Here is a 72089-nt window from a genome sequence, read left to right on the forward strand (position 1 = left end):
CTCATTTCTGGCAAAACCTGAACTGAGTTATAGAATTCACTGCTGAGAAAGTGTGAAATGCTTTGTTGCCTTGTGTGTGTGGAAACATTTCTCCAAATGCAACCTGTGACCCTCATTGTCACTACCAACTAATACCTGGTTTATCCCTTAAAGTTGCACTTTGGTCATTTCGATCACTCCTATTGGATCATCATGCAATTAAGGGAAACAATACAATTTCTATGAACATTCAGTGAGATCCATCCCCCCCCCCCCAGTAAAAGTTGTTTCCTGGAGGCATTTCGCCACTTTTACCCCTTTCTCAAACTGTTCAAGCTGAACTCAGCAGAGGAATTTTGTGTTCTAGCAGGATTGTGAGGTGCATTGTGAATTTAATGTAAAATTGTCTGTGTGTGTGTGTGTGTGTGTGTGTGTGTGTGTGTGTGTGTGTGTGTGTGTGGACATGTGTGGGAGAGGGACATTGGTTTTGATTTTAATCCATCTATAACATCTTTCTTTGATGAAAGCTGACAAAAAGGCTTTCTTTTTAGCATTAAATTTTTAATGCTCCTGTTTTGAGTGAAGTTGGCAATTTGTGAAAGTAATAGGTTTTATTTAGAACCCCCAAATATGCCTTCAAACAGGAAAGCCCAGAAGCTACATTACTGGTGAGGCAGTGGAACACTAGCTGTGCTCCTTTCTTAAATTTACTTATTTAACTTAATTTTGAGCTTAGTCTGATCTTGAGAGGGGACTATAAGTCATGCTCTATCATCTACATTATCAACAGAGAGCAATTTGTTAAATATATGGGTGCCAAACCTGGGGAAAATATTTCCTCAGTAAGGAAAAAAAGCATGATGATGTTTTCCCCTCTTCTTCATGATGGTTAGATAGTAAGAGAATAGTCTTGACCTAATCCAACCCTATTCTAATCCTGACTATAAATGAGTCAAAATAAGCTAGCTTCTGAATAGAAAACTTATTCTATGTTCTTAGAGATTTGATCTCCTAAACACAAATAAAATACTTAGAATAGTAAGGGGGGGAAAATCAAGAGATTCTTTGTCACTGAAGACATATAGGACAAACACAAGAGAGAAAATGGCATAGGGTATATAAAGTGCTATCAGGAAGACCTGGTTTCAAATTATTTAGTAGCAGAATAACCCTGGGTAGTTCAATTGATCCTGTATACCTCATTGTTTTTGAGTCATTTTTCATTTGTGTCTGACCCTTCATGACCCTTTTTTGGGTTTACTTGGCAAAAATACTGGAGTGGTTTGCCATTTCCTTTTCCAGATCATTTACAGATGAGGAAACTGAGACAAATGGGTTAAGTGGCTTTCCCAAGGTCACACAAATATTAATTATCTGAGACCAAATTTGAACTCGGCTCTTCCTGACTTCAGGTCTGAAGTTCTATCTATTGAGCCACCTAGCTGCTCTATCAATAGGATAATCCTTATAGAACTAATCTCACAAAATTGTGAGCATCAAATATATGCAAAGTTATTTTCCATCTTTAAAGTATGATATGAAAGTCCTATGCTGTTGTTATAAAGAAAATATTAAGTACTAAGTAACTTATGTAGCCCTATAAGGAGCTAATAATGTCAGCACTCAGTCTCTATTAAAGTACTGAGAGGAGTAGGGATGATTTAAAATATGATCATTTTTGAAAAACCCTTTATATTTTCCCAAAAACCATCTAGTCCAATCTTGGTCCTCTCCAACCCCAAATATCCAACAATGACAAATGGCCATCCACCCTTTCTGCTTATAGAGCCCCAAGGAGACAGAAATTACACACTCAAACGACAGTCTGCCTGAAGAGCTCTCATCATTAGGAAGCTTGTCCTTACAGCAAAGCCTTTGCTTCACTTTACTTAATTCCTAGTTCTGTTGTCCAAGGCTAAATCCTGCTGAACTTAGAGTTATGAGATATTGATTTGAATCCTAGCCTCTGCCACTTACTCTTGCTGTAAACTAAGACAAGTCACTTAACCTTTTTGGATCTCGGTTTTCTTTTTGGTTTTGAAAAAAAGTAGTTTAGATAAACATTCGTCCTTGCAATTATCTATAATCCTATGAATTCTGATTACTCTTCTTAATTATATTAAATGTTAAGACATGCAAGTCTAGGGTTTCTCCCTCAAAAGAAAGAGAAACACTTTTACTCAGTTACATTATGAATTACACATGGGATAGGTAGTCTATTCCTGCACAGAAATGCATATTTAGACATAGAAGAATCACAGTTTGAATTAACAGGAATAACAAAATGAACAAGATTCAATAACAACTTGCAACTATGGTTCCAATTACCTAGAAGCTAATATTTAACTCTCCCTAGTATGTAAAAACAGTTTTTAGGGCTTCTAATTAGGCACTTAGAATTTCTTCTTATCTGAGTGATGACCAATTAAACAGTCTGCATTTATCTCTTAAGCAGAAGCTTTCCTTGCCATCATCTCCTGCAACTGTCTCAACTATAGTCACACAATCCTGTTACCACCAGATATCACCATCACCTGGGAAGAATGCTGTGTCATTTGAATTCATAATGTTACCTATTTAGGAAGAAAACACAAAAAAGGCAAGGGCTATCAGTGACCTGGGCACAAGCTTGCTTGCTATTGTGGGATGCTGTCCCAGCTGTCATTGACATCATAATACTGGGGTAGAAAAGTACCTGCCCTTTTCCATCCTTCACTGGAGTCATCTGATGTCAGCTATAGGAATTCAGCTGAGAGGACTAGAGGTAGAAGCTTCTTCTTTTAACAGATGCAATATCTCTCCCTCCTGCTGCTATTTGGTCAAAGAGACAATTTGTCCCTAAAACTTCATTTCTTTTTAGCACTGGGCAATTAAATGGTTGGAAACATCTGGGAAGTTCACCATCCCCCAAAGGCCTAAATATTGCCATCATGTCCTTGGAATCTATGGAAATTTCCAGAAAAGCTGGGGGCACATGCTTCCTGGTAGGTTTATTCAACTGAACTATATAGGCAAGGGCAAGTGTAACACAATGGAAAGGCAGAGTTGAGAGGTGGGAGACAGAATATCAAACTAAGAATATCAAGAAACCAAGTTAGTTGGTATATGTCTAATTTGCCTGAGGAACACGATTAGATAATTAGCTTGAAAATACTGGTTAGAACCAGATTGTGAGAGGCTCTAAGAGCCAAATTTTAGGGCTTTTTATCCTACAGGAAACATGAAGCTTCTTGAACAACAGACTGATAGGCAGATAACTGGATGAATGTGGAGAGGGGGCACCTGGGGCACAATGGATAGAGCACCAGGCTTGGTATTAAAACTCATCTTTGAGTTCAAATCTGACTTCAGACACTTAATATATGTGTGTGACCATATTTACTTCAGTTTTCTCATATATTCTTTTCTGACATGATAGTTAAATCTCTTGTTTCTCTTTTTATTTAATCATTGAAAGGAGCAATAATGTGACATTCTGGTTCAAAGATGAAATGATGTGAGCCCTAGAATTTGTGGTTTCACAGCAATGATAGCAGCATGATTTTAGCCTCGTGAACACTTGTGTTTTTTCTTTTTTCACTGAAATGAAGCTCATTCTGAGTTTAAAAAAATGTCAGAGAAATTCTCATCCACTAAATTGAGAGATGCTCCAACTGTCTTCACCAAATTGAGCATTTTTAAGATATCAATGCCTAAAACTCAGGCATTAGTAAGTCTTCTATAATGAAATGTCAAACTATATTCTCTTAGAAATAGACAACTACACCGCTAATATTGATATAGCTGTGAAGAACACAGAAAAAGAAAAGAAAACTATCTGGCTGGAAAGAGCTGTCATTCCTATTGTGGTAAGGAATTCATGTGAGTTATAATTAAAAACAAAGACTTGGGTATTAAATATATAAAAGAGAGTTACAAAGTGATGTACCTGAAATGTTGGTGAGGGTGTGACAATTAGAATAAAACAGTGATCACACTAAATACACAGTGAATGAAGAACGTATCTTTACTCAGTACTCACATGGTAACTACACAGAGTTCCACTGGAAGATGATATGGTACAGTGTACTAAGTAGCTATCAGAGTAGCTTACATGTTCTCATAAATAACTGGTACCTACAATAAGAATTTCCAGGTAACTTGCACTCTGCTTTAGAAATAAAAAAAATAACACAAAGTAAATTTGTAAATTAGGGCATGTTCTCTGTTTATTCAGCCAAACCATGCTGCTGTAATTTCCATGACTGTGATATGAAATGTTTAAACTAGAAACTATAATTTACCAAGATCTTTTATAAAAACTTAATGGTAGTAAGCACATTTAAATAAACTTATAGCTTCTGATGCTAAGTCACAATAACAAAGATTTTTTTTCTTCTTTCATTTAGAAGCTTCTTTGTTACTCTAATGAAAAATCCTTTTTGTATTTACACAAGTTTGAGAACTGAGAAAAAAGACAGACAGCTTTCATGGGATTCTGATAATAATAATAATAACAATAACAACAACAACAATAATAATAATAATAATAAATTTTTAAAATTTTCCCAGGCTGAAGGAACAAATAATTTTTCTTAAATGCTTAAATTAAATTTTTAATAATGACTGTTTCCTAATTAAAGTATTAATAATTTTCTGACTTTAATTTAGTGTACCTGACTCTTAGAAGAGAGGGGTGATTAGATGAGACTGAGCTGATATTCTTGGAATGTCACTCCATATTTATTGGGGGTAAGTTAAATAGGAACCCAAAGTAGAAATAAAATTCTACCATAGTATGTATACCAAGTACCAAGAAAAAAAATGAGACAAGGATAATTTTACTTAGATGAGAATGAGCTGATATTCTTGGAATGTCAACTCCATATTTATTGGGGGTAAGTTTAAGTAGGAAACCAAAGTAGAAGTAAAATTCTAACATACTATGTATACCAAGTACCAAGAAAAAAAATGAGACAAGGTTAATTTTACTTAAAAGCAGCAGCCACCAATCTCATTCCAAATTTCCTTTCTCTGGTGAATTTGGTCTATGGCAAATTGAAGCTTTCCACAATCACTTGGATATCCTTTAAATGAAACACACAACAGAGTTTGTGGATGGAGGATGTGGTGATAGGTAGGAGAAAAGGTGATAGTTGGTTTCCCTTTCTTATTGGGATATTTTGGTGGGTTTTTATAAATTTTTTGTATATTTTTCAAACTTTTTGGCCATTGAAAAAATAAAACAATCCACTGTCCAGCAGAGGCTGCTTTAACTCTATTCTTCCAAGGGCTCATTCTGCATGGATCTGTGTTTCAGGATTCTGCAAGGACAGCTCTGTGGAAAGGAAAGCCCCCTGATCCAGAACTGTGGCATATTACCTATTTTTGGGATGGGGAAACCAGGAGGTATGAATGTACCTATTCCTCCTCCTCCTCCTCCTCCTCCTCCTCCTCCTCCAAAACCTCCCTGCTCGTGCTGTGGCATGGTGTGATAATTTTCCAGATTGTCATACTAAGATAATACAGTCATATTGCTTTGGTGCTTGCCATGCATTTGGTACTGGTACAGGAGATTGGGGTCCCTCTCCATACTTTGTGTACTATGGAGTTTCAGACTGTGACTCTGTTCTAGCTTAGGTGGGGGAACTGACTGTGTGGGATGCTCACCTTACTTATAGCAGTCTCTTGAGAGTTTCTCAGGGGCAGGGGGTTGCCACAAACACGACCGCTCCAGCTCTTCCGAGGGCCTCACTTTTTTGTGGTTCAGTCTCAAAGTGTCTTGGCCCACTGTACTATATTTTCCTCCAGCAGGATGATAGCTAATTGGTTCAGAAGTGTCTGGGATGCCTTTGTCCCCATATTCTAACTGGCCAGTTCCTGGGGGATAAGGAGGCCCATTTTTTGATTGGCATAATTGCCTATGGCTTACTTCCTAGTGCCCTCTATGCTCACAGGGATTGGAGCTCATGTCATGAATTTTCCTGTTCCTGAGGCTGCTTTGCTTCAGAGGGAGAGATGGCTTCTCTGACTGCCCATTGCCATAGCCACTATGGTAATGAGCTCTGTCTGTCTCTGGCTCAGGATGCTTTTTACAAAAGCAGTCATCTCCCTCTGGGGTAACTGCCATGGTGGGATATCTTCCTTCCTTCCCTTCTGCCACTGAAAGTAGTCCAGTTTTCCCAGGATCTGATTTGCTCTGGATATGGATGACATAAATCCCACCCATATCATCCTGCACAGCTGGGGTCATGTTGTCATACTGGGACATCACTGGCCCTTTAACCTTTTGCCATGCTCAGCTTTCCCTTCGAATGGACTGCATGCGGTATTTTTCCATGTCTTCCAGGTCCCAAGAAGTATATATATGCTTCACATCTGCTGATGTCACATTGGTAAGATTATGTTCATTCCCCTAAAGGTAGCCAACTATGTTGCCCTGGGGATGAGGGGGCAAACTGGGGTACTGGTACAAATTCTTTCCCTGAAGCCTGGGATTGTAAAAATTGAAAGCCCGGTTGGGTGGGCGATGCAGCAGCCTCAACTGCACTGTGCTATAAAGCATCCACATCATAGAAGGCCCCGTCTGAGCTGTAATAGGGACCAGAAGAACTGGAGTAAGGACTGTACTGGTAGTGAACTCAGCCATTCTCAAAATAAGGCTGTAGCTGAGTTACATGGTAATCTCAATGGGCCTAGGAGGACTAATATGACTTACACTGGTAAAGGGGCCTTGGGAAATAGGATGGCTCATCATCTGGGGATACTTCTGTCTGGGAAATGGGGACAGAGTGGATCATAGAAGATGGAGGGGTATGGACGGACTGTACTCTACGGATGGTGGGGTATAGAGGAATATCTTCATGATAACAAGCACCCGAAGAGATGGGCTGACAGAGGCCACAAATTCAACCCGGCTGCATGGCTTGGTATGGTACCCAGATGAATTCTTGCCAGGGGGTATATATGTATTATAGCAGGGACCCATGTAACTTGGTGTCTCTGATCTGGAACCATAGACTTGGTGCTGCTCAGGTTTAAGGTGGTGTGGAGGAATACTCTGTGGACAGTACTGACAGGCAGAAGCCAAGCCAGGATGCAAGCAGTTTTCTGCCCCAAAAGAATCAGGTGTGATATCAGGCCTCATATAAGATGGATAAGTTATTTTCTGAGAGGTATGCTTGGGCTGAGGGGCAGGTGGAGGTGGAGGCAAAGCCTTGTCCATGGAAGCTGATGAAACAAGGATGAAGGAATGATAATTTGAAGTACTGGCTGCATCTGTATTACTGGAGTATGTGGCTGTAGCAATCTTACTATCCATCGTCCTTGGTGGGATTGGCAGGGTGAAGCCTTGGGAGGTGTGCACAGAAAGAGACTCAGAACACAGATGCAGAGGGGGAGCCCTTGTATCCTCCCAGAGCTTTTCAGGAAAGACTGGGGGTACAGCAGAAGCATAGGGGGCACATCGAGTGGCTGTACTATTATCACAGGGAAAGATGGAAGATGATTCTGCTCCTCTGGGCTCAGGTGGCTTCTCTGGAGCTGAAGCTACTCCACGAACCTAATGAGAGTGAACAGATATGATGTTATCTACTTTTGTTTTCTTTACTCCTTTTTGGGGGACAAAGCTATAGAGTCAATCGCAATTGCATGTTTCCCTTAACTCCCTAGGTAGTGGCCCTAGATAACAGAAGTAGACTTTTCTGCAGTTGAAAAAAGGAAGGTCTCCTGCTGCTATTTTAAGAGTGCTATTATTTTCCTACTTATAGAATGACTTTAACCTTGTTGATTTCCCACTAAAAGTATGTGTGTTTATTTACATATATACATTTCCCCACACTATTACTAATCAATGTATAGTATACTTATCTATCTTATTTATCTTGAACACCAAGAACTTTCTGTCAGATATAATATAGTCAAACTATCAAGAAAAAATTGCAAATGGTGACTGACAGCTCCATATGCTGGACCAGTTCACAGGAAGGAAAAGGAAGTAGTTTCTAGGGTGAAAGCTAAATCAAAGGCAGAGCTCTCCTCTACTCTAAGAGGTACTTTTGGCATCAGAAGGGATAACCATGGGGGCACTATAGTAAGCCAGTGATGGAAATTCTGGAAATGGCACTTCCTCTGTGAATGAGAAATCTAGGTCCTTCTTGATCAATTCAAAGGACCACAGGATAATTAGCCTCAAAAGGAAGAAAATGTAAAGAGTATCTGATCCAATCCTCTCATTTTGCTGAAAAGGAAACTGAAGCCCAGAGCAGTAAAGGGACTTATCCAAGGACATACAAGTTGCAGGCAGCTAAAGGAGAACCTGATCCCATCACTTTTCCAATTGTCCCAGCTGATTGTAAGAAACCTATTACACTTACAATGAAAAAAATCTAGATTTTAACTTTATTATCCCTATATAGTATTCATTCTTTCAAGATCATACTTGATTGTGATCAACGTTGCTAGTTAAGGTTTTAAAAATGTATCTAGTAGTGTTAATTCTATGAGATTTTTTTAACATTTCTCTAGAGATTGATAGCTAGATTACAAAATGTCATATGTGCATACAAGAAATCTGTTATGCTATTTTTTGGTAGTTGTAATTGAGCCACAGAGGTTAAATGACTTGCCCAAAGTCACAGTCAATCAGTGGTGGACATGAAGAAAGAACTTGTAAACCCTGATACCTAAAGTCCAGTTTGACTCAATAGACCATGCTTCCTTTGAATGACTATTCAATGAAGGACCTGAACAGCCTAGGAAGAAAAGCAAGAAGACAACAATCAACCTACAGTGATTTGGTATTAATGCTGTCTTTCTCCATTCCCAAAGCAAAACCACTCAATGCAGGAATTATCAAACAGTTTCTAATCTGAAATATAAAATACTTTCAGAAGCATTCCATATACAGCCATATCTGAGTGGGATGACTCATCACATCTGTTAATAAACATACCTTCAGAAAAGGTACATTCCACATCATTTTCCTTCCCCCTCTTACCTTGTGGGAATTATTTAGTCCTATACTGGCTGCTGGTGGTACCTGTCCCACCACTAGTTGTTGCACTGCTGGTCTCTGAGAAGAATGGGATAGAGGAGGATGGTTAGGTCTGTGGGTGCACTGAAGGGTGGTGAGAAGAAGGTCGGCAGAAGGTACAGGTTGGCCAAGCATATCTGAACTAATTTCCATGGTATTTACTTCACTCGACGCTGAAGTAATTGGCAAGTAAGCTGTTGGAGCAGGAGTGGTTTTGTCTACAGGGGACCCAGGAGGAGGGTGGACTTTGTCCATAGGCAAAATGAAAGGTGGAGTTATCTTTTCTTCAGGTTCTGAAGGAAGCTGTGATTTATCTACAGATTTATCCAGAGGGGAAAGAAGTTGGTCTTGAAGGGAACAATGAATATGAGGTTCCTTTGGTTCCCAAAGGAAACAGTTTGAGTGTTAGTCTTCCCTGTATTCTAATGCAAAACAAAATGACTATCAGTCTTGTCTGAATCTACAAATGTTGGCATGGGAATTTCAACCTTTTCTAGTCATATGATCCTGATTAACCTGTGAATCAATTTCGTGGTATGTCTTCTCACCAGATTCAACTGGAATTGCCTTGTAGTGGTCCTCAGCCACTGCTACACGCATTTTAAGCTGGTCATAATTTCCAGAAGGTGTGTTTTGGAGGTGAAGTTGTTCTGATGACATACTAGAATGGAAACAGGTTTTATCTAAAGGAAAACTAATTAAAAATTGGACTGTTTATCTTCAGGTGTTGCCACTGCAGTGTCTCCATCATTTGGACAACCAACATGAGAATTCCCTGGTCTCTTCAATGACTGAGTTGAAGCTTGCTGTGCAGATTCTGCCAATGCTAAGGCCAACATACGGGCGACATTTTTCGGAGGCAGTGGTGGTGGGATAAGAGAGACAGAACTGACAGGAATGAGATGCTGAGAGGAGTCATGGGCAATTGCTCCTAGTAGGAAATTGGGAAGAAAAAAACGAGAGTGTAAAGGTAGTCTCTGTTATCCTGAATAGATAGCAAAATATTACCCCTCTGAAAAATTTAAAAAAAAGCTGCTTTCCACATCTCACAATGGCCATCCTTGATCTTCTGTCCCACATGCAAAAGCTGTAGAAAGTACAGCTGGTTCAGAAAGAAAACTAAAACAACTTGTCCAGAGGTTTCAATTTCCTCATGGGTGTCTACAGAGAAGGCAGGTACTCTCCCTTGATTTGAAAAAGAATAATCAGAAAACAAAGTCCCTTGAAGGTCAAGTCCCTTCAAGTACTGACAAATGTTACTAAAAATCTTATACATAAATCAAAAGATATAAAGTTGTGCAAAATCCTCCAGTTTCCCAATCACAGATCTTTAGTGATATACTGAATTTTAAAAAACCTTATCATGGAAAGGATAAATGACATTAATTTCAGGGTCTATTTTCCTTATCTATAACAAAAAATACCCTTAGGGTTTTGGACCATACAACCTCTGAAATCTTCCACTTCTAGATCTGTGATTAGAAACTGATTTGTTTTATGTAGAATCTTAATCATTTAATAGACAGCACCATCTCCATACAGTGAAACTTAATACACATACAGCTTTATAGCAAGTTTTAATCAGATATTGTTAATCAAGTGTAAAATACTTGAGTTGCATAAGTACAAACCCAAGAGCAAAGATTAAAGACTGGCAAAACACTGAACCATGAAAGAACTTCATCAGGGCAGGCAACAGTAGATCAGAGACAAAGACTAATTAGACAAAGGCTAAATGTTTATCAATAGACTGTCTCAAAGGATATGACTGATATTTGAAAGTACAGAAATACTACTGTATTTTAAAAATTAAATACATTATACATTATCTAGTGCTTTCATTCTTACCATCAACTGCATGAAGAGAAATGAGAGATTCTTCACTTTTAGCTGAGCGAAGGGTTCCTCCTGCCCGGCTCCCTAAAGAATCAAAACCAAAACATATATGTGTTATTCACAATCTACATATTTGCTGGAACAGGAACACCATTTTTATATACATAATTTTAAGTTAATGAATATCAATATGTCCATCTAGTACTTTATCACATATTCAATTCAGTACCTTGTCTAATCCTGTCTTACAATGTTTTTACACTTATGCACTTTATATGAAATGTTAAGGAGAGGGTTGAGGAAGGGAGTGCTGAATGACAGATGATGAATACAATGAAGAATACAGTGCTGATGTGTTAGACCCAAGGTCATGATTTGCTGACATCAATATAAGGAAGGGAACTCATCTTGTAACATTTCAATTGGTTGATAAAAAAAAAACATCCTCTGGGAGATGCCATGTCTCCTTGTAATCAGGCCACAGTCTTGGCTCTGAAGAGTACTGAGCTTGAGTTTAAAAAAAATTTGTCACGTGAGCTCAAATGAAGGATACTCACCTTTCAGAGCCATTGGTTTGATATCTGAAGGCTCACTCTCATTACGCTGAAGTTTCTGCTTAGAAACAGATGATGATTTTCCTAAATTGAAAAAGGAACTCCAACTGCCCACAGGAGATTTCTTTATTTTGTTTGGGGGTCTTTTCCTAAGACAATGAAGAGAAGAAATCAATGCTAAGATACTCAAAGATGAGTTATTACAAGAAAATGAGAAACATGGGAAAAGCTACGAAATTTGGAAAATGTTAAACTGAAATAGTTTTATATATTCCTTAGTCTACTGTGAAGTTAACATTCCCCAAACAAATCAGATATCTGAACAGTAATGAAGAACTCTAGGACAACACTAATACTTTATAAAATTTAAAAATTATAAAATAAAAAATTTAAATCAACAAGGACTAATTTACCTGGCAGATCTATGGAAAGATGAGCAGTGATTAAGGAAAAGATGGAGACCATCACCAAAAACAAAGTAAATGATTTCGATTACATTAAGTTAAAAGCTTTTGCACAGATAAAATCACTGTAACCAAGATCAAAAGAAATGTAGTAAATTGGGGAACATAATCTTTACAACTAATGATTCTGACAAGGAACTCATTTCTAAAATATACAGTGAATTGAGTCATATTTTTAAAACAAAAAGCCATTCCCCAATTGACAAATGGTTATGCAAAGGATATGCAAAGGCAATTTATAGATGAGGAGATCAAAGCAATCCATAGCCATATAAAAATTGCTCTAAATAATTAATTATTAGAGAAATGCAAATTAAAGCTTCACTGAGGTACCACCTCACACCTCTCAAACTGGCCAACATGAACAGAACGGATAATGATCATTGTTGGAAGGGATGTGGGAAATCTGGGACACTATTACACTGTTTGGTGGAGCTGTGAACTCATCTAACCATTCTGGAGAGAAATTTGGAACTACACCCAAAGGGCAACAAAAATGAGTATACCCTTTGACCCAGGAATACCACTACTGGGTCTATACCCTGAAGAGATGAGGAAAAAGGGCAAAAACATCACTTGTACAAAAATGTTCATGGCAGCCCTGTCTGTGGTGGCAAAGAATTGGAAATCAAACAAATGTCCTTCAACTGGGGAATGGCTTAGCAAACTGTGGTATATGTATGTCATGGAACACTACTGTTCTATTAGAAACCAGGAGGGATGGGAATTCAGGGAAGTCTGGAGGGATTTATGTTGAACTGATGCTGAGTGAGATGAACAGAACTAGAAAAACACTATACATCCTAACAGCAACATGGGGGTGATGTTTAACCTTGATAGACTTGCTCATTCCATCAGTACAACAATCAGGGACAATTTTGGGCTGTCTGCAATGGAGAATACCATCTGTATCCAGATAAAGAGCCATGGAATTTGACCAAGTTTCAAGGACTATTCCCTTTAATTTAGAAGAGAAAACCAGATATCTTATTGTCTGATCTTGTTATCTCTAAGACTTTTTGTTTCTTCCTTTAGGAGATGATTTCTCTCTCATCATAATCAATTTGGATCAATGTACAACATGGAAACAAAGTAAAGCCTGACAGATTGCTTTCTGTGGGGGAGGTGGGGGGAGGGAAGAAATATTGGGGGAAAAATTGTAAAACTCAAATAAAATTTTTTAAAAATAGATTGAGATGGGATCTTAGCATTATAAGTTCAATCCACTCATTTTACCCAAGATCTCACAGCTAGTAAATATCAAGTGTCTGAGGCTGGATTTGAACTCAGATCCTCCTGACACGTCTAGTGCTCTACCCACTGCATCACACCTACTTGCCCTTGAAATGGCTTCCTAAATGGAAGGGTATTCAAAGAATGACATTGTATTTTTCCTAAAGATAAAAAAAAATAAAGAACCTCAATCCAGGCTGAAGATCACTAGTTTTCTTGGATGCCATACCACACTGAGGATTCATTATGAGTTGCTAGACCCTTCCCTGATTACAGGATTAAAAGCTGAACCTAAATAAAATCAGTTACTTCACCTTTCAAGAGGGAACTCAATTATAGTGTGGAATTTTCCTTGAAGTGCAGGAGGCCCTTCTCCCACTTTGATATATTTGTTGTCGGACACAGTTGGAGAGCTGACCTGAGCTTGTGTTCTTGCCTGGGCTTCCTCCAAAGTCATTAGTTTGGTGCATGAAGAGGATACCATCAAGGACTTGGGCCTTGAAAGAGAACCTGCAAGTAGAAAGGGAAAATGAGACTTGTTAAAATAGAAAAGGAGGATGTGTCCTGCTTTAAAAAATGTTCCGAATACCAACTCCAGTCAAGAAACATTTAAGCCCCAACAGTAGACCGAATTGTGTTAGGTCCTGGATGATCCCAAGCAGAAAACACCTAAGGCCTTGGTCTCAAGGAGAGTATACTCTGGTTGAAGAGTAGAATGACTCATATACAAAAATAATTAAAATTCTTGTTTGAAAAAACAATTAGTGCTAATCAAGGGAAAGATAATCATTTCTAGTTGAAAGGGGGGAAAGGAGAAGGTGTGAATGAATAAAAGTAAAAGCATTTATTTTACTATATGTAGAACACTAAGCACTGGAGTAAGACCACACTGAGGTAGTTATCAGAAGAGCTTCTTAAAAGAGACTAAGGAAATCTTTTTGGAGGGACTTGGGGGGGTGGAGTCAAAATGGCAGCAAAAAGATAGGAAGCTCCAGGAGCTTTTCCTTAAACAATTTTGAATGAAGACTCTAAAGAGATCCTAAAGCAACAGAACCCACCAAAAAACCCCAGGTAAACAAACAGCTTTTCAGCCAGATATCTTGGAGGAATTTCAGGAAAAGGTTTATTTCATGGGTCAAAGGGAAGTAAGTGTAGGTCAATGGATGTGGGAGAATTGGGAAGGCAGCAAGAGGCTTTTAGCCAGAGCACTACTAAGGTCTTGGCACAGTTCTTCCCACAATAAAGGTCCCAACTCCAGCTCAGAGAGCAAAGTTTCAAGTCCTGGGAAACTGATCCTTTATTGGCCTGCCCTCCTGGGGATCTCAGAAAAGGAAAGAAGCGACAAAGTGCCTACATCTGAAGCCGCTAAAGGGCTACTGAATAGGTCTAGATTGCAGAAAGACCTCATGAAAGAGGAGCCCAAAAAGCATTTTAAAAATCAAAAAAGAGGGGCAGTTAGGTGGCTTAGTGGATAAAGCCCTGGCCTTGGAGTCAGGAGTACCTGGCTTCAAATCTGGTCTCAGACACTTAATAATTACCTAGCTGTGTGGCTTTGGGCAAGCCACTTAACACCATTTGCCTTACAAAATAAGCCTAAAAAATAAAAAATGAAAGGAAGAAAAAAATGGAGAAAAGAAATGAGTCATGAAAAAAAATTATGAAAAATTAACTAAAGAAAACAATAATTTTACAAATAAAATTGACCAGCTAGAAAATAAAGTCCACCAACCAGAAAAGGACACAAAAAAGCTAACTGAAGAAAATAAAATCTTAAAAACTAAAATTGGACAAATTAAAATGAGTAACTCTGAGAGACAATAAGATTCCATCAAACAAAACCAAAAGGCTGAAAAAAAGAAGAATATGTAAAATACCTCTTAGGAAAAATGACTGACCAGGAAAATAGAACTAGGAGGGATCATTTACAAATTATTGGTCTACCTGAAAATATCAGAAATTCAGAAAAAAAGAGCTTGGGCAATAACAAGCAGAAAATTATCATGGAAAACTGCCCTAATATCCTAGAATATGAAGATAAAAATAGTACTGGAAAGAAACCACTGATCACCCTCACCCCAAAAGAGATTCCAAAATAAAAACCCCAAAGGGATATTTAGCCAAATTTCAGAATTCTCAGTTAAAGGAGAAAATACTACAAGGAGTCAAAAAAGAAGGAATTCAGATACCAGGGTATCACAGGCAGGATTGCATGGAATTTATCAGTTTTAACATTAAAGGACTGGAGGGCCTGGAATATGATATTACATAGAGCAAAGGAGCATAGATTCAATCAAGAATCCTGTAAAATTCAGCATATTCTTTCAGGAGAAAGATGAACTTTAAAAACAATAGAGAACTTACTAACTCATCTGATAAACAGACCAAAACTGAACAGGAAATTTGATCTTCAAATATAACACTTAAGAGAGGTGAGAAAAGTTAAACACAAGGGGACAAAATGTTAGATAACTCCTGAGAACCATATTTCTCTTAGAACAATTGAAAGGAACATATTTAGACAGGGTATGTGTATAAATTGACTGTGATGTGATTAGCTTTTGAGAATTGTATTCCTATTGGGTCAGTGGAAGGGAAGGTACCTGGAAAGGAAGTGTACGTATAATAACTGACAGGGATGTGATCAAACTCTTAGCTCTAGTGGGTTGCATTTATATTGGGACAATTGGAGGGAATGCTCTTGAAAACAAGGCATGAGTTTAAACTGTGATGTAAAGGATGCCTTTGGCTCTTGAGAATTGGACTTCTATCAGGACAGTTGAAAGAAATATACTTTGCCAGAGTGTACTGATACAATTAAGATGTAAAAAAGAGGATTATAAGAGAGAGAGAAGACATTAGAGAACAAATAATAATACATAATGAGGTACAAAGGACTTATTATGGAAAAGGGAAAGAAGCTCTGAGTAAATCTTATTCTCAACAGATTTGGCTCAAAGGCAGTATAACACATTCTCAAATAGATTTGGAAATTTATCTCATCCTACAGGGAAGTGGGCACAAGGCGAAAGAAAGCAGAAGGTAAGACTGATAAATGGGAAGGATTAAGTAAAAATAAGATAAAGTAAAAAAGGAAGTAACGGTTAAGTAAGAAAGGGGAGGATTAAGTAAAGGTTGAGTAAAAAAAGGAAGTAAAAAGGGTTAAGTAAAAAAGGGAAGCATTAAATAAAAATAAAGATAAAGTAAAAGTTAAAAAAAGTAAAAGGGGAAAGGAAGAAGAAAAAGGAAAAGAATAGGTAGAAGAGAGGACAGATTGAGAGATGTACCAGTTAGAAGCAAAACCTTCGTGAGGAGGGGTAAGGGGAAAAGAGAGAGAAAAAAGTATGAAGAGAGAAGATTGGAAGGCAGGAAATACAGAATTAGTAATCTTAACTGTGAATGCAAATGAAATGAACTCTCATATAAAAAAGTAGAATCCTATAATGTATTGTTTATATGAAACATAGTTGAAGCAGAGAGATACACACAGGGTAAAGGTAAAAGACTGGAGCAAAATATATTATGCTTCAGCACAAGTCAACAAAAAATAGGGTAGCAATCCTGATTTCACTCAAAGCAAAAATAGATCTAATTAAAAGGGATGAGGAAGACATCATAAAGCTAAGGCTAGCTAATAGAAATATTTGTGAAATTTTGAGAAACAGTACATCATTTAAGTGGGAAACGGCTAAACAGGTTACAGTATATGAATAGTATAGAGTCCTATTGTTCTATAAGAAATCATGAGCATGGGGCGGCTAGGTGGCGTAGTGGATAAAGCACTGGCCTTGGAGTCAGGAGTACCTGGGCTCAAATCTGGTCTAAGACACTTAATAATTACCTAGCTGTGAGGCCTTGGGCAAGCCACTTAACCCCATTTGCCTTGAAAAAACCTAAAAAAAAGAAACCATGAGCACAAAGATTTACTTGAACTGATAATGAGTGAAGTGAACTGAACCAGGAGAACACTGTACATATTAACAGCAGCATTGTGAGGTCATAAACTATGAGGGAAGCAATTTCTCTCAGTAGTTTAGTGACCAAAGACAATCCTAAGAGACCTGTTAAGGAAAATGACATCCACATCCAGAGAACAAGCTATGGATTCTGAATGCGGAGCAAAACATACTAGATTCACTTTCTAAATCTTCTTTTGTTTTTTCTTTCCTTTAGTTTCCCCCTTTTGTTCTAATTCTTCTTTCACAACATGACTAATAGGGAAATATATTAAAACTATTGTACATGTACAACCTATATCAAATTGTTTGCTGCTACAGGGAGGAGGGAGGGAAGAGAGGTTGGTAAAAAAAAATTGTGGAATTCAAAAACTAGCAAAAGAATGATCGTTGAAAACTATCTTTTGCATGTAATTGGAAAAAATTAATTAAAAAGAGAAAACAAACACTATAATAAACAGAAATGAGACCGAGTTTGAATAGTCTGTTACAAGACTAGAGGATGCTGTGTTCAAAATTACTGATATGGGACACAGAAAAACAAGATATAGGCACAGCAAGTAGTTCAATGGAACTATGTGAAAATACTGTGAAGTAAGACTGAAAATGTGAAAGGATGATGCAAGAAAAACAGCTAGGATACTCCATAGGAATGTCCATTGAGACTAATGAGAGTCTCAGTAATCAATGGGATAATGGGAGTGGAAAGAGGGCTAAAGATGAAAGATTTTTTCATGGAAGATGAGATAAAATCAACTTCTGGTAGCTTTGGAAACATGTAAATATCACTGCAAAAACAATTTTTTTGCTATAATTGTATAAAAAAGCTAACATGTGGTATTTTCTTTATTCATAGTAAATGGCCTTGGTGTAATGATTCTTCTGTAAAGGAATTAGAAAATTGTCTAACATCATCTCTTTTTCTTCATATAGCAAGGAAAACTGATTTCCCCTTTTTATGCTTTTAGGAGAAGTCACTTTTATAGAGAAAAGTGTGAATTGATACAAGCTTAGTCATACCTGCCCCATCCTGAATGACTGCATTAATTTTGTAATTGAAGAGAACATCCACATGATTAAGAATAAATTCGACCACCATTGACTGAATTCCCACTTCCACGAAGGCAGCTGTCCCACTGAAGCAAGCAGATTCTATCTGTTTTGATCTGTGGAAAAAAAGTTGCTTTTAGAAATTCACTAAGGTAAGCAGACGCTGGTATATGAATCAGCAAATTATTTAATTCTAAAATTGAAGGATATATATATATATATATATATATATATATATATATATATATATGATTCTGAGACATGACATCTACATCTCATTAAACAAATAAAGCAACTGAAACATAGAGAGGGGAAGTGACGTGACTTGACTTGCCCACTGTCACAATGCTGTAACCTATTCTGAATCCTCTAAATCAATCAAACTTATAGTATCTATACCTATAAAGTGTTAAGTGGGTTTTGTGCTAAGAGCTGGAATAGAATGCAGTAGTAAGTTATAATTCTCTATGTGTTTCATTAACAAAATATTTGATGAAAATTGTATGATAAAGATAGTACTAAAATGATCTTATATTTCTGACAAGTTTATTGAAGGCAAAAAGTACAAATTACCTTAGAAGATTTGGAGCCCAAACAATTGCAAGGTTCTTGGCATGTATATTTGTGATGGAACAATAATCAGCTATAAGGGACAAGTGTTTCATTAAGAACTCCAATGTTCTGGAAAATGAAATAAACACACCAACATCTGTTAGCAGACTGAAAATATCCATCAATTAGCATTCCATTCCACAAGCAGCAGAATCCCATTAATTGAAATGTATTTCTTCAATTGTAAAGAAGGAAATAACGAACATACAAAAATGGGGCGGCTAGGTGGTGTAGTAGATAAAGCACTGGCCTTGGAGTCAGGAGTACCTGGGTTCAAATCCGGTCTCAGACACATAATAATTACTTAGCTGTGTGGCCTTGGGCAAGCCACTTAACCCCATTTACCTTTCCAAAAACCTAAAAAAAGAACAAAAAAATGAAAACTTTGCAATCAATTAATTATAAGTCTTAAATAACTGGAAGAAAGGAGTTATAGATACTGAATATAGTTACTGCAACAACTAAAAACTACAGTCAATAATAAAAGAACTGGGAAAATTTGATCAAAATATGCCCAACATTTAGATAACCAGCCATGGTGATCTTTGACTATATAGGTACCTGATTTAATTACAACCAGTCACAAAAATAACACCCAGAAAAAACAGTAGCAGTTAGGTGGCCCTGTGGCTGCCTCAGTGAGATTTTCCTCACCTTCCTCCCTGGTCAGCAATTACCTGGGACTATGCTTTTATCATTGTTTAGTCTTTTTTTCTATCAACTCTTCAGGACCTCATTTGGGTATTTTGGGTTGTTTTGGTCTGTTTTTTGCAATGATACTAGAGTGATTTGCCATTTCCTTCTCCAGCTCATTTTACAGATGAAGAAATTAAGGCAAACAGAGTTAAGCGACTTGCCCAGGGATGCACAGCTAGTCTCTGAGGCTGGATTTGAACTCAGGAAAATGAGTCCTTCTGACTCCAAACCTTGACACACACTCTCTCTCCATCACCATCTAACTGCTCCCTTCTGCCTTTTTTCTGCTCTCACTTTGGCCCTAGGGGTCCAACGTGGCAGATATGGCAGTGACAAATGGAAAAAGGAAGGGTTAAACTTTTTACTAAATCTCTAAGGTCATTTTTTCCCTCTTCACTAGTTTCTGCCCAGTGTGTGGCAATAAATGAATGCTTATTCGCTTTCCCCCTCTTCCCATGCTTCAGCTCCTATCCTGTCATCTTGGTCAGAGTTCCTAGTCTTGATATTTTCTCTTCTCTTGAGGTCCACATGTTGTTTTTTGTGCCTTAAGCTTCAACTCAGATTCCTCATCTCTCATGACTCCTTTTGGAGATGATATTCCTGGGCTAAGAAATTGTTTCAGTTTTCTAAAGTTTGAGAAGTACTTTTTCAAATTGCATGGGAAGTTGGAGAAGTAAGGAGAAGAGGACAATGTTCTGGTTTCCTCAGGTGGAAAAAGGAATACATTCTCTCATATATGGCAGCCACATTCTTTGATATTAGGATTCCCACAATTTAAGTAATACATGAAGGAGAGTGGGCTAGCATGCTGGACTTAGGGTTAGCAAGATCTGGGTTCAAATTCCGAATATGATGGGGCGGCTAGGTGGTACAGTGGATAGACCACTGGCCCTGGTGTCAGGAGTACCTGAGTTCAAATCTGACCTCAGACACTTAGTAATTACCTAGCTGTGTGGCCTTGGGCAAGCCACTTAACCCCACTCTCTTGCAAAAACTAAAAAAAATCCAAATAAGACAGCTGTGTTGGCCATTTCATCAAGCAACAGTAATTTAGCTCTTGGTTTTTAGAGGGATCTAAATTATAGACTTTTTCTCATGTTAAAGGTAGCAACTCTACTACAGAAGTAGTAGAGTTATTATTCTGAAATTGAGAGGTGACAGGAAGTAGTGTTCCCTGTATCTCAATCTTCAAAGGAGTCAGTGTAGATTTCACATGAATGCGCAAACTGACCTAATAAAAATGATAATTTTGTCCCTCTTGATCAATAACAGTAATAATTTTATATGCTTTTCATATGCTATATTATCTGATTTTTCACAAAAGTCAGTTAAGTTGGTACTATTATTCATGTTTTTCAACTAAAAAAAACATGGTTAAGAGTATTTAAATCAAGATCTTAAATCAAGATCTTAAACCAACTTAAACTTTGCTGAGTAAGTAAAAGCTCTTAGTTAGGGGATTAGATGGACTGCAGCATAAGAGACCCAAACAATGAATGAATCTAACCCATCTCATTTTCATTTTGAGGTAACTGAGGGCAAGAGTTCACATGAGGTACCTTGTTCAAGGTAAAATAGATGATATAAAGAAAGCTGGCATCTGAGCTCAGGTCTTTCCTGACTTCAAATCCTGAATCCTTTCTATTGAGCTATCCTGCCTCCATAGGATTGGGAGACTTAATTCTGCAGAACAAAGGGATTTTTTTTCTGTGACAAAACCACTAGTTTGCAAGACTCCATAAATTCACTGGGTGTGGTGGTATATGCCTAATCTGAGTTACCAGGAGGCAGAAACTATCTGATCTCTAGTGCTCAGGAATTCTGAGCTATAGCGGTCTATATCAACTGGGTGTTTGAACTAAGTTTTGTATCAGGATGGTGATCCCTCGGGAATGAGGAGGTCACCAAGTTGCCTAAGGAGGGATGAATTGGACTAAGATGGGTTCAAATTATTGTCTTTGGATAATTCAAAGAGTGGTTGTAGTAGAGAATTAAAAACCTTAGGAGTAGGAACACACCAGTTTGACTTGAATAAAAAATGCATGAAGAAGTGACAGAGATAGGGACTAAACCTGTAATTCCATTGGTATTAAGAACTTCTGGGAAGTAAACTCCCTCTTATGAATGCAGGTTAACACCATTTTTGCCATATACAGATACTTAATCTTGGTTTCTGATAAAACAGTACATCAATAACTGTGCTTATTTACCTCCTCAACGTATCCTTGCAGACCAAATCAGAAAATATATATGTTAAAAGACTTTGAACAACTACAGAATAGTATACAAACACAAGACCTTAGTACTGTATATGAATCTGATAACTTCAAATTCTTACCTATCTATATTAATCAAGAAGCATTTATTCTGTTCTACACACTGAGTAAGAAGTGTCTCTGCTTTGAGGAGCTTATATTCTGAGCAAGATAACAAGCACAATAATAGGTACAGAGTTAAAGAATTATTTGTAGAGTAAGATGCTATCTTACTGCTTCTATATGTTGTAAGGCTCTCTTTCTACTCCCAAGAAAGAAGGAAGTTGGGGCTGCTAGGTGGCACAGTGGATAGAGAGCACTGGCCCTGGAGTCAGGAGTACCTGAGTTCAAATCCGGCCTCAGACACTTAATAATTACCTAGCTGTGTGGCCTTGGGCAAGCCACTTAAGCCCATTTGCCTTTAAAAAAAACCTAAAAAAAAAGAAAAAAGGAAGTTTAATACAGCTGAGTTTAAAATGTAATCACAGGGAGCAGGCTTATATGTAAGACTGTGGGAAACTAAGGCTATATATCCTCCAGGAATTGTCTGTTGCAATTGTCATCTTTCCTAGAGAGAAGTAGCATTAGTTGAAGGTCAGAAAGTGTGGAAGCTTTGTGTCTATCAGAGGTAGAGTCATTGGGTTAATACACACAGACACACACACATGACTTTCTTGCCTATCTTTCTGTTTTATCATTTGTCTCAGGGATGGTGTGATGTGTTGCTAAATAGAGCTTCTTTTCTGCTGAGAAAATTAGCGTTGATTCTTTCTAAACCTATATAAATAAAGAGCCAAATCTTTCAACTAATTCTTCCTTTTGTGTGGTCTGTTTCTTGTGTCAGAGAATGCAGAAAACTTGGTGGCAGGAAGAATCAGGAGACCTGGGAAGGAATCAGACTAAACCCTGCCACATTTTAATTACATAACATAAAAAGTCACTTAAACACTCTCTGTAAAATGAGGGGACAGTCTTGATGTCCAACAAAGTCTTTCCAGTTCTAAATCTGTTCCCATGAAGCTGCTTCCGAAGGAAAGATTATCAGCATCTGAGAAGACTGGGAAAAGCCAACTAAATAAGGTAGAATTCAATAAGGATTTGTGAAGGAAACAGTAGTTGGAAAAAGAACATTCAAGTAATAGGACTTAAACTTCTAAAAAGGGCATGTAGGTGAGAATATATGTATGAGGGATAGCAAGCTGTTTCCTACAGTTGGACTATTAAACCCTTGGCAAGAAGAAGCGTCTAAAAAGACTAGAAGACAGATTATACAGAGGAGTTTGCTTAACCCTAGAAGGAAACAAATAATCATTTATATAGTCTCCCATAATGCTAGATATTGTGTTATGAATAGATCCTAGAGGTAATGAGAATCATTGGAATTTAATGAATAAGTAATGCAATGATCAGAAGTATGTATTGGGAAAATACTATGGCAACTATGTGGAAGAGAGAGTAAAGAAAGACCCAAGACATGAAGATTAATTAAAAGACTATCAGTGAGACCCTGATGGAAACTATGTAGAGGTGGACAAAAAGAGACCTGTGTTGACATATAACATGGCAAAAGAAACTAAAAGATTTGGCAACTGATTTGATATATGAGTGAGTGAGAGTGAAGAACTGAAAATGATAGTGATGTGAACCTGGTTGACTGGAAGGATGATGGGTGCCCTCGATAGTAATAATGAAGTCTGGGCAGTGAGGTGCCGCAGTGAATAGACCACTAGCCTTGGAGTCAGAGCAGCAGTTCAAATTCAGTCTCAGATACTTTCCACTTACTAGCTGTGTGACCCTGGGCAAGTCATTTAATTCTGCTTGCCTCACATCCAGGGCCATCTCCAGTTGTCCTGATACATATCTGGCCACGGGCCCCAGATGACTATGGAGGAAAATATGAAGCTGATGACCTAGCACAGTACCTCCTCACTCAAACCAATTCCTGGCATCACTTCCTTGTGTCATGGTCTTCAAAAATGAAGCATAAGCATTATTAATGAAGGCTAGAGGGAAAAGAAATAATTTTATTTTGGACATAAGCAGTTGGTGATATTCTACTGGAAGCTGGAGGAAAAAAGATTGATTATAGAGTTCTGGGAATCAGTTATATAGAGATGGAAATTAAATCCATAACAGCTAATAAGGTCATTAAGAGAGTACAGAGAAAAAAGAGGAGGGGTCACTCACAGTCAATGGACATGGCATGGTTGAAGATTCAGAAAAGAAGACTAAGAAAGAATGGTCAGATATGGGGGAAGAGGATGATGTCAGAAGGATGTGAGATAAGAAAATGGGAGAAGTTCCTGATGAATAACCCTGTCTTTTTTTTTGCTGAAATATGAAATACAGCACCTGAGAGAATAAGGAGAGACATAGGAGAGTTGAGGACAAAAGAGAAAGTCTAGAACAGCTGCTGGAGTAAATGGAAGAGTAAATCACTTTATATCCAAGGAAGTAAATTGAATAATTATATAAATATTTTCTAGAAAATGAACAATATTTATGTAAAATTAAAATGATAAAACATTTAAAAGGAGACATTTCAAAAAAATCTGTGTTTTCTTCAAAATGCTGAGGTCAAACAACAAAAAAATCAATTTAATCATAAAAAAGCTTATTTCTAATCAAGTCCAGAAAAAATTATTTTTGGACAACTTTTTTTAAAAGTGAGCTAGTCAAAGAAGTTAATTTTAGATATCACTAGGCCTATTATTTGGTATTTTAAACTATTACTTGGTATTTTAAACACAAGGCAAGAACTGTAATGTGGAGGGGGAGTTGTTGGATGACATCATGAATTTTTATTAGCCATTCTTCATCTGTTGCTGCAGAAACTGCATCCTGTAACACAAAGACAGAGAGATAAATACATCACTGAATTTTGCTGAAAGAAATTATTAATTGAAGCTCTTCAGACCCAGTTCAATTTTTGGATTGGGTTTCTTTACCCTCATAATACTGAATTGGAAACATACAACATATTAATAAAAAAAGATTTATACTTATATGATCACTGAAACTGATAAAAATACAATCATAAAAGCTAGATGAAAAATTCTGTGGGACATTAAGTTAGATATCCAAAAACAGAGACTAAAAAAACAAAAAACAAAAAACAAAACCTGCTGAAACAGCAAGGATTGTGAATGGCAATGAACATTAGTGGAAAAATAAGGAAAACTTTCAGCTAAGCCTCAAGTTTGGCTCTAAAATCATTACTTGCATTTGGCCAAACCAATTAGTTTGTCTTCTGTCTTTTAAACAACCTATAATAAAGTTTCCAACTTAAAAAGACTTACTTCCAAATCAGCAACGACTTACTGAGAATAAGTGAGAAGAAGGTTTGGGAGTTCTCGAAAATACAGCTTACAAAGGGAAGCAACAGAATGTATATCTTGAACATAAGGTTCTTTCTTCAGGTCGGGAATATGTTCACATGAAACAAACCTCTTAAAAGAAATCTGACTCAAAAAAACCCAGAAAGAAAAGCCAAGAGAAAGAACATCTACCTCTGGATTTGTCTCCAGCAGGAGCTGTGGCTGAATTCGGGCGGGTAAATCTGGGCCCAGAGGAAGGATCAACCCCGATCAACCAGACTAGCAGCTGAACTGGAACTGGGACTCTGAAGGCCCAAGAGCTGGACCTGCTGGATCAGAGGTGGGGCTGGACCTCGGGGGTGTGAGTCTGTGGGGCAGTAGAGGCTCTGGTGCTGGTTCTGGAGCTGTCCCCCTGGAGATCCCGAACAGGGCTGGGGGTAGAATTCTGGAGCAGGGGAGCTGCAGACACCATCCCTGGGCTCCTCTGGTTTGAGTCCCATTACAACTTAGACTTCTCCCCTAACAAACAAATGCAAACAAAAGAGAAATCCTGAAAATGAAAGAGTTTAATAAAAACTGAAAAAAATAAAATAATAAATAAGAATAAGCTCTGTTTGAAAAAGCAATAAATTTGGGAAGCTAGGTGGCACAGTGTATAAAGCATCAGCCCTGGAGTCAGGATTACCTGGGTTCAAATCCAGTCTCAGACACTCAATAATTACCTAGCTGTGTGGCCTTGGGCAAGCCACTTAACCCCATTTGCCTTGCACAAAAAGCCCTTAAAAAAGCAATAATTTACATAAGCCATTACTAAACTGATTTAAACAGAAAATTACTAGTAACAAAAATGAAAAAGTGTAAATTCAAAACCAATGATGATGAAGCAAAAGAAATTATTGGCCAAATTATATGTCATTAAAACTGAAAATCTAAATGTAATGATTATTTATAAAAATATGAAATTTCCAGATTAATAGAATGAGAATAGAGGACTAAAAAATACTAAATTTTAGAAAAGGAAGTTGTACTTGTCATAAAAGAACTCACAAAGCAGGGACAGCAAATAAAAGCCAGGACTAGATGGTATTTACAATCAAATTCTACCAAATATTTAAAGAACAATTTGAATATTATAAAAGCTATTAAAGAATAAGGAAAAGAAAGTATCCTACTAAATTCCTTCCACTATACATATATAAACTCAATACCTAAACAAGAAAGAGTTCAAAAAGGGAAAAACATCAAAGTAAAAATCATAGGTCAAACCATAGGTCACCATCCCCAACAAATCTTAATGGAAAAATGTTAAATAAAATATTAGCAAATAGAATACAGTAACATATCATAAAGATTATGTACTATAATCAGTCTAGATTTGTGGCAAGATTGTATAGTTATATCAACAGAAGTAAAACTATGAGCATAATTGACCATACTATTAACAAGCAACAAAATCTATATGATTGCTTTACTAGATGCAGAAAAAGTTTGATAAGTTATAATGCATATTACCATTTAAAACACTAGAAAGATAAGAATAAATAAATTTCTTTAATTTAAACATTATGCATGGGTTTTGTTTTTCTTTCTTTCTCAATAGGAATCAAGGGAATATGGGGTGAGGGGTGAGGGTGCAAGGAGAAGATGGGAGAGAACAAAGTCAGACCTCCAAGAAAATAAAATTTAATTTAAAAAAATGAAGTTCTTCACAAAACTGTCTGACATTTTAAAAGAACAGAGTCTCTTTCATATAATCACAAAACATGCATAGCTATGTCAAAGGGTATTTGAATAAAAAGAAAAAAATTATTCCTTTCAAGTGATAATAAGGATGAAGTAAATTCATTTTATAACAAAATTTTTCACCATAAACTACTACTTCTAGTAGGTATCTTAAAAAAATGGACAGAAAAATAAAACAATGAAAAGTCCTCAAATTCACACTCTGATCCAGTAAATAAAATAAATCCATCCATAAGAAAGTTAAAACTATGGATATTAAATTTATAAAATATTTTCCAGTTCAAAAAACACTACCATACAAATGAAATAGAAATAAAGGTCTCATTGTTAAACATTTGGAACCCTTCAGAAGAAATTATGATGTTTCTTTGAAAAATCCATAATTTTTCTAAATATAAGTGGATAAAGAATCCCTATATGATATAATTGGTTTTACAATTGAATAAGAACAGTAGTGAAGCTGGTTTATGCTAGTACACGGAAATGAAATGTTTGAAACTGAGTATCTCCTTCTGCATTAGTTAAGGATGAATAAAGAATATTCTAGTTATCAAAATGATAGTGATTTCAATATCATTTAAAATATATATGTAAAACTAGAACTTATAATGTAATTGTTATAAAGAAAAATATTAATCTCAATATTTCAAAACAAATTGTAACATTTGTTATAAAATGCATCTCAAAATAGAGAAACTACACTGAAAAATAAGATTACATATTACCATATCATTATTTTATGAAAATAAAATAATAAAAGATATTATCAATTCTATATTTTGGTCCAAATGTCTATTGAACATGATAAAATGGACTCTCATTAAGGGACTTTTCCAAGCATGATAGTTCCTAAATAATAAAAGGTCCTGAATGTTTCCCAGTGTTTGAATACACGAAAGGTAAACTTCATATTTAATATCTAGGAGAGTCTCAAGAACAAACACAAAAAGTTTACATGATAGTATTAATCTTATTGAAATCCTTGAGAACATTTTATAGATGAGAAAAGATAAAAACTAGTTTGTCAGGGTAAATCAGAAGCAGAGAGGAGATTAAGACTTTATTCTTACTTTGTTCCCAAATAATATTTAAAACCTATTGGCCATCTTAATCTAAATTACAATTTTTAATCTAAATTTCAGGACTTCAGTAAACCCCCCCCCCCAAAAAAATAATCTACATTTGATAAGAGGCTAAATAGGTAAAAGATAATTACTACTACAACATACAAACAGAAGGTTTCACAGTAAAAGTTAAGTTTCATTAAGAGAGATCATGGAGAACAAGCTTCTCCTGGGCTCAGCTGGGAATTTCTATGAAAAAATGCAGAAGCTAGGCTGGCACTAAGCAATTTCAAATTTTCATGCAATTAGAGAAAGAAAACAAAAACAAAGAAGGTAAAGGAAAGAAAATGAAATTCAAAGTTAATTTTCAGAACCTAATGAAAATGGTCATTGCTAGTTAGTGATTAACTAGGTTAGGCTATAATCCTATAAAGTATCAATATATTGATTACTTTGAGGAAGAACAACGGAAAAAAGTGAGTTATATTCCTATATGGTTGATTTTCATCAATAAATATTCTGATTGCCATTTGCTGTGTACTGATATATCTTTTTTGTGTGCATTCAATGGGTTTCTGTCTTGTATTTGAGGAAATATAGAAGTTAATTCTTGATTATATGAATTGAGAATAGGAATTGTAATAGAAATAATATTAATGAATAATCCAAAAATAATATCTCTTATATTTTTTCCTGCTACTCTACAAGATTTATAATCCTAATTTATTGTCTTAAAGACATGCTTGAGGTACAGAGAAGTTACTGCCCTTGTTAATGGTCAGTATCAAATATTATAACTTTACTCAAATCATCCTAGCTACCAATCTAGAGCTACATGTACTATGCCATGCTGTATCTTTATTTTTGATAACCATGTACTATATATACATATACTTTGGTGGTACATGAATAGAGTAGAGACTACATAACTTTAACAGATCCTAGAATTGAAAGGAAGCTTTTTGGAGTAACTTAATCCTTTTCCCATTTCACCCCCACTTATGTATGCCCACAATGTTCCAATGAGACTGGAGATCCTCCAAGTAGCCTTTTGCTCTGAGAGCTATATATATATATTTCACTCTGGGATTATAATGAAGTTGTGCTAAAGCTGGTTTAATTTCCAAGGTTGACTGCAAAGGACTAATAAATAATTCATTCAATACATTCTAATTTATGTTAGAATGGGGGGGTGGAAATCAGGTTTAGAACAGTTCTTGACTTCTAAAAAAAACGCAATAGTACATACCCTTTAAAATTCAGTAAATGAAAATTGGCATAGAAATCAGTTCAGTGATTTTAACAGTAACAATAATGATGTTTCTTCATGCAGTTATAGCAAAGAAGAGTATAGATTTACATATAAAAATTAAAGATTGGCCATGTTTGTTTTAATGGAAATGCTGTTGGGAGTTGGAGTCAGCTCTAAGTTCTATCGTGTTTCCTACCCAGAAGGACTTCTGGTAAATCACTTAAATTTCTCTGAGTTTCAATTCCTTTTCAATGGAAAAAAGGAAGCTGGATAATCCTATTAAGGCCCTATTACAAATAAAAATACATGATTCTATGATGAAATTCTTTGATTTTCTTAAAAAAACTTCAAAATCTGAAATTATTTTAAACTTTTTATATTAAGTGACATGTTTATAATAATGCAAAATAATTAATAATAAATAACTGGTCCCTGTTTTATGACAAAGAAAAAAGATACCATCAGAGAGAAAGTGCTATGAAAACCAAAGGAGATAGTTAATTTTTTATTACATGGAGTTTAAGTGGGGTTTCTTTTCTTTAATGGAAGGTTTTAATGAAAAACCTTCCTCCAGCATGGAACTTAATAGAAACCAGAGCTGTCATCTTTTTTATGCCCACTCTTCTGAGAGGGAGAGAGAAAGAAAAGAGAAGAGGGAAAGGAAAGTGGAGAAGGAAGAAGAGAATCATGAGGAAGAAAAGGAAGAAAGAGATAAAGAAAAAAAAAGGGGGGGAAGAAATGGATTCCAGGAGAGACTGGGAAGATACAATTCAAAAAAAAGATATGGTTAAATAAGAATCTACTGGGACAAAAGATAAACTTCATGATGGTTTATTCAAAATACTATTTGGTTTCCTAACTAATTTAAGAAATATATGGCAATGCTAGTTAGAGATTCCTTTAGTAATTATTTCATTAACAGATAAATAAATATTTTTTAAAAAGGCACTTATGGGGTGGCTAGGTGGCACAGTAGATAGAGCACTAGCCCTGGAGTCCGACCTCAGACACTTAATAATTACCTAGCTGTGTGGCCTTGGGCAAGCTACTTAAACCTATAACCTTGCAAAAATTTAAAAAAAAGCCACTTCCAAGGAAAAACTTTAATGGAGAACTTTTCTTTTGTTTTGCAAAGTATAAAAGACTGTAAACTGTGAATTGATATTATTATTAATTAAAATAGCACCATCCACTAATATAATGATTTGATATCATATTACTGATATCAACACTGTTTTCCTTTCCATGACAGCAAACCACTGAACATTTTGGTAATGCCATGAAAAAGAGAATTTTCCATAGTTGGATAGCTACATAATATTATGGGGACCCTAAAATTTTTCAACAGTTCCAAACTTTAGGTGCTTCTTTTAGTTTTAGAATCTCACTGACAGATGGCGATGTTAATAATAAAAAAGAATCTACATTTTGTTTCTAAGGAAGGCGAAGACAATTTACAAACTGTGTGAAGCAAGTCTAAAGTCGGAGAAATGATGCAAATTCCTTTTGAAATATATTAAGATTATACTGTTCTTTGTGCCTATTCAAAATAGTATCTCAAGAAAGGGCAAAAACAGAGAAAGAAAAGGACAGGTTAATTTCACTAATAAATATTGATACAAAAAACTGCAATGACATACTACAAAAAAGTACAGCAATATAAACACACAAAGATGAAATGTCACTATGACCAGATAAGATTCCCACCAAGAATGTAGGACTAGTTAAATATTAAGAAAACTATCAGTATAAATGACTACATTAATGACAAAAACAAGATAAACCATATGGTTACTTCAATTGATGCAGAAGAGGCTTTTGACAAAATACAATGAGCAATTCCTATTAAAATGCTAGAAAACACAAGAATCAATGGATTTATTCTTAAATGGATAATTGTTGGATTTATTATTAAATTATTGGATTTATTATTAAAATGATAAGCAGTATCTAATTAAACCAAGAACAAGCATTATATGAATTGGGATAGACTGGAAGCCTCCCCGATCACAGAGGTGAAGAAATGTTGTCTATTATTACCATTACTATTCTGTACAGTACTAGAAATGCTAGCAAAAATGACAAGAATTAAAAGAATGAAAATAAGTCAAAAAGGAAATAAAACTATCACTATTTGAAAATGATATGATGGTATATGAAGAGAACCATAGAGAATCAACTAAAATACTAGTCAAAATAAGTAACAACTTGAGCAAAAAATATGTAGGATATAAGATAAACCAACATAAATTATCAGTACTTCTACTACCAACAAAACACAGCAGGAAGAGATAGACACAGAAATTCCATTTAAAATAACTGAAAATAGTACAAAATATTTGTGAGTCTACCTGCCAAAAAACACACAGGATTTATGCAAACATAATTACAAGACAGTCCCCCAAAATAAAGCCAAATCTAAACAAGTGGAAATATATTCATTGCTTCAGGATAGACCCATCCAATATTAATAAAAATGATAATGTTACCTAAGATAATTTATTATCAGTAGGAGTATTAGCATTAGTATTATCTGTAAAACTACCAAAAAACTATTTTATAGAGCTAGGAAAAATAGACAATCTATCTCGAAGAACAAAAGGTCAAGAATATCAAGGGAATCAAAGGAAAAAAGTGAAGGATGGTGGTCCAATAGTACCAGATTTCAAATTATGTCAAAAGCATGAATCATCAAAATGATCTGGCACTGTATAAGAAATACAGTGGTAGATCTATGGAATAGCATGGCTATAATATACAGAAGGAAATGACCACAAATAATCTAATATTTGATAAACCCAAAGATCTTGGTTTGGTGGCAAGAATTCACTATTCACTAAATATTACTGGGAAAACTGGAACACAGTCTGGCAGAAACTAGAACAACATCCTCTACCATATCCCAACAGAAGATTAAAATCAGTATGTGATCTAGCTAAAAAAGGTATCACCATAAGCAAATTAGCAAGACATAGGAATAAGTGCCTGTCAGACATACTAATAAGGGACGAATTAAATTAATTAAATTAATTAATTAAATTAATTACACAAAAGATGAAAACATCATGAGGTAAAAGGGATTTTAATCACCTTAAAATGGATTTAATTTTATAACAATTTTACATAAACAAAACAAATGCAGATAAAATTAGAAGGAAAACAGGTAATTGAAAAAAAATCACTCTTTTTTATATATAAATCTCAATTTAAAAAGCAAGTTTCTCCTACAAGGGCCTCATTTTTCAAATAAATAGGAGAATGAGCCAAATATGAAAATAGGAACCATTCCCCAATTGATAAATAGTCAGAGTATATGAACAGGCAGTTTTCAGGATAGGAAATCAAATATCTACAATCAAATTTTAAAAAATGCTTTGAATCACTATTGATTAGACAAATGCAAATCAAAACTTTTAAGGTAACATTTTATGCCTATGATATTGGCTAATGTGACAGAAAAAGAAAATGACACGTGATAAACAGCTTTGGAAAAATATGGAAAATAATGTACTGTTGCTAAAGTTGAAAACTGGTCCAATCATTCTGGAGAGCAATTTGGATTTCTACTGAATGGGTGATAAAATCAGGTATACCCTTTGGCCCAGGAATATCACTACTAGGTCTGTATGTCATAGAGATCAAAGAAAATAAGCCCACATTATAAAAATATTTATAACAGTTCTGTAAAGAATTAGAAGTTGAAGGATACTGAACAAATTGTGATATATGACTGTGATAGAATGTTACTGGGCTATAAGAAATGATGACATAGATGGTTTCAGGAAACCTTCAGAAAATGCCTTTGTGAATTAAGCAGAACCAGGAGAACGACATATTTAATTATTCTGAATAATACAATGATCCGCAATAACTTTTGAGGATTCATGATGAAAACTACTATACATTCAGAGGACTGAAGAACTCAAGAGCAGACTGAATCACATTTTTTTAGCTTCTATATTCTTAGGGGAATTTTGGCAACATATACATATTAGTCTTTGCAAAGTTTGTTTTTCACCTACTTTACATGTTTAATAGGTATCACATAATTCTTGGTTTCTCAATGGATGAAAAAGGAGCTGGAGTAAGAAAATTTGTAATTAAAAGTTTAAACTTTTTAAAGCAATTTTTGAAGAGTTCCTGTTAATAAATCATTTTAGTATTAACACTATCATACAGACCTGTGAATAATAGTTTTTGATAGCAAAAAAATCAACGCAACTTTCAAAATTAATACTACCCCTTATCAACTATCTTCTCATCTTTTAACTCAACCTCTGGAGTAAAGAGTATTAGAACTCATACCATTACAATCACTCTTTTTAATGCAAGCTCAATTTAGAAGAACCTTATTGATAAAGCCTGTTTAAACAATAGGTATAGATTTTTTTAAACACTTGAATTTCTAATACTTGATTTTGTAAAGCCAAAATACTTCTTCAATAGAGAGGCTTCATTATAAAGGAACTGTTATTAGTGACAGACAATATGAAAGGAAGAGAAACTAAAATATGTTTTTAAAAGGAAGTTATAATAGTGAGGTTGGGGGGTTTGCCCTAACAATTACCATCCTAGAGAAAAAGACAATGTTTACTACTCTTGTGATACAAAAAATAAAAAGTAATGTGATATAAACAATATGTTAACTAAACTCTGATTCAAACTCTGAAATCAGTGTAGTATGGGAAAAATATAGCTGGATAGTAGCATATTTGTTTCAGGTTTTATTTTTCCATTCTTTCTCTTGGAAATGTCATCATTTTTCATGAACTTAAATATAATTGCTATGAATTGACTTGTATTCATGTATATGTACATGTACATATAAAATGTGTGTGTATATAAGTATGTATCTAGTCTGAGTTGAATTTTGGTCCTACAAAACCCTTTTCCTAATTGACATTTTAAACCAAATGTCCCAAAGGTATAATAAGTCCAGCAACTTCAAAACAGAATTGATCTCTCTCTCCCTTCCAAATCTTCCTCTTTATAAAACTTCACTATTTCTGTTGAAGGCACCATCAATAACACTAGCCATCTAGATTTCTAACTTAGGCATTATCTCTGACTCTTCACTCTCCTTCCCCCCATACATTAAGTTAGTTGCTACATCTTGCCATTTCTACTGTCACATATATGATACATGACCCTTTTTCTTCACTGATGCAGATACTACCAAGATCACTTCATGACTAGGTTGTTGCACCAGGTTCTTAATTGGTTCATATGTCCTATGTCTTTTATACCTCCAGATCCTATACATTGTTAATAAAGTAATTTTTCATTAGTTCATAAGATCTGACAACGTGATTTGCTTATCAATCCAATGAAATGGTTTTCTCAAGACTCTAGGAAAATAATAGTAATAATATTAATGATAGTAGTAGTAGTTTCTTAAGGATACTAGCAGCAGGAATAATACAGTATAATGAGCTCTATACAAGGTTACCAATGATCTCTAATTTGACAAATCCAATGGCCTTTGGTCTCTCAGTCCTCATTCGTTTGGAACTTTCTGCAATCTTTAGCATCTCTCAATCATCTTCTTCTGCATGCTAGTTTCTTCTATCTAGGTTTTCTGGACACTAGTGTCTTCTGATTTCCCTCCTATCCGTCAATTCCTTCTTTGCCTCCTTTTCTGTATCTTCATCCAGGTCACACCTGCTAACCCCCACAGCACTGGGCTGGATCGTGTTCTCTTCTTCATCTATACGATTTCACTTTGGTGATCTCCAAAACAGACAGAAAATTAATTACCATCTCTATGCTGATGGTTCTCAAATCCATTTATCTAGACCTGACTACTCCATTGAACTCCTGTCTCCAACTGCCTACTAAGTGCCACAAATTTGCTATCTTGTAGACATTTTAAATTCAACATGCCCCAAACTGAACTGATCTATTTCCTTCTAAACTTTCCCTCCTTCCAAATTTCTTTATTATTCAATGGTGATTGAGGGCACCTACCATTCCTCCCAGTTTTCCCAAGCTCACAATATGTCATTCTCAGTTCTTCACTATCTTGCACCACAATCCTTTACCCCCAAGACTGTTGGTTTTATCTCTATACTATTTCTCTCTTCCATCTCCTCTTCTTCTCTGGCACTACTCTGGCACAGATTACCATCTCACTACCAATGGATCTTGAGACCATGAATCTGTACCCAATCCAGTTCACCCTCTGTTCACAGCTGTCAGTGATGTTACTACTATGCACATCTGACCATGTCCCTCCCTTACTATATTGTGTCTAGAATCAAACAGAGAATTCTCTGTTGACATTCAAAGACAATCATGACCTAACCCTACTCCTGGCCAGAGTCTTTGCTTCTGGGGCCTGGGCTCAATGCTATTACTTGAACAAGGCTCTCCATCTGTCTGCTCTAGGCATTTTCCCCTGGTTGTCCTCTACGACTAGAATGCATTCTCTTCTCTCACTTTACCATGGCTTTGCTTTTTTCTTTCAAGTTCTAGCTAAAATGCCACCTTCTAAAAGAAATTCAGGTACTTCAAAGACTTCTCAGTTTTGCAGCTAATTATTAGCTATCAATATAGATGAAAATGGATAATATATAAGCTTCATAAGATCTGGGTAGATAAAGTGAATAATACTGCTGTGATTATAAAGCAAGTATAGAATTTTGGGAAAGCCCACATTACTCTTTGATTGTAAGGGATTACATATGCCTGTCTTCTGAATTTTTTACCTCCTTCACTGGAACTACAGATTAAACAACCCATCAGGAAACATTTATTGAGTATCTAACTATTTTTCAGTCATAATTTGAGAGACTGAAAATATAAAGACAAAAATGTAAAACTTCCTGCCCTCAAGGCAAGGAACTGAAGGAAACAACATATATACACATATAGGTAAATATAAAATATTCTAATGGTATTCTCTGGCTTACTGAGGAAGCTTTCAAATGAGTTGAGTTTTGAAGAAAACTATGGGCAGAGGGTTGGCATAATGGGCAGACTTCCTGGCCTGGAATCAAGAAGACTCAGCTTCCCAAATTCAAATCTGGTCTAAGTGAATTAATAGTTTTGTGACAGTGAGTTACTTAACCCTTTAAACTCAGTTTCCTCATCTGTAAAATGAACTGAGGAAGAATATGGAAAATTGTGCCATTATAATTTGCCAAGAAAACCAACCCCAATCTCAATTGAGATTACAAAGTCTGAAACAACTGAAAAATGCAACAAAACATTCCTTCTACATGAAATATTAATTTCTTTCAGATACTAGTGCCCCCATTCCCAAAACACTTTCTGTGTGTATCTGTATCTATGCTATATGGATTTATATGTATACATTAACATATATAAATATATGAAAAAAATCTAAGCTCCTACCTACTAGGCATTCTTTGTACTTATACTCCCAGTGCCTAGACATAGTAGAGAGTAAACAGTAGGTTTTTAATAAAAGCTTATTAATTTACTAATAAAAGAAGGAGAGGGGAAAGGAGATGAGGAGAGTGATGAAAGAAGATTCGAGGACTAAAGAAGGGAAGAATAGAGGTAAGGAAGGAGAGAGAATAAAGGTGTTGGGAAGGAGAAAGGGTACAGGAGTATAGAGAATGAAGGGGGAGAGGAATAAAAGAGAAAGGAGAGGAAGGAAGATGATTAAAGAAAGAGAAGGAGGGAATAATGAAGAATAGCAAGAATGAAGGGAGGGAGGGATTATAATACTTGGTTTTGCATCTACTTTCCATTAAAATACTTAATTCAGTCAAATATATGTCCAAAAAGAGTAAAACAAGCAGTCCTATGTTTGCAAATTCCTTCACAAAAAACTGCTTACACTTAGAGTACACAATGTTCTTAATGCTTTAAACACTGCTCTTCCACTACCACCCACAAAAGAACAAACAACAAGCAGCAAGGCATGTCAATCAATATACTGGTTAAGGCCACAACCAAAAAAGTACAGTCAACTCCAAATACACTGCTTTGCTTATTCAAAGATAACAGATTATTTCTATGAGGTGCAGATGTCTTATTTTAAGCAATAGAAAAGAATTCGCTTATTTGAGTATTTGAATAACAACAACAACAACAAACAAACAGGTGGATCTAATACTTATTAAAAATGTTTTCAATAATCTGATCTGAAAAATTACAAAAGAAATTCTTCTGGGGGCAGCTAGGTGGCACAGTGAATAAAGTGCCAGCCCTGGAGTCAGGAGGACCTGAGTTCAAATGTGACCTCAGACAATTAATAATTACTTAGCTGTGTGGCCTTGGGTAAGTCACTTCACCACTCTGCCTCGCAGAAAAAAAGTTATTCTTCTGTGTTCCTGTTCATGGACTCCTGAAGCAGTTGTGAAACAGCAACAGGAGATTCAGAGATGGCCTTGGAATCAGGAAAATGTAGATTCTGGTCCCTACTGCTATAAAGAGAGACTGTGTGACACTGGGATAGTTGTTTAACCTCTCAATGCTCTAGGCTGCTCTAAAATAAGAAAGTACAAACTCATTGGAAGAGAGAGTCTGGAAATTCAATATATACAATGAAATCACAGGTGCAATAACTAAAATTATCCTTACTGAGGAAATAGGCATCACTGAGAAAATTATATAACATTTCTTGGAGCAGCACTAGGCAGCAGCCCTCCCAGCACTTTCTGCCTTTTCACAATGAAAATATTATAAGTTGCTGTTTGATAAAGATTTCTGTCCCTTGAAAAATAGCTGGAGAAATTATAAAGAAACAATTTTCCTGGGTCAGGAATTCCCGAGGTTTCACTGTCACATACTTGAAAGTATATTTAGGGGGGCGGCTAGGTGGCATAGTGGATAAAGCACTGGCCCTGGAGTCAGGAGTACCTGGGTTCAAATCCGGTGTTAGACACTTAATAATTACCTATCTCTGTGGCCTTGGGCAAGCCAGTTAACCCCATTTGCCTTGCAAAAAAAAAGTATATTTAGGGTTTTACTAATTGAGGCTTCTATTTAAGTCCTTTTGACTTTCAAACCAAGATAAATGAATTGCCTTAAAATACAAAGAAGAACAAGATTTGTCATAAATGTCCCATTAATGGGTCACTCCTATTTGATATGTAGTTAAAAATATGAATAAATGGCTACCTAACAGCTAACATTTATGAATCAGTAAGCTTGTTCTGTCAAAAGCAAAATTAGAACATATTCTTAAAGATCTGAGACCAAAAGAGGAGGCAACATACAAGTTATTAAGTACAAACAAGATGTGAAGAGAATATAATATACTAGGGGTAACTTCAGAAAGAAGAGAGAAATTGAAGAAGTGAAATGCTTACAGAATATGGGACTTTGGATATGTGAAGGAAAAAAAAAGAAAAACAGGGAATCTAGAAGTCAGAGGAGGAAGAACATAGACTATTCCAGATATTGCAAATGATCAATGAAAAAAGAATTTCAAACTACAAATAATAACATGAAAACATACTTCAATAGTAGGAGAAATGAAAATATAAATAACTAAGCTCCTCCCCATACCCAGGAAATAAGAATACATGACAAATATATTCAATGATGAAAGGGCTATAGGAAGATGGATATACTGATGAAAAAGCTATTAAGTAGACCAAAAGTTCTAGACTGGGCAAGAAAAAGGAGGATACTGCCCATGCCCACTAGCCCTGGCATCTCACTATTAAATATATGTGCCAAAGAAGTCAAAGACAGAAACAAAGTTTATATATATATACACTCATATACTCAAAATAGACATAATTGCAAAGCAACTGTGCATCAATTGGAAGATGGTTGAAAAATTTAAATAGAGTATTACTGTGAAATAAGGCATTATAAACACGAGAAATTCAAAGAAACCTGAAACTTTTTAAAATAGTATTCATACTTTTTGTTCTAAAATATATCCCTCTTCTTACCCCTTCCAAGAAAAAGTAACATAAGAGAAGATTTTTAAAGAACTAGAGCAGAATGAAATTATATGAAACCAATCATGTACACACATGTAATAATGTAAATGAAAAGATCATTAAAAGCAAGTTGAATTCAAAACAAATGGGAAAAAAAAAGCATTGCAGAGAAGAGTTATCTAAATCCACTTAGACAGGCTCACTGCTAGATAAAGGCTTAGTCCAAACTCCTATTGCTATTAAACACCTAATTATTTCTATCTACACAGATTGAACTCCATGAAAAAAAAATCCAATTGTTCAGATGCAACACATTCTTAGGAGAAATTAATAATAGAGTAATACCTACAAATGTGTTTGAGTTTATTGACCAGATAATGTGAGAGAGGACTGATAATTAACTATTTTCTAATTAATTTCCTAATTTTATAACAACCTTTTAAAATATATGTATTTTGTGATATCAATATGGTAAAACACCACACAGTTTATACTGTTATTAGTCAAAGGGAACTTCCAACCAGAATGGTTAATTTGCTCTATTTCAAGAATTCACTATAACAATGAAAACTGTTCACTTTATCTTTCTGGCCATTATCACCCCTGATGAATATTTATTAAATTAATAATAGTTAGCATTATCGTAGTGCTTTACAAATGTTACCTCATTATATCACAATCCCAGGAATTGGTGCTATTATTGTTCCCATCTGATAGGTGAGGAAACTGAGAGAGGCAGAGGTTAAGGAGTTAGCCCAGTATAAGAGTGTTATTAGTGTTTGCAGCTAAATTTGAAATCAGTTCTTCCTGCATTAAGTCAGGGGCTCAAAATTAAGCATACAAAAAAAAGTATTTCAGAATACTTTTCTAGGGAACATTTTTTTGAAAAGTGTTTGAAATGCTAACTTTTAAAAGTATAGAGCCATGAAGGATCATAGAGGTTTATTTAATCCTCATTCCTTATTTTAAAGATAAGGAAAACTGAATTGAAAGGGTTTCACTTGGGACATGTCTAATTGGAAAGCTGGTTAGTGATACTGCTGATACTTCTATACTACACATACTGCCTACAAGATACATTCCCATTAGTTAATATCCCTAATGTTGGACATTTTTCAGTCATGTCTAACTATCCTATTTGGAATTTTCTTGGTTTTGCCATTTCTTTTTCTAGTTCCTCCTTATAGATGAGGATCTGAGGCAACAAAGTGAAGTGATTTGCCCAGGGTCACATACCAAAAGCTCAGTATTCTATCCACTGCATCATTTAGCTGCCCAACAACCTTAAAAGGTGTGGCTTGTTTCATTTCAACCAGTGTTGAAGCCTGGTTATTTATAATTTTCTGTATCAAAAGTACAAGTGGGGAAGGGATGTGGGAAATCTGGGACACTATTACACTGTTGGTGGAGCTGTGAACTCATCCAACTCTTCTGGAGAGCTATTTGGAACTATGCCCAAAGGGCAACAAAAATGTGCATACCCTTTGACCTAGCAATACCACTACTGGATCTATACCCTGAAGAGATGAGAAAAAAGAGTAAAAACATAACTTGTAGAAAAATATTTATAGCAGCCCTGTTTGTGGTGGCAAAGAATTGGAAATCCAATAAATGTCCTTCAATTGTGGAATGGCTTAGCAAACTGTGGTATATGTATGTCATGGAACACTACTGTTCTAATTGTTTCTAATAAGAAACCAGGAGGGACGGGATTTCAGGGAAACCTGGAGGGATTTGCATGAACTGATGCTAAGTGAGATGAGCAGAACCAGAAAAACACTGTACACCCTAACAGCAACATGAGAGTGATGTTCAACCTTGAAGGACTTCCTCATTCCATCAGTGCAACAATCAGGAACAATTTTGGGCTGTTTGCAAAGGAAAGTACCATTTGTCATTTGTATCCAGATAAGGAGCTGTGGAAGGACTATTCCCTTTAATTTAGGAAAAAAACAGATATCTTATTGTCTGATCTTGTTACCTCTTAGACTTCTCTTCTCTTTAAGGATAAGATTTCTCTCTCATCACACCCAATTTGGATCAAGGTACAACATGGAAACAAAGTAAAGACTGACAGAGTGCTTTCTGTGGGGAGAGGGAAGCAAGATTGGAGGAAAATTGTAAAATTCAAATAATATCTTTAATAAAAATAAATTTAAAAACCTTAAAAAAAGTACAAGTGAGTAAAACTGCCATAAAAACTAGATTATCGGTCTGCTATTGGGCACACAGATAGGGAATTGTATGAAAAGGATGAATTCCTCTAAGCTGAAGGATGAGGAAAATGGAAGAGTAGCTGAATAATTTTCCAGGAATGATTTGAATACAAAAGCTTGCCTGCTAATTTGGTGTTTTCAAATGGAGCATATGATTTACACTTCCCTAAACCAAAAAAACTGAATCACAACATGCCAAGCCAGCCTAGCTCACTATGTACTGAGCTGGGAAAATAGTCAAGGCTACTTAATCTAAAAAAGTTCTACACTTACCACTGGTCCTTGAAGATAGATTTGTGAAAACATAAATTTTGTCCAACTCATAGCCCAGATCTCCTTGTAAAAGGCACAAACTGATGCTTCTGGCAAACAGAAACATGGTCCCTGGATAGTTTGATTCTCTGTTTACTGCCAAATATGAAAATGGCAGGGGAAATATTTTTCCCCTTCAACTGTATACCACCTTTCTCTGAAAAAAGCCTCTAAAGGAGAATTTCTTTTCCAGGGTCATGCAAATATACATATATTATGATGTAAAAATCAATTAGATTTCATGAAATTTTGCTGCCCCAACAAAAAATAAAAATGTTTTGTTGATTAACTTGAATCATATGTTTGTTACCATTGCTGTTTCATATAGCACATGTAAAATATTGATTTAAAAACAGGTCCCTGATAATCTACAACATTCCTTTAGGTAGTATTTTGGATTCATAGGGCACTGATGAAATAAACATATTCCTTGCATATTAATCCCTAGTCAATTTCATCTTCTTACTAACTATTCAGAGAAAACCCATCTATATTACCTCACAATAGCAATCTATACTTAAGTGAAAAAATTTAAAAAGTCAAACAAAGATTTAGTAAAAATTCTTTCCATCATTCAAACACATGCAACATGATATCAAATTATCAAAGTAAGGTAAACAACGAAAAATAAATAAAATTAATTATATAAGTGAAAAATGTACATGAATACCAACAAAGAGAGATCCAGATGCAAAGTGGCAAAACAAACTATGAACCTAAGTATAAGGAAACAATTGTGACTTAAAATCATTATTTTTTAATTCATAAAAGCAAAAGGGACTTACCTGGTTTTGGCACAGAGTTTGTACTGACTGAGGAACTTTTGGAGGATTAATTAACTCGATACAGTGGCCAGGAAAGAGTCCCACCTACAAAATAAAAGAAATCTGTAAATACTCCCAATTAAGCTTTGACTAATGTGCTCCATGGACCCTCCCATTTGTTTCTACTATTCCCTGACACAAGTAACAGATGAATTCAATTGTACAAAACAATACTAAAACACAATCTGTTGCTACAGAAAAATTAGACTTATGTATCTAATACAGCCAAGTATGCAAATTTACTTTTTAGTTTTCTAATGCTTTTTCATACAAATTATAAATATTTAATCTAGCAATAAGTTATAAATGCAAGATCAAATGTTTTAACCTATCATTATCACTCAGTAAAAATCCAAAACTAATAAAGTTGCTATCTGCCCAATTATACTTTAATTACTAAATGTAAATAGCTTTTGTTTTAAAATGAAGTGAAATAATATTAAAAAAACACACTTTCTAAACTGATCCTCTATAAAGTTTAATGATTACTACCTTCTTCCTCTTTTTTACAACATTCAAGTGGTTCCTTATTATAAATATAAACTTATCTGTTTGGCATTACAAGTTCTTTTGGGCCCTTTCTTGCCTTTTCTCTCTTCTTAGACATTACTACCCTCTACTCTTACAGCTATATAAATCTACTTGTTCTTCCTGCACATAACATCTCAGCTTCCAGCTTGGTGCCTTTGCAATGGATGACTTACTGCCTGGAAGGTTCTCCCTCCTCACCTCCATCACTTAGTTACTCTGACTTCCTTCAAGATTCAGTTCAAGCAGTACACTCTACAAGTGATATTTTCTAATTCTATATACTGCCAATTAACTTTATTTTGTGTTTGCTTGATATACCAAACCTCAAGATAAAATACATGTAGGGAAAAAGCTCTATTGGTCATTTTTTAAAGGAGACAAAGAGATATGTTAAGAATGGGGATTGTGGAGTTTTAATTCTTTTATTCAACAACTCCTATACAAGGAAACTAGGCCTAATCATGAGGACAGAGAGATTGGTTGATGATCCATAGACTATAAGGAAGTCTCCTATGGGAAAAACCATTCATTTGGATGTTGAGAATTTGGGTTTGATTCCTAATAATACCACCAATTTCATAAAATTGTTGCTACAACCTAATAAGGAAAAAAAAAATTGTGTAATTAAGCACAGGGTGTTGGGAATCTTTAGTGAATGAATAGATTTGTCCTTTATTGAGGATATACAAAATATGTATGATAATCTATGCCTACAATTAAAAAAACAGTAGAATAAAGGAGAGTCAATTTCTGGCCATGAATGGCTGTGATGATGAAAAAATATAAAGCACTAGAATAGTGTTGATTAATAATAGCATCATGAGTGGTTCTGGCCAAGATGGTGGAGAGAAGACAGGCACAGTTCTAAAGTCTCCTGATCTCTTCCCCATCTTTCACATGAAACAAACGTCTTAAAAGTAAGCTGAACCAGGAAACCCAGGAAGAAAAGCCAGGAGAGGAAGATCTACCTCAGGATTTGTCTCCCACAGCAGCCTTGCCTGAGTACCAGTGAGTGAATCTGGGCTCCCAGGGAGACACAGCCTGGGATCAGCCAGATTAACAGTTGAATTGGAACCCGGAGTCTGAGGACCCAAGAGCCAGACCTGCTGGATCAACCATGGGGCTGGACAAAAGGGGATCGTGTCCATGGGGAAGCAGAGGCGCTGGTGTTGGTGCTGTCTCCCAGGAGCTGGGGACCAGGCTGGGGGAAGTATTCTGGTGCAGGAGAACAGCAGACACCATCCCTAGGATTCTTGGGTCTGAGAAACTCTGTGGGCATGCCTCCATTGCACAGAGGCCTCGCCTCAAACAAAGGCAAATTACTTCTGCCTCAGGCCCAGGTGTGTGAGCAGAAGAACCAGCCCAGCTGAGGAATCACCTCAGGCCAGGGTAAAGCCCACCATTGATTGAAGGCAAAAGAATTCAATAGTTCCAACCCCTGCCTTCAGGCAAAGGGAGAAGGCCTCACAACCAAGGTCACAGACACCCCAGAGAGGGCAACCAGCACCTCCTACTGGCCAGCCAGAGAAACTGCACTCAGTAAAGCCTTCAGCGATCTCAAGCACAGGTGAACCAGCCCCCCACAAACTCAAGGTCTTAGCAAAATGAAGATGAGTCAGTGCAAAGGTGGATCCACAGAAAAATTCCTGGAAGGGTAAGACCCCGACTCAGAGATACCTGGAACCTCTGAGGAGAATACAATCTGGTCTGCAGCACAGAAAGACTTCCTTGAAGAAATAAGGAAGGAGCTTAAAAATTTGGGAGAAACAATTAATACATTAGAAAGTACAATTGGACAAACACAAAAGGAGAATAAATCTCTCAGATCATCAACTGAACAACTACAAAATGAGAATAATTCTCTCAGATCCTCAAACGAGCAAATGCGAAAAGAAATTAATACTCTCAAAACCTCAACTGGTCAAATGGAAAGCTCTTTCAAAAGTAGAATTGACCAATTGGAAAAGGAGTTGCAAAAGGTTATAGAAGAAAACTCCTCCCACCAAAAAATAATGGAGTCTACAGAAACTAATGACTCCATGAGACAGCAAGAGTCAGTTAAACAAAATCAAAAACTAGAAAAAATAGAAGCAAATGTAAAATACCTCATCAACAAAACTACTGACCTCGAGAATAGATCGAGGAGGGACAACCTGAAAATTATAGGACTTCCTGAAAACATTGAAGAGAAAAAAAGTCTGGACTTAATATTACAGGATCTAGTGATGGAAAACTGCCCTGATATCATGGAATCAGAGGGCAAAGTAGTTATTGAAAGAGTACATCGATCTCCACCAGAAAAAGATCCTAAAATGAAAACACCAAGGAATGCTGTGGCCAAACTCCAGAACTATCAGATAAAAGAGAAAATCCTGCAAGCAGTCAGAAAGAAACAATTTAAATATCAAGGAGCCACAGGAAGGATCACACAAGACCTGGCTGCATCAGCTTTAAGGGATCGAAGGCCCTGGAACAAGATATTTCAAAGAGCATGGGAGCTTGTAATGCAGCCAAGAATCTACTTTCCTGCAAAGCTGAGCCTTCTCTTCCAGGGAAAAAGATGGACATTTAACAAAATGGAACAATTCCAAAAATTTCTGATGAAAAGAACAGAGCTAAACAGAAAATGTGGACATCAAACAGGAGGTTCAAGAGACATATGAAATGGTAAAACAAAAAGGGGGGGCAGTAAAAGGAAAAAAATGCAATCCAGTAAGTTGAAACTGGCTATATCCCAGCATGGGTGGGGAGGAAAGAGACTCTCATAAATCCTGAGAAATGTAACTCTAACAGAGTTAATAAAACTAGCCAGAAATGATGAACATCCATGACCTATCCATGAGATTGCTATCTAATGGGATGTAACTGGCTTTAATCCCACTTGGGAGAAAGACTATAATAACTCTCAGGAATTTTGACTGTATTCAATAGAATATACAGAACTAGAAGGGACAGACACTCAGAATGTTCTATGACCCAGATAGAAGGATCTACAAAAATACATTACCTCCCTAAAAAGTGGGACAGGAAAGAGACAGGAGGAGGGAGGGGATTGAATGGGAGAAATCTCATTACACTAAGAGGTACAAAAAACCTATGGTAATAGAGGGGAAGAAGGGAGCAGAGGAGAAACACCTGAATCTTCTTCTCATCAGACATGGCTAAAAGTCAACCTACACATACTCAGTTAACTTACAAAACAACTAACCTTTCATGTATTAAAAGGGGAAAAGGGGAGGGGGATGGAGAAAGGGAAGGGGAGTGGGGGAAATAAGGGAAAATAACAAAAGGAAGGGAAGGGAAAAGGGAAAAAGGGATGTGAATGGATTGAACTCTCCCTTAAAAAAAAGCAAATAGCAGAGTGTATTAAAAACCAGAATCCTACAATATGCTGCTTACAAGAAACTAATTTGAAGCACAGAGATACATATAGAGTAAAGGTAAAAGGTTGGAGCAAAATATATTTTGCCTCAGCAGAAGTAAAAATAGCAGGGGTAGCAATCCTTATCTCAGACAAAGCAGCAGCAAAAATAGAAAGCATTAAAAGAGATAAAGAAGGAAAATTTATCCTCCTAGAAGGTACCATAGACAATAAAGTCATTTCAATATTGAATATATATGCACCCAGTGGGACAGCACCCAAATTCTTAGAGGAGAAGCTGAAAGAATTACAGGAAGACATACACAGCAAAACTCTACTAGTGGGAGACCTCAACCTCCCTCTATCAAATCTAGATAAATCAAATCATAAAACAAACAAGAAAGAAATTAGGGAGGTAAATAGATTGTTAGAAAAATTAGATATTAGATATTAGATATTAGACTTATGGAGGAAACTGAATGGGGACAGAAAGGAATATACCTTTTTCTCGGCAGTACATGGAACTTATACAAAAATTGACCATGAAACCTAATGATCAACTACAGAAAGGCAGATATAGTGAATACATCTTTCTCACATCACAATGCAATAAAAGTCATATACAATACTGAGCCAAGGAGATATAGACCCAGAACAAATTGGAAACTGAATAAATTCATTTTAAAAAATGAGTGGACCAAAAAACAAATTACAGAAAGAATTAACCATTTTATCCTTAGATAATGATAATGATGAAACAACATACCAAAACCTATGGGATTCATTCAAAGCAACTATCAGAGGATATATTATAGCTCTAAATGCTTATATGAATAAATTGGAGAAAGAGGAAATCAATGAACTAAACATGCAACTAAAAAAATTAGAGAAAGAACAAATCAAAAATCCCCAAATACCAAATTAGAAATTCTAAAAATTAAAGGAGAAATTAATAAAATTGAAAGCAAAAAAAACATTGAATTAATAAAGAAAACCAAAAGTTGGTATTATGAAAAAAACAATAAAATTAATAAACCTCTTGTCAATTTGATTAATAAAAAGAAAGAAGAAAACCAAATTGCTAGTATTATAAATGAAAAAGGTGAACTCACCACCAATGAGGAGGAAATTAAAGTAATAATTATTTTGCCGAACTCTATGCCAATAAATTTAATAATCTAAGTGAAATGGATGAATATTTACAAAAATATAAGTTGCCAAGGTAAAATGAAGAAGATATTAAATACCTAAACAACCCTATCTCAGAAAAAGAAATTCAACAAGCCATTATTGAACTCCCTAAAAAAAATCTCCAGGGCCAGATGGATTCACAAGTGAATTCTACTAAACATTTAAGGAACAATTGGTTACAATCCTATATAAACTCTTTGGAAAAATAGGGAAAGATTGAACTCTGCCTAATTCTTTCTATGAGACCAACATGGTACGGTTACCTAAACCAGGAAGAGTTAAAACAGAGAAAGAAAATTATAGACCTATTTCCCTGATAAATATAGATGCAAAAATCCTAAATAAAATCTTAGCAAAATGACTACAACAAGTCATCACAAGGATAATACATTATGATCAAGTAGGATTTATTCCAGGAATGCAGGGATGGTTCAATATTAGGAAAACTGTTAGTATACTCAATTATATGAACAGCAAACATATCAGAAATCATATGATCATATCAACAGATGCTGAAAAAGCTTTTGACAAAATATAGCACCCATTATTATTAAAAACACTAGAGAGTTTAGGAATAAATGGATTGTTCCTTAAAATACTTAGCAGTATCTATCTGAAACCATCAACAAGCATTATGTTCAATGGGAAGAGGCTAGAGGCATTCCCAATAAGATCAGGGTGAAACAAGGGTGCCCCTTATCACCATTACTAGTCAATATTGTATTAGAGATGTTAGCATCAGCAATTAGAGAAGAAAAAGAAATTGAAGGAATTAGAATTGGGAAGGAAGAGACAAAACTCTCACTCTTTGCAGATGACATGATGGCCCAAGAAATCATCTAAAAAACTACTGGAAACAATTAGCAATTTTAGCAAAGTTGCAGGTTATAAAATAAACTCTCATAAATCCTCAACTTTTCTACATATGTCTAGCAAGAAACAGCAGGAAGAGCCAGAAAGAGAAATCCCATTCAAAGTTACCTCAGTGTAAAATATTTGGGAGTCTATTTGCCAAGACAGACTCAGATTCTTTTTGAAAACAATTATAAAACACTTCTCACACAAGTTAAATCAGATTTAAATACCTGGGCAAATATCAACTGCTTATGGATAGGGAGAGCTAATATAATAAAAATGAGAATTCTACCAAAACTAAACTATCTGTTTAGTGCCCTACCTATCAAAATTCCAAAAAATTACTTTAATGAGGTAGAAAAAATTGTAAGTAAATTCATATGGAGAAATACAAAGTCAAGAATTGCCAGGAGCTCAATGAAAAAAAAATGCAAATGAAGGTGGCTTAGCACTACCCAATCTAAAATTATATTATAAAGCATCAGTCATAAAAACTTTTTGGTATTGGCTAAGAAATAGAGTGGTGGACCAGTGGAATAGACTAGGTGTAAAAGCAGGAGAGGATTATACTAATTTGCTGTTTGATAAACCCAAAGAGTCCTGCCATTGAGATAAAAACTCCCTCTTTGATAAAAACTGCTGGGATAATTGGAAGTTAGTATGGAAGAAACTTATATTAGACCAACACCTCACACCCTTTACCAAGATAAGATCCAAATGGTTACAGGACATAGACATAAAAAATACTATAAGCAAATTAGAACATCAAGGACTAGTCTACCTGTCAGATCTATGGAAAGGGGAACAGTTTATGACTAGGGAAGAGATGAAGAACATCACTAAAAAGCAATTAGGTGATTTTGATTATATCAAATTAAAAAGCTTTTGCACAGATAAAACCAATGTAATCAAGATCAAAAGAACATTAGTAAACTGGAAAACAATCTTTACAACTAATGATTCTGACAAAGGACTCATTTCTAAAATATATAGAGAACTGAGTCATATTTTTAAAACAAAAAGCCATTCCCCAATTGACAAATGGTCAAAAGGATATGCAAAGGCAATTTACAGATGAGGAGATCAAAGTAATCCATTGCCATATGAAAAAATGCTCTAAATCATTAATTATTAGAGAAATGCAAATTAAAGCTTCTCTGAGGTACCACCTCACACCTCCCAGATTGGCCAGTATGACCAGGAAGGATAATGATCATTGTTGGAAGGGATGTTGGAAATCTGGGACACTGTTACACTGTTGGTGGAGATGTGAACTCATCCAACCCTTTTGGAGAGCTATTTACAACTATGCACAAAGGGCAAGAAAAATGTGAATACCCTTTGACTCAGCAATACCACTACTGGGTCTATACCCTGAAGAGATGAGGAAAAGGGTAAAAACATTACTTGTACAAAAATATTTATAGCAGCCCTGTTGGTGGTGGCAAAGAATTGGAAATCCAGTAAATGTCCTTCAATTGGGTAATGGCTTAGCAAACTGTGGTATATGTATGTCATGGAACACTACTGTTCTATTAGAAATTAGGAGGGATGGGATTTCAGGGAAACCTGGAGGGATTTGCATGAACTGATGCTGAGTGAGATGAGCAAAACCAGAAAAACACTGTACACCCTAACAGCAACATGGGAGTAATGTTGAACCTGGAAGGACTTGCTCATTCTATCAGTGCAACAATTGGGAACAATTTGGGGCTGTCTGCAAAGGAGAGTACCATCTGTATCCAGATAAGGAACTGTGGAGTTTGAACAAAGTACAAGGACTATTCCCTTTAATTGGGAAAAAAACAGATATCTTATTGTCTGATCTTGTTACCCCCTGAGAATTCTGTTCTCTTTAAGGATATGATTTCTCTCTCATCACAGCCAAATTGGATCAAGGCAAAACATGGAAACAAAGTAAAGACCGATGGAGTGCTATCTGTGGGGTGTGGGTGGGAAGCAAGATTGGGGGAAAATTTTAAAACTCAAAAATAATATCTTTAATAAAAAATAAAAATAGCACCATGACCATCATTATTTTTACTAGATCCTAGAAATTCTTGGTGCTATATTAACATCATCTTCACCCATAAATATTTCATTATATTAGTATTGCTAATACAACAAATATATTAATATACACCCTAAAAACAAAAGAAAGGATTAAGAGGAAAAAACTATTCCCAGGCAATATTTACAGATGTTTCCTCAGATGTGCTCATAATTGGGCTGCTATGTAGCAGATGTTACTGCTGAAAGATTGGAAACCACATCCATTCTTGTTTCCCTCTCTTGACAGACTCTGGGGAAGAATAGAAAAGGCTTTCAAAAATCTGATTCATTATGAAATTCTGAATTGCACATTTTCTTTCACTGTGGAATTACTTTCATATGTTTATTTATGGCATTCTTGCTTCAATTTGGGGATGTATACTTGAGGATCTATTGCAAACCTATGAGCACTGAAAAGTTTACTTTACATAATTAAATATTTGCCTGCTTCATAAAAAAGCCTCCATGAATAACATTCTCAAATAATGTATCTTGAGAAATGTAGGTTCTCATTAAACATTTACTAAATGCTTATACTTCTAATCAGAAACAGCAGAAACAGATTTGTTTTCAATTTTTCTCTGTATCTCTGACAGCTAATGTATGGCTTAATAAATACTAGTTTTAAATAAAAGAAAATGAAGTTTTTCTGACCTGACCTGTTTTTGAGGAGCCCATATTGATCCTTCGTAAATACTGCTTTCTCTCCTAAATATTTATTAATCATCTTTTGTAAAATAGTTCTTAGAATTTTTTCAGGATTCAAACAAATAAACTACAGCTTAAGAATTCACCTTCCATTTTGTGCATATTTCCTTTTTCTAGTTCTGTGACATGTGCCTTATTCTCCATTTTCAAAGATAATTGATAGTGACTCAGTGTACACATTTACCAGACCTTTCATTATCATTCATGGGATAGAGCTCATGTGGGACTGTGACTTGGGACTTAGTTTTCACTATCTTCCCATTTTGGGAGGTGTCAATTTTCCATTAACTTTTTTTAAATTGCTGATCTATTCCAAAACTGGTTTTAATAGAAAAGAATGAATTGAAAAAAACTCTATTGTTTATCTTCATCCATCCACCCAGCACCAATCCATTCCCTTCTTTGATCTTCATCCTTTCCTTAATTAAAAAAAAAAACAAAATAAAATCAAGTTGTTGTCCTTAGCATTCCTCCAGAGGAATAACGCATTTTAAACTTTAGCACTTTTTACACTATTTGAATAGGATGATGCTACTTTAAGGAAGGTGGTCATCTTTTGTTCTAACGTGTTTCTGCTAGCTCAGTCAAATGTTTGTATACCAAACAGAAGCCTTATTGTATCTATGAACAAGAAACTGTGTTAGCACTATGAACAGCAGATCATATGAAATAGACCTGAGGTTTTAACTGGAAAATAAGCCACTCCACTCCAATATGAGCAAAACACAGTGCTCAACACTGCAAATATAAAGACAAAAATTTATACACAGATGAACAATGAAAAACAAGAATAGATAGAGATGAAGGTAAAGGAGAGGTTGCATAAAGTATATTAAGAAAAGAAGGAAAAATGGTACAAAATGAATACTGTTTCAGTGTAGTCCAAGCCATGTCAGTAAAAGCCTTGCCTAGCAAGGCAACAGCAAGCCTATGGAGTGACTAAATGGATGGCAGAAGCTCCCCCGGCTCTCAGCCCACAGACTAAATAAGGAGGATAGAAGGAAATTAAAGGGGACCCTTTCCTGGCACTGGAAACATGGGATGTTGCTCATAGGCAGTTCCAGATTGAAATCCTAGGGTAAACAATAAAGAAAAATCATAAGAATTCAATAAGGTTGAACTGTTACATTCATAAATGGTAAGAAGGTAGTTTCAGCTTCTAAGAACTTTATCTTTATCAGGACAGTTAGAAATGTAAATGGAGGGTACAGGTGTGAGTAGACTATGATAGGATGCTATCCAGAAAAAATATAGGGGTGAGAAAAGGGATTCATTGAGCAAAAGATGGGTGAAATATTGGGGTAAATTTTCTCTCATGGAATGGAAGAGTAACAGGCAACACTAGAACCTCATCAGAAGTGGCTCAAAGAGGAAATAACATACACTCTCAACAGGGTATAAAATCTGTCTTATCTACAGAAAAGTTGGAGGAATAGTGTATGGGGGATGTTGGAAGGAGAATGAAGCTAATAAGGAAACGCAGATTGCAGCAGGTCAGAAACCAAATTCTTTTGAGGAGGAACAGAATGAAAGGAGAGAAAAATAAAGATGAAGAGGAAAAAGCAATATAAAGGGAAATATAGTATTAGTAATCATGGCTATGACTGTGAGCAGGATGAATTCATTCACAAAACAGAAGCAGATAGAGTGAATCAAAAACCAGAATCCTAAAATCTGTTGTTTACATGAAAATCACTTGAAGTAGAGAGACAACACATAGAGTAAAGGTGAGGGGCTGGAGCAGGATCTATTATGTTTTTGCAGAAGTTAAAAAAAAGCAAAAAGTGGGATTATCCCTCATAATTTCAGAACAAAGTAAAAGCAAAAATTGATCTAAATAATAGAGATAAGCAGAGAAACTACATTTTGCTAAAAGGATCAAAGACAAATAAATAATCAATACTAAACAAATATGAAACAGATCATTTGGCATCCAAATTCTTTTCTTAAGGAAAAGTTAAATGAGTTACAGGACAATATACAGAGTAAAAATACACTAATGGGGGATTATCAACTTTCTCCTCTAAGGAACTAAGTAGATTTAACCAAAAAAACCCCCAAGAAGTTAAAGGTGAAGAGAATTTTGGAAAAGTTAAAATATGAAAGACCTCTGAAGAATGAATGGGAAAATGTATTGTTCTAAGTGATACAATTTACATACACAAAAATTGACCATGCATTAGGGCATAAAATCTGAGTTAAATGCATAAAAGTAAAAATATTGAGCCCACTTTTTAATATCATAATGGAACAAAAATTATATTCAATAAAGAGACAGGAAAACAGGCTAAAATTAATTGAAACTTAATCTAATTCTTACAAATAAGTCAGTCAAGAGATAAATAGACACAATCAATTTCATCAAAGAAAATGACAACAATGTGAGATGCCATACAAAAATTTATGTGATACAACCAAAGTAGTTAAATTAGAGGAAAATTTATATTGCTAAATGCTTATATCAATAATTTAGAGAAAGAACAAATCAATGAATTGAGATGGCAATAAAAACAATAGAAAGAGAGCAAATTAAAAATCCCTAATTTAGAAATCCTGAAAATCAAAGGGGAGATAATAAAAGTTGAAATTAAGGAAATCTTTGAAGTAATAAATAGAATTAGGAGCTGGTTTTATTTTTAAAAAATCTAGTAGGTAAACCATTGATTACTTTCATTTTTTTTAAAGAAGAAAACCAAATTATTAGTATCAGAAATAAAAAGGGTGAATTCACCACCAAATGAAGATGAAATTAAAGCAAACATTAGAAGCTACGTTGCCAAATTATATGCCAATAAATTGAAAAACCTAAGTGAAATGGATAAATAATTAGAAAAATTAAAATTGCAACAATTAATAGAAGAAATAAAATATTTAAATATACCTATCTTAGAAAAAGAAACTGAACAAGTCATCATTGCGCTCCCTGAGAAAAAAAATTCCCAGGACCAGGTGTAATCACAAATGAATTCTATAAAATAAAGAACAATTAATTTCAATGCTATATAAAGTATTTGGGAAAATAGTCAAAGAAGTCTGACAAATTCTACCACAAATATGGCTCAGATACCATGACAAGCAAGAACAGAAAGAAAACTACTGATTAATTTCTCTAACGAATACTGATGCAAAAATTTTAAATACAATACAAGGAAAGTATGGCAATATATCACAAAGATCATGCACTATGAAATTTACACCAAAAATGAAAACTTGGTTCAATATTAGAAATAACTATCAGCATAATTGAGCATATCAATAACAAAAACAACAAAAATCCTATGATTATGTCAGCAGATTCATAAAGACTGATAAAATAAATATTGATTCCTTACAAAAATATTAAAATGATAAGTACTATCTATCTAAAACCATCAGTAAGCATTATCTGTAATTGAGATAAGCTTTCAAGTAAATCAGGATAGTGAAGCAAGGATGTCCATTATCACCACTATTATTAAATATTGTATTAGATATGCTAGTTATAGCAATAAGAGAAGAAAATGAAATGGAAGGATTTAGAATGGGCAAAGAAACACTCACTCTTTGCAGGTGGCATGATGATGAATTTGGAGAACCCTGGAGAATAACCTAAAATTAACTAAAAAAACTATTAATAATATTAGCAAAGCTTCACGATATTTTTACACAAAGTCCAACAGCAAAAGATAGAAAAATAATTTCCAAGTAAAAACTGAAGACAACATAAAACACTTAGGAGTTTCAACTAGAAAGACAAATCTAGGAACTACACTAACTGTGCTGACTGATATACTACAAATTCATTATCTTTTCCCAATTGTATCCACAGTAAGGCAAGGTAATTCTTTCACACCTCTCTCTCTCTCAATATCCAATTCACCACAATAGCTTTTACAAATTGTTTAATCCTCCCTCAAACTTCCTAAAGTGTTAGTTTAACAACACTCTAATATTGCTTCATTTTCCACTGGGGGGGTGGGACTTTCCACTAAAAACTCCCTCTTTTCTCCTCTTTATTTCATATCATTCAGATGCCTTCTGCCTCTATATCCTTTTTCATGCCTTTCCCATTAAAAGTTGACCTTCCTGGTGTGGGGCACTAGATATAGAGCACCAACTCAGAGTCAGGAGGACCTGAGTTCAAATCCAACCTCAGACTTACTTAGCTGTGTGACCTTGGACAAGTCATTTAACCCCATTGCCTAGCAAAAATTAAAAAAAAGAATTATCTTCCTCCTGGCCAAGGCAATTGCTATATATCCAAGTACTTCCATTCCATCCTACCTCTCCCAGCAAACTGCATCCTTTCTTATCTTCGGTTTCTCTGCTTCCCTACTTCTCACAACACCTCACTCCTCTTCAAAAAACACTCATACCTGGGAGTCTTGGAGCCAAGATGTTGGAGTAAGCAGTGTTGTCCTACAACCCTCCCTTATTTCCTTTCAAACAGCCATAAAAGAGTGTTTCTGAACAAGTCCTGGAACACTAGAATTAGCAAAGGGATGGGATGAAACAGTCTTCTAGCCCAGAAAACTTAGAAGAACCATAAGGGGACAAAGAGAGTGCATTCTAGGATAGGAAACATCCTAGAGAGCCACATCAGCAAACCAGTGAGAGATCTTGAGCTGCAGCCCAGCAGGCTCTGAATGATGTGAAATTGTCCCCTCAGGACAAGCAGGGAAGACAGGCAACTCCAGATCTAAGGACTACCATTTGCTTCAGCAAAGCTCTAGGCAAATAGGGATCCTCCAGTGGCCAGACCACCACATGCTTCAGTATAACCCCAGGGAAACACTGAATCAACCCCCCCCAGGCCTCAGCTCACACCAGACACCACCATGAAGATCTCAATTAAGCATCAATCAGGTAAGCTGAGAGAGTGGCAATAGCCACTCCCCACCCCATCATCTCAGTGCAGCACCAGCCAAAAGGGTCTTGCATGGACATCAGGGACATATCAGCACAATATAAGGTAAATGGCAGGACCTGTAGTCACTGGTACAAGAAGCGTGTGACAATGCCCATTCCACCCTGAGAGCAGAGTTCAAATTTAAAAGAAAGGAAAAAGACACCGACCTCCACCCCCAGAAAAAAAAAAAGGATAAACATCCTCCAAATACAACAAAAAAAGAAAATGAGAAAAGAAAGTTACTTGTTGGCTGACTGGTTCTTGTCCTTTGTTATTAAAGAAGACCAAAATGACATCACTATGTTTGAAACAAATTACAGCGTGTTTGACTGTGACTGATCACATCAAAATAAGCTCAGAATGCTGTACTACAGGTCGGACACAAAAAATCCACGTCAACACTGGGAGGTCCTGTGCCAGTGTCTCCCATATTGTACAATCAATTCTAAGGTTCTTAAGAGAGATCTTCAGGGTGTCCTCTCCAAAGAATAGACTTTTTGGCAAATGAATGTCTGCCATTCTAATATTATGCCTAGTCTCTGCAGTTGCCCTCTCTATACTAATGCTGTAATACTAGGTAATTTGGCTTGAGAACGGACCTCAGGGTCTGTATCTTCTCCTGTTAGGTGATCTTCAGAATCTTCCTGAGACAATTTAAATGAAAGTGATTCAGTTTCCTGACATGGTGCTGGTAGACTATCCAGTTTCACAGGCATATAACAATGGGATCAGCACAACAGCTCTGTAGACCTTCAGTTTGGTAGTCACTCTAACATCTCTTCTCTCCCACACTTTTTTGGAGCCTCCTAAATATTAAGCTAATCCTGGCAGTGTATCTGTGTCAGCCTCATGGTCAATGTGTACCTAACTCTCTGGAAAGAACACTGCCAAGGTAAGTGAACTTGTCCACAGTACTCAAAACTTCTCCATATGCTGTAATCCATGGTTCCACATATGAATGGTCTAAGTATTGGCTAATGGAACACCTGGGTTTTCTTGGTGTTAATTGTTAGACCAGAGAATCCATCCATACTTTGTTCTGGTGACAGGGAAAACCAAGATACAAACTCAGAAGAGAACAATGTCAAAACACCCATGGGAAAAACCCCAGAAGAAAAACAGGAAGCGGTCTCAAGACCAGGAAGAACTCATAAAAATCTCAAAAAGAAGTTAAAAATCATATAAAAGTGGTAAAAGAGAAATTATTTTAAAAAATAACTGTTTAAAAATAGAGTTGGCCGAATGGCAAAGGAGATACATAAATCTGAGAAAAACAACTCTTCAAAATTTGAGAGTAAAATTGGCCTAATGAAAACAGAAAGTCATCAAACAAATTCAGAAGAATGAAAAACTGGAAGAAAATGTGTTAAATAGCTCCTGGGGGAAAAACCCTCACTTAATTCATCCAGTCTTCCTAGCTGTCCTTACTTATCTCTCCTCCCTTTAGTGGTAAAATTCCATGAGGTCATCTACGTAAAACCTTCCACTTCCTTTCTTCTCACTCTCTTATTAACTCTCAGGAATAGGGTGCCTGACATTGTTCAAGTGAAACTGCTTTATCAAAAATTAGTCATCTCAACTGTTAAATTTAATGGCCTTTTCTCCATCATCTTTCTTGATCAATCTGTAGGCCTAGACACCATTAATCAATATCTTCTTTTCTCTCTAAAATTTCACAACCCTATTTTTGCCTCTCCTATTATCTGACTGGTCCTTCTCAATCTTCTTTGCTATATCTTCAATCAAGTCAAACCTACTAATAGTAGACACTCAACATGGTTCTGTCTTGGTTCTCAACTTCTTTTATGATTCCATTGGAAGATGCCATCTGCTCCATGGATTTAATTATGAGCTATTTGTTGATCATTTCTAAATCTAATTATGCAGCCCAAACCTCTCTCCTAAACTGCAGATATGCATCTCTAATTGCCTATCCAGTGGGCATCTTAAAATCATTCATTCTTTCCCCTCCAAACTATCCTCTTTTCCAAATTTCCCTTACTGCTGTTGAGGATACGACCATCCTCAAAGTCACTTAGGCTCACAACCTAGGTATCATTCTCAATTCTTCAGTTTGATATTCAAGTTGTTTCCCAAATCTACTGATTTTACCTTTTAATGTTTCCAGTTTATGCTGTTCCTTTCTATTCCCTGAAATTGCCATAACCCTGGTACTAGTCCTTATTTCTTCATACTTAAAACTGTTGCAATAGCTTTCTGGTTGGCTTCCTGACCTCAAGTCCCTACCCACTCTAGTCCATCCTCCAGCCAAATAGATTTTCCAAAAGCAAGGATCTGACCCCATCATATACCTATTCCATAAACTCCAGTGACTCCTACTTACCTCCAAGACTTGATATAAAATCCTAAGTTTGGCATTCAATGCCTTCAAGGCATTGGTGGTTCCTATCTTTTTCCTGATATTCTTCAATCCTAAGACACTAATGTATTTGCTGTACCTCACATAAAGCATTCCCTCTTCATCTCTACTTCCTGAGTTATATAACTTCAAATCTCAACAAAATCCTACCTTCTTTTGGTAGTCTTTCCTGATTCCCCTTAATGTTAGCACCATCCCTCTGCTGATAATGTCATTTCTATATGTCAGCATCTGCATATTGTCTTCCCCATTAGACTGTGAACTTGAGAGCAGAAACTACCTTCTGCCTTTTTCTGGATGCCCAACACTTAACACAGCATCTAGCAAATAGTAGGTTCTTACTGTTTGTCTAGATAGGATGATTTCTCTCTTTCCTTTGCTTTCATCAAGTCTCATAAAGGGTTATATTTAATTTTATATTATCACATATTTATATGTATATTACAATTTCTTAATAGCATTCCTGTCTTATGTCAAGTTTCTTAGAACCTATCCAACTATTAGTGAGGGACCTCTCTCCCTAAATCTCTTGTATCAATAATTTTTTATTTATTCTATAAGGGCTTATATGTATGCTCAATTCTCCTCTTAGAAAGTAAATTTATTAAGAATAGAGAGTATTTTCTTCTGTATTTGCATCACCAGTTACTAGACACAAAGGAAATGCTAATCGAATAAGATGAATTTCATTAAACTCTTGTATTTATATTAAAAAAATCAATTCCATAATTGTAAAATGGCAGAGGCATAGATACCTTAAAGATCTTCTGATAAGAATCTGGGGATTTTATAGTTTTAGAGGCTTGTAGACTCAATGAACCAATGGTGAGTTGTACCATCCAAAATGCTTATGTAGTCTTGGGCCCGACTAAGTGAGCAACAGCTTCCAGAAATGGAAAAATAAGCAGCTGGATGGCTCAGAAGACAGAACCAGGGACTGTCAGAAAGACTCTTACGCCCGAGTTCAAATGACCTCGTACCCTTACTTAGCTTAATTACCCTGAATCAATCACTTAACCCTGTTTACTTAAGTTTTCTCATCTGTAAAATGAGCTAGAGAAGGAAAGGCAAATCACTTCAATCTAATTGTCAAGAAAAACCCAAATAAGGCCATAAAGTATCAGAAATTTCTGGACAGCTAAGTGGCACAGTGGATAGAGCACTGACCCTGGAGTCAGGAGTATCTGGGTTCAAATCCTGCCTCGGGCACTTAAAAATTACCTAGCTGGGTGGCCTTTGGGCAAGCCACTTAACCCCATTGCCTTGCAAAAACCTGGAAAAAACCCTCAGATGAAGAATCAGAAATTTCAGAAATGCCTGAAATCACCATCAACAAAAAAGCTTCCAGAAATATGGACATGACATTTCCATCACACTCTACCTTATCATTTCTCATCTGGAGTACTGTATTCAATTCTGGACATCATGTTTTAAGAAGGATATTAATAAGCAGAGAGTATAAAGGAGGGGTAACCAAGATGAATGAAGGCCTAGGATTAATGATATATGACAACCAAGTGAAAAATTTGGGTAAGTCTTGCCTGAAAATGCAGATTCATGGGGAAGATGATAGTAGATAGGGAAACAATGATTGAAAATTCCAAAGTAGCAAAAAGAAAAAAAAAAGGTTGCTAGTAAGGGAAAAAAAATACTAGCAATCATAACCTGTCCATAAGTGAGTAGCTGGCTTTTAGATTTGTTGGTTTCCCTTTTTTAGAGATCTTCCTGTAAGGGGCTGGATAAGTCAAAGAAGTTATAGTGAAGATTGCTTTTTATATAGTTTGAACTAGATAGAAGACGGGAAAACTTCCAACTTTCAAATTCTGTGAGATTTTTGTGTTAGTCTGTCTACCTGTGTTCATTGTGAGTACTGCAAAATTATATAAATAGCTAATTAAATTATCTTTTGATCTTTAGTCATATAATAAAATCAACAGTATTATTTCACGTATGTGTCAATTTAAAGGAATTTTTCAACTCATTTTATTTAGCAGTAATATCTTTATGTCTTCTAATTTAGAGCAAGGATGTCAATATAGATGTGATTCAATTACTTCAGTAATGTTCCAATTGTCAAGTTCATTTTTATTGATGGTCTAATAGTTGTGTTGGATTCATAATATCCACTGCTCTCTTTCTAGCTAATCTCTCACCATTACTGCCAAAACCAAAAAGGTCCAAAAAGAAATAAAGTATATCTTGAATTTCTGCCAATTTCATGGACTGCCTTAAGACAAAAAACTCATGACCACATGTCTAAATCTCTGATGATGAACCCCTCTATACTTCAGTGGAATGGTTCTCATTTGCCTAGCTTTCCAAATTAGTAGAAACCAGGAGCTTGTGCTCAATTCACCATAGCTTTTGAGAATCTATGATTTGCCCAAAGTCACAAAGCTAGGTAATTATGAAGTGGCTGAGACCACATATGAACTCAGACCCTCCTGACACATATTAAAATTTCAAAAGGGAAAGGCTTTCTTAGAATGAAAGCAAGATGGGACAATCTAATCCAGTTGTCTTATTTTTTAGATAAACAGGACTGCAGAGAGATTAAATAATTTGCCCAAGGATACAGTGCTAGTTTGTAGCAGAACTATTTCTGTGTTCTTTCCATTCTACTATATTATGGCTCCTGGATGAAGTAGCTCTCTGAAAGTAGAGCCTTTGGAGAACTATGTTAAACACATGAACAAAGCAGAATTTTACTGCCCAAAGACCCTAACCCACAAAGGAATTTCTGTTCATGTTATAAGTAATTTAATTGCTGATTATTATAATTAAGAGAGTAAAGGAAGTCTTATAATAGACAATCTATGTGATATTTTCCTCCTTTTTCCAATATTCACCTAGTCAGAGACCCTAATAAAATGCCCCACCTTGCTAATTTCTCCTGCTTTATTCATGTAGCAGAAAGGAGGTTAAAGGAAGAATAGCAATAAGCAGATATTCCAGTTATAAGAATTTAAATAACAGAGGTGACTATATAAAAAATTATTTACATTTTCATTTACCTTCTATGTATAAACATAAAGAATTCAGAATTGTGACCTCAGAAGTATTTCTAGTGGATTAGGAATGTGTGTGTGTGTATATATATATATATATATATATATATATATATATATATATATATATATATATATATATAGATATATATATTTGATGATGTTTGTTCAATAATTCTAGAACTTTTGGGAAAAAATATTTTGAAACTTAATTAAAAAATGATAAAAGCCCAAAAATAAAGTTAATCTTTATATAGTCCCTAGGAACACAAGAAAGAGACTGGATTTCACAGTAAAATGTTTATTTCTGTAGCTGAGTTCATGCTGCACTTCACACTGACAAAACTTTTGGAAAAAGAAAAACATTCACGGAATTATTTTAAGTTGTATAGGGTCAACCAGGCCTTCTACCTTCATGGATAAACCTCCTATTCATGGCAGAGCCTAAAGAAGTGTTGATGATCTATTTTAGACATTTGCTAATGCCAGAGTTGGATAGGAATAGTGAGAAAAGTCAGAAAATACAGCTGATGGCAAGAAAAGAAATGAGGTAACTACTTAAATTCATGACATAAGTAAATTCAGGAAATATACCTATTCTTAGAGTGAATTTATCTCAGTTTATTAATTATGTTAGTTTGGAATTCTTTTAACAGATTTTAAGATTTATTAAAGATAAAAGATATTGCTGTTAGCCATTTAAATCATCTATATTCCAAAAAGGATTTTTTCTTCTTAAAATGAAAGTTACTAACAAGAACAAAATTTTAAAAGGCCCATTTAATTTTCATCTATTCCTTTTGAGGCCCAAATCTCTCACAAATTCATGAACTTCTAATACTAAAAAAATTTGTATAAATTGTGAAGTGAGATATTTCATGCATTTGATAATTATATCTGAAAATATAATTCATAGAGAGAACAGATAAAAACCTTGTTTAGGAAAAAAAATCTTTTCAACTCCTTCATTTTACAAAAGTGTAAATTAGGGTCTAATGAAATTAAATAACTTTCCTAAGATCAAAGAAACCAAGTTACATGATTAGAACTATCCAAATTCCTGTTTCAAATACCAACATTTTAAAAAGCAAAATAAACTTCCTTCATAAAAGGATTCACCATAGAATTTCCTGAAAGTTCTATATAATAATAATAACAACAACAATAAATTTAGATTTATAAGAATACTAATAATGTAGGTTTGGAATTTGTTAAATTAATTTCTAAATTTCTTCAAATCCATTCCAGTTATTTGAGTTGACTATAAACAAAAACACAACTCTTTTGTAAATCACTTATAATAAGATATCAAGATTCCAATATAGATTTCCAAATACTCTAGACAAATTGATCAATACGCTGTTATAGACCTGTAATCACCATCACACATAGAACTGTTGTCCTAAATTTTTGAATATTAAAACTGATTCACAAAAACATACTAACATTTTAAACAGATGCCTCTCCATCAAAAAGTCATAATTGCTATGATAAATGGATAGGAAGACTTCCAAAACAGAGACATTACGAAGGTAGTTCAAAATCAAGTGTCAACAACATAAAACAAATAAAATTCCTTTTATCCTGTTTTCTCCTGGAATTGCACTGAAAATGTTTGTGGTAAGTCTATGCAGAGGGTATCTGAAGAACACAAACATTAAAAAAATAGCAAGGGGGCAGCTAGGTTGCACGATGGATAGAGCACTAGCCCTGGCATCAGGAGGACCTGAGTTCAAATTCAGCCTCAGACACTTAATGGTCACTTGTGTGACCTTGGGAAAGTCACTTAACTCCATTGCCTTGCAAATCCTACCCCCTCCCAAAACAAAGATTACAGAAGGAAAGTGAATTGGCATTCAAAGATAATTTTTAACTAACACTAGTGAGGATGAAAATGAGACAATTATAAATATTACAACAATGCCAATGGAAAATTTTGAATGTGATAAGTCAGTTTTATAAAATGGATAAAATGTTAGACTTGGAGTAAGAAAGACTAGAGTATAAATTCTAATCTCATAAACTCACTAACTATATGATTCTAGACAAGTCACTAAATCACCTTATAGTCCAGGTTCCTTATGTATAAAATGAGCTAAGGCAAGGGAAGGCTAAGGTAAGGCAAGGCAAGGCAAGGCAAGGCAAGGCCAGCCAAGCCTAATTCCAAGCTAGCCAAGGAAAGGTAACACTAAAGCAAAGCAAGGCGAGGCAACGCTAAGGAAAGGCAAGGAAAGGAAAGATAAGGCAAGGCAAGCCAAGGCAAAGAAAGGCAAGGCAAGGCAAGGATAAGGCAAGGCTAAGACAAGGAAGGCAAAGAATGCCTAAGGGAAGACAAGGAAAGGCAAGGCAAAGCTAAGGCAAGGAAAGGAAATGAAAGACAAGGCAAGACAAGTGAAGGCTAGTGCAAGTCAAGGCAAGGCAAGGAAGCCTGAGTCAAAGAAAGGCTGAAGCTAAGGCAAGGCAAGGTTAAGGCAAGACAAGGCAAGCCTAAGTCCAGAAAAACCAAGGCAAGGCAAAGCTAAGACAAGGCAAGGCTCCGTCAAGGCAAGGTTAACGCAAGGCAAGGCAAGGCAAGGATAAGGCAAGATAAGGCAAGGTTAAGACAAGTTATGGGAAGGAAGGGCGAACCAAGCCAAGGCTAAAGAAAGGCAAGGCAAGGCTAAGTCAATGTCAGAAAAGGCACGGCTAAGGGAAGGCAAGGCAAGGCAAGGCTAACGAAATGCAAGGAAAGGCTAAGGCAAGGCAAGGCTAATTCAAGGCAAGGCAAGGCTAAGTCAAGGCACGAGAAAGAAAGGCAAGGCAAGTCGAAGCCACAGCAAGGCAAGGCAAGGCGAGGCATGGTGAAGGCAAGGCAAGGCAAGGAACGATAAGTCAAGGCAAGGCAAAGAAAATTAACAGAAAGGCAAGGCAAGGAAATGCTAAGGCAAACAAGGCCAATCAAGGAAAGGCAAGGTTAAGGCAAGGCATGGCAAGGTAAGGTAAGGTAAAGAAATTCAAAGGAAATTCAAGGGAAGGCAAGACAAGGCAAGGCTAAAGTAAGGCAAAGCGAGGAAAGTCAAGGTTAAGGCAAGGCAAGGAAAGGCAAAGCTAAGGCAAGGCAATGTAAGGCAATGCTAAGGCAAGGAAAAGCTAATGAACGGCAAGGCTAGGCAAGGCAAGGCCAAGGCACGGCAAGCCAAGGCAAGGCAGGAAACGGCAAGGCAAGGCAAGGGTAAGGCAATACAAGGCAAGTCAAGGCAAGGCTAAAGCAAGACAAGGCAAGGCTTACGTAAGGCAAGGCAAGGCAAGGCAAGGCTAAGGCAAGGGTAAAGCAATGCAAGGAAAGGCTAAGGCAAGGCAAGGCTAAAGCAAGGCAAGGCAAGGCTAAGTCAAGGCACGACAAGGAAAAGCAAAGCAAGGCAAAGCCACAGAAATGCAAGGCAAGGCGAGGCAAGGCAAATGCAGGGCAAGGCAAGGCAAGTCTAAGTGAAGGCAAGGCAAGGCAAGGGAAGGCTTAGTCAAGGCAAGGCAATGAAAGGCTAAGGCAAGGCAACACAAGGCAAGGAAAGGCAAGTCTAAGGCCAGGAAAACCAAGGCAAGGCAAAGGTAAGGCAAGGTAAGGCAAGGCTAGGCTCAGTCAAGGGAAGGCTAACGGAGGGTAAGGCAAGGCAAGGCAAGGCAAGGCTAACGCAAGTTAAGACAAGGCAAGGTATGGCAAGGCTAAGGAAAGTGAAGGCAAGGCAAGGCGAAGGCAAGCCAAAGCTGGGCAAGACAAGGCCAGGCAAGGCAAGGCAAGGCGAAGCTAAAGGCTTAGGCAAGACAAGGCAAGGCTAAGGCCAGGAAAGCCAAGGCAAGACAAGGCTAAGCAAAGGAAAGGCTAAGGCAAGGAAAGGCTAAGGAAAGGCAAGGCTAAGGCAAGACAAGGCAAGGCAAGGCAAGGCTAAAGTAAGAAAAGGCAAGGCAAGGCAAGGCAAGGCTAAGGCAAGGATAAACCAAGGCACGGTTAGGTTAAGGCAAGGCAAGGCTAAGGCAAGGCAAAGCAAGGCTAAGCCAAGGAAAGGCTAAGGTAAGGAAAGCTAAGGCAAGGAAAGGCTAAGGTAAGGCAAGGCAAGGCAAGGCAAGGCCAGCCAAGCCTAATTCCAAGCTAGCCAAGGAAAGGCAAAATTAAGGCAAGGCAAGGCGAGGCAAGGCTAAGGAAAGGCAAGGTAAGGAAATATAAGGCAAGGCAAGGCAAGGCAAAGCAAGGCAAGGCAAGGCTAAGGCAAGGATAAGGCAAGGCAAGGCCAAGCTAAGGCAAGACAAGGCTAAGTCAAGGCAAGGAAAGGCTAAGCCAAGGACATTCTAAGAATGCCTAAGGGAAGGCAAGGAAATGCAAGGCAAGGCTAAGTCAAGGCAAGGAAATGAAAGGCAAGGTAAGGCGAAACCACGGCAAGGCAAGGCAAAGCGAGGCAAGGCTAAGGCAGGGCAAGGCAAGGAATGATAAGTCATGGCAAGGCAAAGCACAGCAAGGCTTAGAAAAGACAAGGAAAGGCAAGGCAACTCTAAAGCAAGGCAAGGCAAGGCAAGGCTAAAGCAACGAAAGGGCAAGGCACGGCAAGGCTAAGTCAAGGTAAGGCTAAGGCAAGGCAAGGCTAAGCCAAGGAAAGGCCAAGGCAAGGCAAGTCTAAGGCAAGGCAAGGCTAAGTGAAGGCAAGGCAAGGCAAGACAAGCCTAAGGCCTGGAAAGCCAAGGAAGGGAAACATTAAGGTGAGGCAAGGCTAAGGAAAGGCAATTCTAAAGCTAAGGCAAGGCAAGTTTGAGGGAAGGCAAGGCAAGGCTAAGGCCAGGAATGCCAAGGCAAGGCAAGGCTATGACAAGTTATGGGAAGGAAGGGCGAAGGCAAGTGAAGGCTAGGCATTGCACGGAAAGGCTAAAGCACTGCAAAGAAAGGCTAAGGCAAGGCAAGGCTAACGCAAGGCAAGGCAAGGCAAGGCAAGGATAAGGCAAGGCAAGGCAAGGCTAAGACAAGTTATGGGAAGGAAGGGGGAAGGCAAGCCAAGGCTAGGCATGGCACAGAGAGGCTAAAGCATTGCAAGGAAAGGCTAAGGCAAGGAAAGCCTAAGAATGCCTAAAGGAAGGCAAGGAAAGGCAAAGCAAGGCTAAGGCAATGCAAGGAAATGAAAGACAAGGCAAGACAAGCAAAGGCTAGTGCAAGTGAAGGCAAGGCAAGCAAGGCTAAGGGAAAGCAAGGCTGAAGCTAAGGCAAGGCAAGGTTAAGGCAAGGCAAGCTTAAGGCCAGGAAAGCTAAGGAAAGGCAACATTACGGCAAGGCAAGGAGAGGAAAGGCTAAGTAAAGGCAATGCTAAAGCCAAGGCAAGGAAAGGTTAAGGCAAGGCAAGGCTAAGGCAAGGCAAGGCAAGGCAAGGCAAGCCTAAGGCAAGGCAAGGCTCCGTCAAGGCAAAGCTAATGCAAGGCAAGGCAAGGATAATGCAAGATAAGGCAAGGCAAGGCAAGGCTAAGACAAGTTATGGGAAGGAAGGGCGAAGGCAAGCCAAATCTACACATGGCACGGAAAGGCTAAAGCACTGCAATGAAAGGCTAAGGCAAGGCAAGGCTAAAGCAAGGCAAGGCAAGCCTAACACAATGCCAGAAAAGGTATGGCTAGGGCAAGCAAGGGAAGGAAAGGCTAAGGCAACGTGACGGAAGGCAAGTCTATGGCAAGGCAAGGCAAGGCAAAGCTAAGGCCAGGAAAGCCAAGGCAAGGCAAAGCTAAGGCAAGGGAAGGGAAGGCAAGGCTCAGTCAAGGCAAGGCTAAGGGTGGGCAAGGCAAGGCAAGGCAAGGGTAACACAATGCCAGAAAAGGTACGGCTAGGGCAAGGGAAGGGAAGGAAAGGCTAAGGCAAGGTGAAGGAAGGCAAGGCAAGGCAAGGCAAGGCAAGGCAAAGCTAAGGCCAGGAAAGCCAAGGCAAGTCAAAGCTAAGGCAAGGTAAGGGAAGGCAAGGCTCAGGCAAGGCAAGGCTAAGGGTGGGCAAGGGAAGGCAAGGCATGGCTAAGGCAAGTTAAGGCAAGGCAAGGTATGGCAAGGCTAAGGCAAGTGAAGCCAAGGCGAGGCGAATTCAAGCCATACCTAGGCAAGTCAAAGCAAGACAACGCTAAGACAAGGCAAGGCAAGGCTAATGAAATGCAAGGAAAGGCTAAGTCAAGGCAAGACAAAGAAAGGCAAGGTAAGGCGAAGCCACAGCAAGGGAAGGCAAAGCGAGGCAAGGCTAAGGCAGGGCAAGGCAAGGAACGATAAGTCATGGCAAGGCAAAGCACGGCAATCCTTAGGAAAGACAAGGCAACGCAAGTCTAAGGCAAGGCAAGGCAAGGATAGGGCAAGGTATGGCAAGGCTAAGACAAGGTAAGGCTAAGGCAAGGCATGGCTAAGCCAAGGAAAGCGAAGGCAAGGCAAGGCTAAGTCCAGGCAAGGCAAGGCAACACAACCTTAAGGCCAGGAAAGCCAAGAAAGGTAACATTAAGGTGAGGCAAGGCTAAGGAAAGGCAATGCTAAAGCTAAGGCAAGGCAAGTTTAAGGCAAGGCAAGGCAAGCCTAGGGCCAGGAATGCAAAGGCATGGCAAGGCTAAGACAAGTTATGGGAAGGAAGGGCCAAAGCAAGCCAAGGCTATGCATGGCACGGAAAGGCTAAAGCACTGCAAGGAAAGGCTAAGGCACGGCAAGGCTAACGCAAGGCAAGGCAAGGCAAGCATAAGGTAAGATAAGTCAAGGCAAGGCAAGGCTAAGACAAGTTATGGGAAGGAAGGGCAAAGGCAAGCCAAGGCTAGGCATGGTACGCAAAGGCTAAAGCATTGCAAGGAAAGGCTAAGGCAAGGCAAGGTTAAGCAAGGCAAGGCAAGGTTAAGTCAATGCCAGAAAAGGTACGACTAAGGCAAGGCAAGGCAAGGCAAGGCAAGGAAATGCTAATGCAAGTTGAAGGAAGGCAAGTTTACGGCAAGGGAAGGCAAGGCTAAGGCCAGGAAAGCCAAGGCAAGGCAAAGCTAAGGCAGGGCAAGGCAAGGCAAGCCTCAGTCAAGGCAAGACTAACGGAGGGCAAGGCAAGGCAAGGTAAGGCTAAGGCAAGTTAAGACAAGGCAAGGTATGGCAAGGGTAAGGCAAGTTAAGTCAAGGCAAGGCGAATGAAAGCCAAGGCTAGGCAAGGCAAGGCAAGGCCAGGCAAGGAAAGGCAAAGCCACGGCAAGGCAAGGCTAAGGCAAGGCAAGGCAAGGTTAAGCAAGGCAAGGCAAGGCAACGCTAAGACAAGCAACTTAAGGCAAGGCTAAAGCAATGGAAGGAAAGGCTCAGGCAAGGCAAGGCTAAAGCAAGGCAAGGCTTCGTCAAGGCAAGGCTAAGGCATGGCACGGCAAGCCTAAGGCCAGGAAAGCCAAGGAAAGGCAACATTAAGGCAAGGCAAGGCGAGGAAAGGCTAAGGCAAGGCAATGCTAAAGCTAAAGCAAGGCAAGGTTAAGGCAAGGCAAGGCTCCGTCAAGGCAAAGCTAACGCAAGGCAAAGCAAGGATAAGGCAAGATAAGGCACGGCAAGGCTAAGACAAGTTATGGGAAGGAAGGGCGAAGGCAAGCCAAGGCTACGCATGGCATGGAAAGGCTAAGGCACTGCAAGGAAAGGCTAAGTCAAGGCAAGCCTAAAGCAAGGCAAGGCAAGGCTAAGTCAATGCCAGAAAAGGTACGGCTAAGGCAAGGCAAGGCAAGGAAAGGTTAGGTCACGGTGAAGGAATGCAAGTCTACGGAAAGGCAAGGCAAGGCAAGGCTAAGGCCAGGAAAGCCAAGTCAAGGCAAAGCTAAGGCAGGGCAAGGCAAGGCAAGCCTCAGTCAAGGCAAGACTAACGGAGGGCCATGCCAGGCAAGGCAAGGCTAAGGCAAGTTAAGGCAAGGCAAGGTATGGCAAGGTTAAGGCAATTTAGGTCAAGGCAAGGCGAATGCAAGACAAGGCTGGGCAAGGCAAGGCAAGGCCAGGCAAGGAAAAGCAAAGCCACGGCAAGGCAAGGCTAAGGCAAGGCCAGGGAAGTTTAACCAAGGCAAGGCAAAGCAACGCTAAGACAAGGCAACTTAAGGCAAGGCTAAAGCAATGGAAGGAAAGGCTCAGGCAAGGCAAGGCTAAACAAGGCAAGGCAAGGCTAACTGAAGTTACAACAAGGAAAGGCAAAGCAAGGCAAAGCCACAGTGAGGCGAGGCAAGACTAAGGCAGGGCAAGGCAAGGCATGGCAAGGCAAGGAAAGATAAGGCAAGGCAAAGCAAATCTAAGGAAAGGCAAGGCAAAGAAAACCTAAGGCAAGGCAAGGAAAGCAAGGCAAGGCTAAGGCAAGGCAAGGCAAGGAAAGACAATGCAAGGCAAAGGAAGGCTAGGGAACGTCAAGGCAAGGAAGGCAAGGGAAGGCAAAAGCTAAGGCAAGTCAAGGAAAGGAAAGGCTAACGAAATGCAAGGAAAGTCTTAGGCAAGGAAAGGCTAAGGCAAGGCAAGGCTAAAGCAAGGCAAGGCTAAGTCAAGGCACGACAAAGAAAGGCAAGGAAAGGCAAAGCCACAGCAAGGCGAGCCAAGGCTAAGGCAGGGCAAGGCAAGGAATGATAAGACAAGGGAAGGCAAGGAAAAGAAAGGCAAGGCAAGGCAAGGATAAGGCAAGGCTAAGACAAGGAAGGCAAAGAATGCCTAAGGGAAGACAAGGAAAGGCAAGACAAGGGTAAGGCAAGGCAAAGAAATGAAAGACAAGGCAAGACAAGCGAAGGCTATTGCAAGTCAAGGCACGGCAAGCAAGGCTAAGGCAAGGCAAGGCAATGCAAGGCTCCGTCAAGACAAGGTTAACGCAAGGCAAGGCAAGGCAAGGATAAGGCAAGATAAGGCAAGGTTAAGACAAGTTATGGGAAGGAAGGGCGAACCAAGCCAAGGCTAAAGAAAGGCAAGGCAAGGCTAAGTCAATGTCAGAAAAGGCACAGCTAAGGGAAGGCAAGGCTAACGAAATGCAAGGAAAGGCTAAGGCAAGGCAAGGCTAATTCAAGGCAAGGCAAGGCTAAGTCAAGGCACGAGAAAGAAAGGCAAGGCAAGTCGAAGCCACAGCAAGGCAAGGCAAGGCGAGGCATGGTGAAGGCAAGGCAAGGCAAGGAACGATAAGTCAAGGCAAGGCAAAGAAAATTAACAGAAAGGCAAGGCAAGGAAATGCTAAGGCAAACAAGGCCAATCAAGGAAAGGCAAGGTTAAGGCAAGGCATGGCAAGGTAAGGTAAGGTAAAGAAATTCAAAGGAAATTCAAGGGAAGGGAAGACAAGGCAAGTCAAGGCAAGGCTAAAGCAAGACAAGGCAAGGCTTACATAAGGCAAGGCAAGGCAAGGCTAAGGCAAGGCAAGGCAAGGAAAGGCAAGGAAAGGCTAAGGCAAGGCAAGGCTAAAGCAAGGCAAGGCAAGGCTAAGACAAGGCACGACAAGGAAAAGCAAAGCAAGGCAAAGCCACAGAAATGCAAGGCAAGGCGAGGCAAGGCAAATGCAGGGCAAGGCAAGGCAAGTCTATGTGAAGGCAAGGCAAGGCAAGGGAAGGCTTAGTCAAGGCAAGGTAATGAAAGGCTAAGGCAAGGCAACACAAGGCAAGGAAAGGCAAGTCTAAGGCCAGGAAAACCAAGGCAAGGCAAAGGTAAGGCAAGGTAAGGCAAGGCTAGGCTCAGTCAAGGGAAGGCTAACGGAGGGCAAGGCAAGGCAAGGCAAGGCAAGGCTAAGGCAAGTTAAGACAAGGCAAGGTATGGCAAGGCTAAGGAAAGTGAAGGCAAGGCAAGGTGAAGGCAAGCCAAAGCTGGGCAAGACAAGCCCAGGCAAGGCAAGGCAAGGAGAAAGAAAGGCTTAGGCAAGACAAGGCAAGGCTAAGGCCAGGAAAGCCAAGGCAAGACAAGGCTAAGCAAAGGAAAGGCTAAGGCAAGACAAGACAAGTCAAGGCAAGGCTAAAGCAAGAAAAGGCAAGGCAAGGCAAGGCTAAGGCAAGGATAAAGCGAGGCACGGTTAGATTAAGGCAAGGCAAGGCTAAGGCAACACAAGGCAAGGCTAAGCCAAGGAAAGGCTAAGGGAAGGAAAAGCTAAGGCAAGGAAAGGCTAAGGTAAGGCAAGGCAAGGCAAGGCAAGGCCAGCCAAGCCTAATTCCAAGCTAGCCAAGGAAAGGCAACACTAAAGCAAAGCAAGGCGAGGCAACGCTAAGGAAATGCAAGGAAAGGAAAGATAAGGCAAGGCAAGCCAAAGCAAAGAAAGGCAAGGCAAGGCAAGGATAAGGCAAGGCTAAGACAAGGAAGGCAAAGAATGCCTAAGGGAAGACAAGGAAAGGCAAGGCAAAGCTAAGGCAAGGAAAGGAAATGAAAAACAAGGCAAGAAAAGTGAAGGCTAGTGCAAGTCAAGGCAAGGCAAGGAAGCCTGAGGCAAAGAAAGGCTGAAGCTAAGGCAAGGCAAGGTTAAGGCAAGGCAAGGCAAGCCTACGTCCAGGAAAACCAAGGCAAGGCAAAGCTAAGGCAAGGCAAGGCTCCGTCAAGGCAAGGTTAACGCAAGGCAAGGCAAGGCAAGGATAAGGCAAGATAAGGCAAGGTTAAGACAAGTTATGGGAAGGAAGGGCGAACCAAGCCAAGGCTAAAGAAAGGCAAGGCAAGGCTAAGTCAATGTCAGAAAAGGCACGGCTAAGGGAAGGCAAGGCAAGGCAAGGCTAACGAAATGCAAGGAAAGGCTAAGGCAAGGCAAGGCTAATTCAAGGCAAGGCAAGGCTACGTCAAGGCACGAGAAAGAAAGGCAAGGCAAGTCGAAGCCACAGCAAGGCAAGGCAAGGCGAGGCATGGTGAAGGCAAGGCAAGGCAAGGAACGATAAGTCAAGGCAAGGCAAAGAAAATTAACAGAAAGGCAAGGCAAGG

At 37.3% G+C, this 72089-nt stretch overlaps 1 protein-coding gene and 1 pseudogene across 1 annotated transcript; both read right to left on the minus strand.

The window, feature by feature from the left end:
- Positions 1-5194: 5194 nt before the first annotated feature.
- LOC141522933 (rho GTPase-activating protein 32-like) lies at positions 5195-9652 on the minus strand (annotated as a pseudogene).
- Positions 9653-9690: 38 nt separating this feature from the next.
- LOC141522934 (rho GTPase-activating protein 32-like) lies at positions 9691-34552 on the minus strand. Its single transcript, XM_074236288.1, is given in 10 exon segments — positions 9691-9923; positions 10829-10912; positions 11386-11531; positions 13394-13589; positions 18053-18198; positions 18656-18773; positions 24414-24486; positions 24945-25106; positions 25238-25374; positions 34471-34552. Coding segments are annotated over 10 exon segments (1377 nt in total).
- Positions 34553-72089: the final 37537 nt, after the last annotated feature.

This window comes from Macrotis lagotis, chromosome 4 (assembly GCF_037893015.1).
Source record: "Macrotis lagotis isolate mMagLag1 chromosome 4, bilby.v1.9.chrom.fasta, whole genome shotgun sequence".
NCBI classification, from domain to species: domain Eukaryota; kingdom Metazoa; phylum Chordata; class Mammalia; order Peramelemorphia; family Peramelidae; genus Macrotis; species Macrotis lagotis.